The following is a 64,040-nucleotide window of genomic DNA, read 5'->3' as shown; positions in this document are numbered from 1 at the left end:
AGAGTAAATTAATTTTGTGAAATGTGCTGTCGAGTTATTTTTGCCCAAAAAGTACGTCCATCTAGTCTCAAATCATCTTGACCCATAGAGCCCCCAAGGTGGTCATAAAATATAGCTAAACACACTGATTCTCATAGCTACTGCATTTAACTAGCTAGCCATGTTCGATTTGTTATGGCAAATGTGGGGCCTAGGTATTGAGGATTCTGTGGTGTTGTTAGGTTAATAAATGTTCCAAAATAGCCTCACGTTTTAAAATTCGATTCGAGGTGTACCAAATGTTTAATCTACGTGCATTCAAGAAGGTTGTACAGTTTAATAATGGCGGAGTGGCTCGTGCAGAAGATCGCACTGCACAACCTTTGAAACAGGTAGAATAATTAAAACATTCTACTATATAATAGGGGGGACGGGTCGGTAATAACTTTGTTTATTGATGTTGGATTATCTAAGACTTAGTAAAAAACATGTGGTGGTAATCTGAAATGTGTACATGATTCAGTTGCGAGGACAGTAATACCATTATGAAATATCATGCCTGGAAGAAATGTGTCACATCTGAATTAATCTTCACATCGTAGAACCATTGTTACGCTCTATAGTAAACCGAAATTTAACCAGTCCATTATTTAGCTGATGCGGTTTTATGTTAGCAATGAGGATCTAATATATCTGCACTATTGTCGAATGACCCATCACGTGCTCGTCGATGCTCAGCCAAAAAAAGATGATCTTGAAAAAGATCTTTATCTTCATATGATCGAGGATGAAATCATCGCACAGACTTAGCTATTTATGTAACTTGGCCTGTTTGTCAGAGACTTGACTCCAAGTTTCTTTCATACAAAATACAACATATCTCTAACATCAGTCGAAGCCTGTTGGGGACTTTTCCTGACTTTGCCCCAAACGTATTACAGACACCGCTTGAATAACTGGGAATTATCGAGAGACCGTCGGCATTCTTAGAAGTGTTCTGAAAACACATTGAGAAATATTACAGAAATCGTTGCTTGCAGGCTTCTGTAGGCTTGGACAAGATAAAGTCTCATCTATTATACAAGCTACATTTCTATGGAATCCGCTCTTTAGTTTGAACTCGTGTGTGTATGTGTAGCATGAGGTTTCCTTGACTACGGTGTGATTTCGTCGCGCCGCTTTTACCCATATGGGCACGTGGCCTCCACCCATGCTGCTTTATGATCAATTGACAATGAAACTGTCGGAAGTGGTACTGTTATCATCAATCGGATCGAATAAATACTGCCGCTTATCGGGATGACCAGTAGAGGGTTTGAGCTCGTTGGCTCCATTATATCTGTTAGGCCACACCGATGGCGACTTAGGTATGAAGAAAGGAGTATTGATTTAGGTGAGTGCGTGTGTTTGTGTGTGTGTGTGGGTGGGTGGGTGGGTGTGCGTGCGTGTGTGTGTGTGTGTGTGCACGGGTCTGAGAGATTCTAGGAAGCTGAGTTCTGGGAATAGCACCTGACCTTCGAAGGGATGCGTAACCTGATTTTCGGACAAAAGGGAAGAGAGAAATGGGTGAGTGAGCTTATTGGCGTTAGCTCAAATTTATTGTGACGAACTATTCATTCTAGTTGAACCTTGTGAGCGTCCAGTAGTGAGCTACGATTTGGTACTACGATATACCTTAAGGTATTTCAACACGCAAAAGACACACAACATTTACTGAGCTAAGGTAAGCCTTGGGGAAAGTGAATTGCATAGAAGATGAAGATTCATAGAAAACAGTCTAAATGACTTTTTCAACCGGTCCGACAGTTGATGTACACAAGGTGGGTGCAAGCACAATTTTACAGTATTATTAGAGTTTCGGGCTAAGCAAGAATATGTATATTGCGTTTTTATAATAATATAATACGAGCGGGATTTTACCTCACCTCAAAAATTTACCGATGCTCCGAGAAGCATAACATCAGGATACGTTGTCTCGTCATGCGTTTCTTCATTCGCTGTTTAACGTTATCTTGTCACTTTTTCGTCAGAGAAAAAGTAACAAGATAATTTTTTCCATCTAAGCCAGAGTTAACAATTCAAACTCTATTTTACCACGTAATAGCTATCCCATAGCAGTTTTTCCTACATAGCCTTTCTATAATGCTATGTTCCATTCGAACCATTCCCTTACTTTGTTGTCTCGTTGGTATTTAAACTTGTTGCGAGATCACTGATACGTGTTTGTTTGCTATACAACAATTGTTTGCTACAATATACCTGCCTACAATATATCAGCGTGCTGGGAGTCAACTGTTCGATGCAATATATCTAACGGCGTAAGCACCGGACATAGAAGACAAAAAAGGGTTTTACTTTTCAAGTCTGGCCTGTTACGTTCGTATAGCCGTATAAATGAAAAGACACAGGCGAGATGATTAGCGGTGTACATCGATGTCTTCACCGCTGACCCGTCAACTGTCTTAACTGTTTTCTAACTAATTGCTTATTACCTCTATAAACCTTTTTCACTGTTCTATATATATTCACCTTTTTACGTATGTTAAGCACCCCCTTTATTAAGCTTTTATTAAATTATATTAAACTTTATTAAGCAATACTAACCACGTCTAGCTATGTAGGCGCAGCGTATTTTTCTCTGTGCCCATCGAATCAATATTTTATCAATATCAATGATTTAAAGGCACCTTTCCCCGTACTACGTGCTATATGTATTATTACGAAGCGTTAAATTAGACAAAATATCAATTATTCTTTTAAGTAGAATAATTAGTTCTCAGCTATGTCTGTCACAGGAAAGACAATGGACGTATATTGGATACGATATGCCTAGCCGATACTATTCATCTATGGACAAAGAGACCCTAGAAGATCGTAGAATTCTAGTACAAGGAATCACTTATTCGGTTTGTTAGTTAGAATACTTCATAATGTGGACAACTGTGTGCTGCGAGAAAGAGGTTCATAATGTTGTACTCACTAGTGTCGTAGCACTTGTAAATGGAATTAATTTCAACAGCAATTCCCAAATCAAAGGCGTTGTTATTTTGAATCCAGGAATGGCATTAGGAATTTTCACTCAAATCATTTCTCTGAAGTCCGTTTAACCGTAACAGAGTTGAGTTACCGACGTTACACTGTGTTGAACCTCTTCCGCCTCCCTTCCCCCCGCCCCTAACGGAAACTCGTATGAGAGAATCCATGATGTGACCGTCACGACGGTACGAATTCTGGGACTGTACATTTTATACTTATTTTCCTGAGTCACATTTTCAACATTTCCGCGCTTCAAGTAATTAGTAATCTTAAACAGGCGTATCACGGTACCATTATTTTTATTAAGTTAAAGTGGTTTCATTATCGACCTATTTTTGGGCCTACTAATATAAATGGACACTGAGAGGAGAATGGCAATACTTCATTCCGTTTCATTGTCCCGATTATGTTTAAACGTCTTAATAAATGTTTAAGATGTCGAGCTATCGCGACGGTTTCGTCCGGAAGAACTTCGTTCTCACAAGTACTCAAAAGCCGTTACATTGACATTGTTCGGTATTATAAAGCTAGAGCAATTGACCCTAATTCACAACGGTACCGTTTTTTTTCGGTACAAGCATAATGACATTTTTCTACTTATAAATCGATCCCTAGTTTGATTTTGCTGTGACCCGCCTAGCTTTTGTATTCTGGTATAATTGGCTTTTGATAAGATATTTTCAACTCGGCAAATTTGAAGTCAGATCGTAGTAAAATTAGACAAGGCCATCTGCTAACTTGCGGCCATCAGATTTTAAGATATGGCAGTTTTCTCATGATAGGTACAAATATCGAACATTGTTTTTATCTTCGTGCTGGCTGAAATGAATTAGCGAGCGTTGACAAAGCACCGATCATTGTCGTCACGCTGCTTTCATCGGTGAGTTTGACGTCCTCATGTGACGTGAGTAAACCCGTTTGAAACTTCTTGCATACCTCGGCCTCAACGCTGTAACTGCCACACGCTAAACTAAACAATTCTCCTGAAATCCTTTCTAAATATTGCTTCACAAAGTTAACCGTGTCTTCATCGCATGTCTTACGTGCTGCCACTTCGGCACACCGAGTATAGGATACGAAATTGCAACACGCCCGTGGAATCCTTTCTCGGACAGATTTGCCTAAATACATTACAATTAGCCCAAATCAATCGTTAGTTTCTATGCTATTGTTTGTAAGAGTTATGGTGGCATCCTGTTCCGATATTTCTCTTTTTGCTTTAATACCTATACGATCTCAGCATTAAAAACTGTAGTATTGTAAACTGGGAAATATAAATTTAATCTTGCCAGATGTCTCCCTACTTGTACAAATCACGTTCGTGATACATCAAACAATTTAGGAGAAATTGAGACTTACCATGATCATCCTCCATCGAGGAACGAATAGAGGCTATAAGACGCGCGCTGCAGTTGTACATATCTGAGGATATTTTATGGATACAAGGTGCCATCCGCAAATAAGAGGCATGATAATCGGATTCTGGATCACAACGCTGTTCGTATTCTTCATGAATCGCGTCATAAAACAAACGCGAGAGGCCTTTCTTGACGCTCGAGTGACATTTTTCTGATCGCTTGCGTACGCAATCTTCAGAAGCTGCTTGGCGCTCGCAGTGCTCCTTTAATTGCTCAGTATTCGCAGGAGCCATCACCTAGGAAATGAGAAATATTATGGTTCAATTCCTAACCATGTAGTCGACTTTAATAAGTAGAGAGCACGATGCCTCCAAAAAAGCGTGACATATGCTCACAGTCGACGGCGACATACAGGGTAATTGAGAAACGTTCAATAATATCGATTGCTCTTCAGTTTAGATTCGTTAAACGAGGCTAAACATGAACAACGTCAGAGCTATACGCGAGTATCTGGAGTGTCTTTTTCCGTTCAGGAACACAGCTGTGATTAGATCTATCTCACAGTTAAATACTTTCAAGACAGGGGCGTTATAGAAAAAACAACAAAACACTAGGTCTTTCTACGTTGACGACGATTTCGTGGAACGGGGAGATGAGCATAGTGTGGCAGCGGCTACGAGAAAGGCAAAACGATAAGTAGAGAAATTACCGATTTATAATAATATATTGTATTATTATTATTATTATGTAGTATTCCATTTAAGACGCGGTTGTTTCCAGACTAGACTGGCCACACTTGCAGAAATAACCTCTCGAAGGTTTTTATCCTATCTATAAACGCTTTTTTGCGTTTTACAGATTGCTGCTATTCAAGCAATTTATAACATGACGATGACGAATGAATCTGATTTTATATAGTTGCATTTATAAAGTGACAACAGTTATTAGCAAGAAAGATCGTCAAGTCTATATTTGCTGGCAGAAAAAAGAAATCTGGAACTATCATTGCTGAATTGGCGGTAGAGCTTAACATCTGGCCTGTATAATGTACCCTTTATAGCTAAAACTAAACATTTACACATATTCAAAGGGATTTTTTTTTATTTCTTTTATAAATACAAGCAAACTGACACTTCAATAGCATTTCTGATAGTGGCCTAACAGCGGTTTCGAGTTATTTAATATACGCATGCTTATATACCTTAATCGATTACCTCGTTGAGGCTGGTGGTCCAAAGGAAGATATACTGTCCGCACTTGTCTAAGTAAGCGATAGTACATTCTGGGTTGTCCGCTGGAGCTGCAACACAGATCAGTCGCTCTCCAATTGCTAGAAGTAACGCGGCGACGACGACGCCGAAACGTGAAGGCCTAAGAGCGGACATCCGTTTGAGGTTTGGCAAATGCATCTCGGCGATGTTTTTCTTAATGGAGTCAAGCAGAATGGATAAGCGAAGCCAAATAGGGTAAGAGTCGCCAACAGCCACACTGTAATTAAAACAAGAGCGACACAAACAATAGGATTCGCTATACCGAAAATAATAATATCATATATATATAATATAATAACATTCGTATCTGAATACGGTTGTCAGAAAGATACCACAAACATAAATGTAAATAACTGCAGGGATTATGGGTTGAATTTAATTGGCCAAAAGGCACTGCGCAACTGGGTCCATCCTGCAAGGTATTCCTTCCGAAAGCTTCTACATTGCTGTTGTTTTTATGTTATCGTATCACACACGTTACTGTAAGCGCTTTGGAAGCGCTCGCGACGATGTGAACATTTTTGGACAGCGTATTTTCCGTAGATCTGAAGAACTAATCTTGAATTAGATGATCACGAAGTATAACTTTTGAAGTGAGCTACGTTTTTTTTTTTTATCTATTAAAGGCTTCATAACATAGTTCTTCCTCTCAAACTAGCACACGTCTACCTCAAAGACGTATAGGCTTTGTCCACGAATAGGAAAACTCTTACAAATAAACAAACACGTTATCACAACGTAAACGACTTTTCTGCGTAGAAGTTTTGTCCGCATAAGACATATCGATGCAGTGTTATTCAAATCAAAGCGTGGTCCACATGCCCTATTCGAATTGAGGGTACACTGCGGCGCTTTCTATTTATTTGCGTTTATTCATACGTCCGGAGTATACGCGGACATGTTGCTAGCGTTAGTTCAAATATGAGATAGTGTTAATGCACAGTAGTGCTACATAAACAATATCGCTTGATCTGGTCATTTGGCCTCATGGAAAAACGTCAATTATTTTTATTTTTTTCACCTGCCTAAATTTTTTTCTTAGGTTGTTAGCTACTCGATTTTACAAAATTGATTCATATTCAGTTGGCGTTTAAAAGATTACTACAACGTTACATACCATTTCGTTGATATGGATCGTATCTAGCCCCATTCTAACGCAATAATCGATTGAGCCTTCCTGCATGGGGACTCAAGAAGCCAAAAATCGTGATTTCTAGTAGTACAAGACAGTCGAAGTGATGTTTATTATATCAACGAGACCTACTAAGACGCCACCGATACACCTTACAACCGCCATTAACACTCTCTTTATAATGAAAAAAATGTACACCTTCTCGACAAACACCGACCTCCGAAGTATCTACAAAAATCGACCAAAATATCTTATTACGAATGCTCTGGCTACTGGTAAATCATGGAGCACTGAACCTTACGATGAAGATTTGCAGCGAAGCGTCTGATGATCTAGTGCTTTACAATATATGTAGAAAATTTTCTTTTATATAAGAAGCCGAAATGAAAGACCCTTCCCGAATAGGGCAAGGGAAATCTGTTACGAGGCAAACTGTCTAAGTCTGCGGGACTTTTATTGACCTCCAGATCTGGAAAGCAGAAATACAATCCGAGGCCGCGGCTGTATCCGACGCCACCTGAAGAGGAGGAAAACAAAATAAATTCAGTTTTCCCTTTACCTCAGCGGTCTCCCAGAAATTACCTCGTGAGCTCGCGTCAGCGACAATATGAGGGTTGAACGTAATCAGCGGTATCTTTTGAGAAATTTTTCAAGTGGAACCGTATAGGTTTAATATTGGCAGTATTAACTATGCGGCTCATACGCTATGATGTGGTAAATTTGCAAAGGACAAAAAATGAAATCAGGAAGTTGATCGTCACCCTTCGAAGTAGCTTTGCTAGTAGGCCAATCCCAGAACCGCGAATCCAGTTGTGTGAGCTAGGCGCAACGACTTATCATCCGTCTATTGTCAAAATCGTATATCAGAGCTTCGCTAACTGCCATGCTAGCGTGTTATGACGACAATGCTAGAGGAAACATTATCATCCTAATAGTTATTTAGTGCAATAATCAATCGTCATTTGTTGTGCTATTTTACATTACCACCTGAATATCGTATCAGCAGTTCGTAAACCTCACTAGCCTTCACCTAAACCCTTCTTTCATGTTATTTGACGGTGCCAATTCGACGTCTGCTCGATGTCAACCAACGTGCGGACGATGTTCGGTCGTTTAAGCCTGCTTCAAATCATGTCACGGCGCTGATGATGCTAAAACGGCCCACCATTGTCGCTATCAGTAATTAGTAATGCTTGTCTGATTCATACGCTACTGGATAACCTGTTGCGGATGCAGTCTAGAAGAGACCGCGCAGCAGTCGGCAGACCGTGCCTGGTGATTTTTTTTTATAAAACAACAGGCTGAAAAATAGAGTAAGTGTAGACGCCAATCGGTCAGTTTTGGCGGTATTGATGACTATGTTGGGATTTAGGAACTGGCTGAGCCGTACCTCTACTCGCTTCATTTTTTCAAAGAGAAAAAAAACAGATAACTAACGGAAATCTGTGAAGCATTTTGGATATTAATGTACTTCCGAAAGTTCAGGTTTAGACTTGCGGAAAGATATAGGCTATGGTACCTTCATTACCCTAAAATGTTCGCGGTTTAGGTTCATACTGCGAAACAGCGTTAAAAAGAAATGCGTTTGTTTATATGTCCCTGAGGAATGAATCATTGTCATCATTTGAGACACGATAGGCCGGAATAATTTAGAAGAATTCAGCGAGTATATCATAGTCATAGAAAAAGACATCACATTTATTGATTATTTTCATCGTGACAGTAATATTAATTTAGAACGAGCGGGCACATAGAAGCTCCGTGGTTGGGTGGAATGGGGACGCTGTTCGTAAATACGTGCGAGCAACAAACAACATGCCCACAAAGTGTTACTTTTAATGTTAGAGAGGTATGACCGCCATAGAAAAAAATTCTCAATGATTTATTTGCTATAATCGTCACGCGGTTTGTTTTCAGCCCTTCTCGGAATGATTGCAAACGCTCCAAAAGGCCTGCATTGAGAAGGCACTCACTCAGAGCTTAATATACAAAGTTCGTGGTTCTTCGACATAGCTATTAACAGAAATACCCATTTGTGAGAAGGAATACGGCACTCTTTTAAAGTAAATCATTGCAAAGCAAAACAAGATTATAGTGAATCGAATCTTTTCCGGACCCCCAAGCAACTATCATACAGTATAGCGTAGTCAACAATATTTTGCGCATCTTTTCTATAATAATAATAATTCCGTAATATCTAAAATTACGTAAGAGGTTCCGGGTTACTCTACCAAAGCTGTTGTCACAATCCAGCACATCTTAAAATACTAAAATTTAATCCACAAGAGCTTTCACGTATAAAATGTTTATGCATACGATATTTACAGGTCTTTTTTGTTGCATGTTTATAAAAGCCGATATATTTGTAACATAATTAAGGTGGTCACTAGATAGGCTATCGGTGGATAGGATAGTACAACTGCTAACAGTTGCCAAGTAAGGTGGAGCCCTTTCACTGACGCCTTAACAACTGGGACGTGTATCCTTGACGATGACGGCTCACCCAGCAACGATTGCGTCTGCTATCTCGAAAAGATCGGGGCGTTCTCATCGCGCTGTCAAAAACACAATTCTCGGTCACCATTAGAGAGGACACCGCAGACTCCAATAGTCAGCTAGTGCAAATTTACAGCGGAGAGCATTAGTCGTTAGGTGTCATTGCTGACAGCGACGGTGGCCGAGAGTTTTGGTTTCAATCGGAATCAACTGTTTAGGTAAGCAACAGCAGCAGTAAGAGTATGTTAATGAATAAGTTTCACGAAAAACTCCTCAGTGACGGACGAAGTGGATGAGACAATGCAGTGCTTGTCGACGAAGGCTCAGGGCGGTATTGGCAACGAGATGCGATCCTCTTTACTAATAAATCTTTTTGCATGACTTAACAGGTCAGCAAACTAACCCTCGGCCCTCAGTATCTCATCGAATATATCGAGTGTTCCACTTGTGCATTAATTATATTAACGGCATTTGGTTACGGCTGCAAAAACTGTTTACGTCACACGGCATACGCTAGCAATGTATCGTAGATTTTACTACTCATTCGATGTATTTTTCATTTAAAAAAAAAATGTAGATTTACAGCAGAGTTCAGCGAGACAATATTTCAAGAAATTCGTTCGACCTACTTAAATTAAAGCCTCTGCTGGTCCAGATTTTGGGAAAAACGTCATTGAATAAAACGGGTGACTTGCTTGGTCAGTGCACTCGTGAGCGTTATATTAGCATATAAATAAATTGTCTGCTAAGGTTAAGACAGGCCTATTCTTACCTTATTCTGTTCACGTAGGCCTCTTCTAGGCATCTTGTACAACAGGACATTGGCTTGGATTCAGCCAGACAGTACACGTCCATCGACATGATTTCGAAAAGTTCGGCTTATCTTTAAGTAAGTAAGTTGCTTCTTGTTGAGTGCGTATTTATAGTATCTACCCTATTTTAAATATGCATCGTTTCCAATGTTACACTTGATGGAACTTCAGTTGACGAGAATGATTTTGGGATTTTCAAAACGACGGTATAATATTTCGTCGTGCGTAGGTAAAGAATCTGTTTTGGTCATTCTTTTTTTTATCATCAGATGATCGTTATATGCCGACCTTATAGTCATTGAATAGCTTCTGTATTACTTAGCGGTGTTGGCATGTTATTCAGAGCATTTTGAACGTCAACAAACGCTGCTTCGTAGTAATAACCCCCGTTGTTATTGCTACGAAGTGTAATATCACTTATGATTTCATTTCTACAGCTCCAGCTGGAAAGGGACACCTTACGACTGAGCTAATGAGTTTGCTATAATCCGAATTGGCCTGCGTTTCGGCTAAGCCTGTCACCGTACCGTATGGACGCGCGTATCAGTGTCGAAAAGGAACGAAATCCAAAATGTCCTTGTTCTCGGAAGCTGTACATTTTACAACAATTTCCATTTTGTGCTGATAGATAATTTTACGCTATCTTATTACAGGAAAATTTTATTCGGAAGCTAAACATGTCTAGCGCAGACTAAAGCCTGGTAAAGCATATTTGCATCTTGCATCCTCGGTATACCTCTTTTGGTTACCATTGGCCTACGGTAACATTTTTCTGTTCTTACTACTATTATTGTTATTGGCGATGTTTGGAGCCTAAATATGAAATGATAATTTAAACCGCATTCGCCCAACAGCGAAACTTTTCGTGCCGCTCCGGGATTCTATACACGGGAGCCGTTCCATTACGAATCACATACAAGACCCAAAAAAAATCAACAAAACAGTATCATAATCTAAGTAATTTCATATTGTTGCTTTGTTTAATGCTTAAGGTCAAAAACGCCATTAACGTCATACTATATACATATATTATACTTTTCACACGAACACATTATATACAGTGGTGGTTCTTCGCCGCTGAAGTTCCGTCTTCGTTGTTGTCCCTCACCTGCTTTGACGGTTCAACCTTGAGGATACATTTTGCCTGATATATCCACTTGTACTGCGCAGTACTAGCGAAGTACCGGTATGATTATATACTATTTATTCCTGATAATTAAGACAATACAAGAAAAACTGTCTTCCTCGAAACATTTGTACTGTTTTTACTTAATTGTATTTGTCCGCCTTAGTGGATTGTGATGCTTGCAAACTATTATATTTATAGTTGATAAATCGAGGTATTCGCGTAGGCTGCAGCAAGATATTGATTCTTCTTTGGGAGACCGTAAACGACGAAAACGATTAAGCAACTGAACTGACACAAAAAGTGCTGGGATACAGAAGAGTTACAATAGAGGCATAATTTTAAGGGCATAATATTTTATTTAAGGACTAGCTACCTGTACTGAGGTTAGGCTCAGCTAACATAATGCAGCCGACATAGGCCAAACGGTTTTGTATCATACGCCCTGGTCTAACAGTGGAACATATTTTTGTTCGGCTAACTAAAAAATAGCGCGTCATGCGCTTGCGGTTGTCAGTCAAACGACTTAATATCGATTTGACGATTTTATTAGAATAACTCCTGTATACTTCAACAAATTCCCTTGAATCTTGCGTTTTCCATTCAGGCAATTGTATTCGGGCGGACTAATAGGCACGGTATGTGCAGCATCGTTATGCTGCAAGGAGTAACTGTCTTCAGTTACAAGTGAAAAGTATCCAAAAATACAAGCTTGGCTAAGTTAACGGAAGACAATTTCTCCAAAATCTAGTGAACGGAATTAGTTAATAGGGTATTTTCGTTCACTTAACTATCTCTAATAGAGTTAGCTCAGCCCATTTATCGAAGAAGAAATTTTTCAGCCTGCGTCATTCAAAATCCCATGAATGATATACATCTTTCAACTTCGTAAAAATCGAAATATCGGGTTTCCCAGTATATTTATGGAGGTAATAGGATTTTTCATAAATCTGAGTGGCAAATGTTTTACTAAAAAAAATATATATATATTTTTTTCAATGCTTTTTCTGAGTAACACATAATTATCTATTGATTTCATGTGAAGATAATTATTTTAAACGAAAATAATTGTTGTCCAGATCTGGCTTGTTAGTAATTCAAGCGGTTATTCACGCGCTGATCGGCCAGCAGCTTCCAATGTCTGATCGAGTAGCATCGCCTACGTGGAACAATGCGGTCTTGTTCAACGAAGTTAGACAAAAAGCCTCATATAAATGAAGTGACTGCTAAAGTAAGAGCCCGCATCAATTCTATATCATAATAATAGATTATAAATGTAAAATAATAGCTCAAAAAGACAAGCTGCCGCGAAGAATAGTGGTTTTATATCAGGCGACTTGTCTTACTTCGTATTTCCAAGGAAGAAAGGATTGCTTCTCCTGGCTGAACCCAAGCCACGCTCAAAACAAGAGCGCAGGTACAAAGGTATTTCATTTGCTAAGCGACTGAGCAAAAGTTGGTAATTGCAGTTTGTGAGCAGTTCAGGCTCCGAATTGAAACTGTAATTCAGCGAATAGCATTTGCAATGAATATGCGCGTCTTTTCGCGACCTCTTTGCAGAAGAGGTTCACTTTAATATTTGCTTTTAATACAAACAGGTAACGTACATATATTAACCAACGCTTCATACATAAATTGCCTTCATTCACAAAAAACAACTTTTCAGATATAGTAAAATTACTCCGAAGGAGCGCTCCATCAAGCTGTAATGACGCCCCTTCATCGGTCGTTTTTATACATTGCAGCTGGTACGATTATTATACAAACATGTTTATCGAAGATTCCGCCAAACTTTTTTTGGTGGAAACAACTAACAATGGAGGGGAATCTTTTTGAAAAGGGCATCTGCCCTCATAGACATGTAAGAACGTAAGCCAAACGGGCTTCTCGATACGAGCTTCCCAAACGCCGTACAGGCCTCTCTTATTCGCGCACCGACTTGCTTCAGCTCACTCAGTATGTGATGTTGTTAGTCTCTACATAGAAAATACACACAGGTGCATAAGACACATCTGGCGCGCCAGACGAGTGAGTGCTCCTGCAATGCTAGGCTTTGTAGTCAGTTTTCTTTACCTTCCGTCCGTTTCTCACCTGAGTGACTACAGTATGTTACTCTTCATATTGCTCATCTACTAGTCTCTTCATCGTCAATCCGCATGGATATTATCGTCATGTCGCACGCAAGGCTCGCCTTCGCGCCTGCCGTTTCTCTGTTCACCAATGCTAAAAGTAAGAGAATACTCGCAGAAGCCCTGTGATAAAGAAAAGCTACGAATGACAGATGTAGATGGACAAATAGACAAACAGGAAGCAATCGGACAGATATAGTCAGCAAAACAGACGCGGAATTATGCGATCGGGAAGGGCAAGGGAAAGTTGGTAAAGTAAGAAGGAACAACGACAGGCTATTAGCCAATTGTCCTACCAAGTGCAATTTACCTCCTACAGAGCGGTCAGTTGTAAGCCCTTCACCCCCCTAAAATGTTGCCACCGCATAGCTTATTTCACCAAAACTTTTAGAAAAATACCTCCTAAAGTATATGCCATTACCCTAGCCACAGGTGATGCTCACCACTACAAGTGACACTCCTATCAGTTACGGTGCAATATATAGCGACACAAAACAATAGCCCGTAGCGGTTGCTCTACAATTTTCATTCCCTGCGTTGTTTACGTTAGTGCGTATAATGTTCGCGCATCCCATCACCGTCTCTTCGTTCGCTAACTGTCCTATTACGTCGTCTGTGTAATAGACTATTGAGCACCAATCCAGTTCATGCCGGAACCTATGTTGATAAGACTCGTTATTATTGATGTGCACCATAGCACCTTGATCGGATCGACGTCGCCGGCAAGGGCAGAGTCAACGCGGACACGAATGAGGAGAGAAGATGGTCTTAGGGCTACCCATACCACCGCTGAGAAAGAGGGAATGTGGTAACCGTAGTTCTATGACAGACCCATAGATAAACGGCGAAGCAATGGAAAAACACTAACATTGCCAACTGGAACACTCACAAGAGACGCAGTATCCGCGCGGCGGCTGAAACATAGTGTAATGATGTTACAGTGATTCTGCTGTGCATGTCGGTTTGTGTTAGGGTGAAGGTGGACAAGAACTTAGTAGACGGATGTGTAAGCCTGTGCGACGCGTGCCTTAGCCAGTAGAGCTCCTCTGCGTCCTGTTGATTAAGAATGGTAAACGACGTCGGCAGACGTCATTCGTTGGGTTCGCTTCTCGGAGGCAAACGGCACTTGATCATCGACGAGAAATTTTTCAGTTAGCCGTCTGCCTGTGAACGCCTGCTTGCTGTTGCTGTTGCTTCTCGATTCAGCTACGAGCGCGGTTCCATTTATACGTAGAGGGTGAGGAAACGCTCAAGTGGCTCGATTTAGTACGCAAATGTAGTAAAAGTGACCTGTCAGTTTGTTCCCAGTAGGAGCTGTCACTGTGAACGAAATGCATGTAAGAAGCTTCCTAGCCCAGGTTTAATTTGAAGCCACAGGCAAATCTATCTGTTAGGTGGCTGCCTACCTATCTATCGAAATCAATGGAGCGATTCTTGGTACTACTGAATATCAAGCACACTATTCAATATTGTATACAACTAGTACTGATACTACTTGGCGCTAAATTTACCCGCTCATACAGACATCGTGCGAAGGATTACATCCTGTAGGTGCGCCAACCAGCCAGCATGAAACCAACGGGTGAACTTCTAGCCACGTGCGGCCCTATGCTTCTTTCGACTGAGTACGTGTTTGCCCAATGCTGAAGTTTATAGTTGCAGCACTTTTGCCACTATTTCTGCAGCTTCTACTTAGCAGTTGTCGTAATCTGATGTGTAGTCCAATTGACTACTGAATTTCTCTGAAAACTGAACGCCGCTAGAGGTCGTTTACGGCTGAGGAAGTCATAAAGTAGCACCGGGTGACAAGCGCAATTTCTAATGCAGTTAGTAGAAGCAAGATGGTCAATCGGACGTACACAAGGCATATTATATATATGTAACACTGCAAACTATGCTGGGCGTTAATGTATGCCAAAGCGTTCTTCCAGTGGCGAGACAATGCTACAGTTAATCGCATAAGGTCCACCGACCCCTTGATGTTTGTGGGTAACTTATATATGAACGACGCCAATATGGTTTGTTTTTTTTTTCTTAAAGTGAGCGGTCTGTACGACGCGCAACAACATGCTATCGGGATGATTCTGCGATAATGTTCGTGGTAGGCTGGCAATGTAGCAAAAATGTTTTGTAACCAATTGTTTGAACTGTCTTTTTTGTCTGTTTGGCTCGTATGCACACTTACGAATATTACAATACTGGGCCACGTCAAAGGCAGCAGGTAGCTAGTGGAAAATCAAGCCTGCAGCAATTTGGAAGACAAATTTTATGCAGAGCAGTGTTACTGCATTCACAGATCCGTCGAGATTATCGTACGCGAAGGTGCACGTGTGTGCTTCTCGTGAGAGATGTTTTCATGCATGTGCGCTGTTTTATCGAAACCGTATTTCTCTTGACGCAGAAATTGGAGTTCACACACGACGTGCGTTCTTACGTAAATCGCCTCGCCAAAACGATTTCGCCATCAGACGTACTCATACTCAGACTTGCACCACCTTTCTGAATCAAACACAACCGCCACATTTTTAGGTGCCGTGGATACATTTTTGAACCATCAAATCAGAATTAGCACGGCCTAACTGTACATTCTTTTGCCCAATACGCCTAATCCAACTGTTTTGATTTAACGACGATAAAGCGTGCCCGACATTTTTGTTATCTCTGGCCAGATGTAAAATGTCCATCTGGGAAATACGCTTATGTTGAAAAGGAATGATCTCGAATGCCTTTAGTGTGACGTTCTCGGAACTGTTAGTCAGAGTAAAAATAATTGCCCTACCCCTAACAGACGCAATGGCGACGTCCGTCTGAAATTGGACGCTAGACCTTTTTGAGCTGCGACATCCGGCGGAATCTACTTTTTAAAGTTTCATGATGTTGCGAACAGCCGATGCATTCACTGCCCCTCTAAAGGACAACTTATAGAGAGTGCTGGTGTAGGTGCATCTGGTATAAGTATATGCACCCCGCGTTGTTTTTCGACTTAGACCTACATACATATAGTAGCGATCTCTTTCTCTATATAGGGAAATATATTCATTAGTGATATACCAATTTATATGTAAAGCTTCCTATAGCTTTAGGCACTATAAGATCTATTTAGTCGCGTCATCATCGTATCATAAAGAAGCTATTGACAGGAGACGTTTTCTGGTTAGCTTTCGAAAACTGTTCGCTATCATACGATGCGATGAACATCCTCTAACGGTACGAGCAGACATTAGGGTTAGCTTCGTTCATCACTGACAAATCGTATTGGACAACTTCAGTTCATTATCTTGTGAAAGTAGCATAAGTGATTCCAAAGTGATTTATCATGCGCACAATATTGCACATATTTTGCTCGTAAGTCATAGCGAGCTGGCTATAACAATTCGCCTTAGAGCCTTTATATAACTAACTTCTTAAGAAATCATGATTGAAACCGTTTACTTTGCATTTAAAGACAAAAACCGAGATTCGACCGCCAATGAGATCACTTCAATAAAACTCGCTTTCACGCACGAAATATTTGTACATGACCTTCTTACAGGGGGGCAATTAATCAGTATAGATTGAGTAACGGTTAAGGACTAACGAGGATCGCGGTTAGATAAGGCATCGAACCCAATTAGAATTGGAAACGTTTTTTCGGCTATTTTTTTTTATAGACGTTTACTAAGTAAGGTGCTAAATGAGTTGAGAGTCGAGACACCATCGTCTGCGAACGAAAAGACGCGTGTAAACTCGACGTACTAAATCTAGACAAAGTAAAACTACTAGTATTCAGGTCGTGTCGTTATTGACAAATAGTTAAGATTTGAACAAATGCAGTGATATATCTACTGTGACAGAACAAAGTTGCTATAGTTTGATGCGCGCACACGACCGAGACCAGACGTCCGATCTCTAAATGATTCACCATTGTATGTCACGCTACGATCGCAAGGGGAAATCTTATGTTCAAACGAGAAACAAAATAGACAAGGTGCGTTGTGTTGATACTCTTCGACAAAGGCAATCTTTACATAGGCGAAATGGTTGCATATGCTTCTAACTAGTACTAAAGCAATAAGCAAAAACATAAAAAAGCTGCTCGTAGATGGGTGTGTTCAAAGTGTCTCGATACGGAACTGGATTACCCCGTGGTTTTGGACAGTTCATTTGTCTTCAATGTTTGCCATTGTATGCCTTCGAAGAAAGGACGATAGAGATGTGAGCGCCGTTCATTACCGCAAGAACAACTGGACAGTAACGCAATAAATGGCAGTAGGTCAGCAATAAATGTTTTATATGCCAAACTACTAATTTCATTTTGGCCTTATTTAAGGCAATAGATAAAATGATCCCGATTCAGCAGTGCCTGAAGTCGTAGCAATATGACCCTAAGAGTTCGCAGATCTAAACTTCAGAGCCGATTAAACACTAGTCAAGCGAATTTCAGCTACGCTTATTACGTTAAGTTAATTAGATGATAATTAGCACATAGTTCTTACCTGCCAAAAACAAGAACATGGCAAGTGAAGTTAAGAAGGAAATTGACATTACTCTTGTTAAAGGTTACTATTGGCTGCGGTCTTGCGCGCACCGAAGGTGGACGCCCCTTGACGGGCTACTTCCCCTCAAGCCACGTTGTTCAATACTTTTACGTATAAGTCATATTTATTTTTACAGTGTATCCAAATGATGACCATATCCAATGCATAATTTGTATTCGTACTGCTGAAAATGAAAAACAACGTTGCCATATTTTAATATTATGGTTATTATTTTTTTTCTACAGAAGTTCCACTAGGTCAAATTTGAATCGAGCGGGTTGCTTTAGGATTGTCATGGTCTGACAATAGCTGTTTATTATAGATAGCGAGTCGAACTACTGCAGTGATTTTCTCTTTAATTACGCTAATGTATTATTAGATATGCCCAATTTGGAGGGGAGGGCAGACGGGTCGGATCTGTGGATATGTCTCTGTGGTTGGCGTACTAGTAATATCAGCAGCGGTTAATTATAGTTAATTGCAGATATGTTGGCTTATGTGTATCGGCTACAATATTCTACTGTGTACCGAGTGTGGATCATACTTAAATAGCAAGATGACAATATTCAACGACGGTTAGCTTGTGGTCAACGGCCGTATGATTCCGCTTTTCTATCTTACGATCGATATGTATGTCTGTGAAAGATACTGCTCGCACTGTACAACAATCTATTACGGCAGGATCCGCATATTATACATTAACTATATGGCAACGGGGAGAATTTCCAGAGGAGAAGTTTCGTTATTCGGGAGCAATATCAATCGAATAGGAATTTTCTACTATGCACTAGATAAAATGATTTTAGTGTGCGAAAAATCGCCCGGAGCGTCCGACGTTCGCATACATGGTGTAACAGGTGCGCTTAACCAGCTTGATCCGATCAGACTTTTTTGTGGCAACGATTGATTCGAAAGTATGGAGCCGCATTGTAGTGGAAAAGTGTGCATACATTTACTTGAGCAAACTTTCTAAATAGCTATGCACTGGATGGCCATGTTAGTTCACTGCGCTGTTATTTTTCTGGACACTCGGAAATAGACGGTCTGATGTATTCACAGAGAAACTGGAGATTATTAAACGTATTATTTGGTAAACGCGTCGCAGTGAAACGGTACAACTTTGAATTATCGTAAACTAATGGCTTTAGCAAAATCGAATGCCTTGGGAAGATATACAGACCTATTAGATCGCTTCTAAATTTTAAGGTGTTAACATCGTCGGCTTCGTAGGTATATTTTGACGTTTCAACTATCGGGCCGAGAAGAGCGTATGATCAGAGACTAGCTACAACGTTCATAGGGAATGTGTGAAACTAACAGATGGTGGTGTCAAACTCTCCCTCGTATGGCTGACGTTTTCACGCTTAAACCCAGATAGGTATCAGGCAAATATTCGTACAGTTCTCGTATGCGTGCCTCGTTCAAGTGAACAGGCCGAACATAGAACTTCTGTTATGACCTTATCTGGCCTATTTGTTCCTACAAGAAACAATCGCGGTATTAGTAAAAAGGACGAGTAAGGGATTATATCAGTTTTAACGTTCGACCTAAGGTTAATTGCCCCTACGTCTAACTAAACTGTCTCCACTTTCTACCGTCGTCAACAAACAGTTGAAATCTATTTATGTAGCTCTTTTTCCAACCATCAATAGACTTTCACGGCTCTAGGCGTGCCCCTATTAGATATTGTCCACTTTTCTCTTGCACTATTCGAAGAGCATTGTCATTCGTGTCGTTATCGCCATTGCGGGTGTTGCGTAGGCACTTCCTGTGTCTCGTGCCGCTGCCTGCGTCGTCAGTGTTCAGCCGCGGCCATGGTAATGCAAATACTATTGACACATCGTACCGTACAGACTCACTAGGAAGTAAACCAGAAGTAGCTTACTGTGAGTCTGTTCTCCTACAAAAGATGCGCGATTTTAGCGCATGCGAACTTTGAGCGAGCTCCGTTTCATTATTGAAAATAGCATGGAAGTAGAGACGCGATTAATGCTTGAAATAGGGCGAAGAAGCGATTGCAACCCGAACAGATCTTTGAGCCGAGGCCAATTGGTTTAGCAGAGGCTTGCCCGCTGACGGGAACGAGGAGCTAGACAGCGCGGGTCTTGCCCGCCGGCTAAAAAGAGCATACACCCTGCAATCGAACGCGGCCCAACATTATTTCGTGGTGCCTATGAAGAGGAGAAGTTGCACGAAGCAAACCAAGCCACTCTTCCAGTACAGCTTGAGAGCGGCAACAATGTCGCAGCACGGTCTCGAGAAGTGGAAGCGCTATAATCACTACAATGGCAACGATGTTGATGATGATATTTGTTCAAGCTCTCATCAGCTGAGATAGCAAGTTTTCTAGCGGACAAACCAACTACACTGCTACATGCCGAACTGGCAGATTTGGGAAATTCATTCGTCTCCGCCACCCGGATCGTCATCGTCGGAAGCGCCAACCGTACAGCCATCCCCTGATTCTCATGGCGCGGGCGCCCGGGGAATGTTAGCTTCGCACGAGTCTGCGCAGGTTTGTAGTAGCGGTACGTGGTAAAGGAAAGGCAGATGGGAGGAGTGTGCATGCGCCGTGTGATATTTATTCGTCCGCGTCCGTCCGTCCGTCCATCCATTCGTGCCTTACGACACGTCTCGAAAGAAAAAGAAGGGGAAACATAGAAAGCACTATTAAGAGAAAAATCATACTCTTACCATGTATCCGTGTCTGTTCGCCAGGCTATAATCGCAGTTTTAAGGCCGAGGTTGTTTGACGTCGTAGTCTTCCTTCTACTATCTAGGGCCTATGGACAGTGTGCTGTTGCTGATCCTGCTGGGCCGTTGCCCTCGAGGGCATAGAATAGTAGACTGTATATTGAGATTTAACACGAAAGTACTCATCAGGGGGATGGTGTGTGCTATATAAAGAAGGAAAGGAATAGGAAGAGCCGTCGAAACAAACGAAGAGCGTTCAGCAAAAGATCGTCGGTGAATCAAAAGAGGATCGATCCATAAACAAATATGTCCATTGATGTCGATAAACCAGGTAGTTATCGAAATATGTATTGTTGGAAACACGTCTGGGTGCTTTGCTTATACAGTCATGTTGTGTCCGCCGTGTTTGCTCTTAATAAAGCCTTACAAACTGATCTGAAGCCTCGTCAACATCGATGGACCTTTTCGCGAAAAGTAATCGCTTTTCATGTAAGGGCCGCTCTCTTCTTAAATGATAGTTAAATAACTCGTGATGTTATTTGCTGGTACTAATCGAGCGCGATACACCTATCATGAAGAGGCAGTAATTATAAAAACCACATCGAAAGACGCATCTTTAAGAAAAAGTGGGCTGAATTAAAGTGACGATCAATAAATGGTATGAATGGCCGTCAGACGCTGGTCATATTAGCTCCGATTGGGTTTCTGAAGCTGTCTGAACAGACTTGGCTGGTTGCACTGTCGAAAATAACTGCCTACGTAAGACTAGCTTGATCAGACTCTTGCTACTCAGAGCGATAGCCACCTTTCCCATCTTTTGAGTATTTCTCTCGAAGATTGCTATTTTTTTCAATAGATTCTTGTAACTGCCCTCAGTAGATGGGTAAACTAGTTTACATCTTGCTGCAGTTACTTGAAGCTGTAAAAATTAATTGTTATTATTATTATTATTATCAAAAGTACATTGATTTTGTTTAAGATAACTTGCATTCTCGTGGTAACAATTGAAGCACCGATTTTCGGACATACCTTAATTTGCAAGTTACCACTAGACGGATAGGCGGATACAGAATAAACTCTTATTTTAATATTATCGAATATTGAATACGTGTTCGTTAAAATCCCGTTTCAACACAGACTCTATTAACGATGCCTGTTTTTCTTGATTTTATTGGTTAACCGGCAACAACTGTGGTTTTGTTATCGTTACGTGAGCACCATTATACAGTCTGCTTCCGATAGCGTGTTACATATATGTTTTACCATAGAGATTTTGTTTGCGCAGATGCCATATCAAAAGCAGTAGCTGCAACCTGTTATCCACGGTGTTTTTTGTTTATCTAGCAGAAATATGATGTTGAGTTAGACAACACTGTATTAGTAGGCGAGCGTGTGCGACCTGACCGCGACGTCGCTGCCGCCTTATCACTGCGAGTGGTAGGTCACCCCGTTACCTCTAATTCGTCAATGTGCCTCTCTAAAAAAGTGCTCTCCCTTTGCCTGACCTTGCGTTCGACCTTAACTAACGCACGATGCCTTCCTTTTATCTCTATTGTAACCAATTAGAATCTAGTGGATACAGCGTAGTGGTTAGCTCGCCACCGAAAGGTAACAGTGTATCTGGTAACATCGACCGTAATAGGGCCAGTTTATAGAGCTAATCGTCGTCTTGCACGCGAACTATGCATTTTTTTTACTGTGGTTGACCATACGAAGATTCTTCAACTTTAAGTAGAAACAGGCTTTGGACACCTAGTTCTGGTATATCTTCACCTTAATTATGCTGGTCTTGATTAATGAACACTTGATTTTTTCGTCTCGCCGCTGTTAATCAAAGCCTCCAGTTTTACTGCCTGCACCAGTAAATAGAAGGCTATTACCATTGTTTCTACTCAATAATAATCACTTGGCTCTGAACTCAATGATTGGCCTGAACCTAACATGGATGCCAGCTCGAAAACGGCCCGACGGCAATTTGATGTTCGTTCAGGACGCGTACATGTGCACAGTGATTGGATGCGGCCTGTTTCTAGCTTCCAGCTATGTTTTAACTAGAAGTAAATACCAGCGGTTGCGGTTTTTGGATACAAACAAGCCTCGCTTTAAGTCTTGTAAACTAATACACTCTTCGATTAAAGCGCTTTCTTCTATATTCAACATAACATAATGATATAATCTATAATAGCAGTCGCTTACTCTGACGACTATCACCTATGCCATGTTCGTCCTATATATATATATATATATATATATACGCGAAGCAAAACAGCCTCAATTTGTTACGGCGCTTTTGTCAACTAGTGAATTCCCGTTACTACCAGCGATAGTGTTATTACTAGAACGGTAGCATTATATACCTGTATAAATAAACAATGAATGGATATTGCTGCCATTCTTGATGATTATAGTTACTATTTTTATTATACGTTAGTATGTTAGTTTGTTCACGAATGTTGTCATCCTTCGTTTTCGGTGAATATCAAGGATGTGTTGAAGCCGATCGGAGAATGTAGATCACTTCGGATCGATATAAGATTGTTACTCTGTTTTTGTAGCATCGAAGCTGTTTTTTTCGCTTATTTACCTCACATCCAACGTGATAACACAGGGCGATTTTATTCCATACACGTTAAACAATTCAGCGGCTGTCAAATAAAAAGATAAAATATTGTTGATCCTCTGACTAAATGCTATCGCTCATGGGTCCAGTAACTTCGTCTAGTTGAAATAGATACTGCACGCATTCAATATTACGAATCACTCAAAAAATCTGCCGATCTAGCTAACGTTTTACGACACCCCGAAATATTTCAGCTGTTAATAAAGAAAGAAACAAAGATGGCCTTGATTGATTAAGCTGCGTGGCTCATCCGCCATGTTTATCAGATGCAAAACAAGCATCAAAACAAACCCGTTTTTATACATATTCTACCTTCAATGCGTATGCGCCAATACTAATAAGAAAAACAAAACAGTCACTAGATGCAGCCAATGGCGACGAGCATTAACGAAACAATTTAGATAATTAGCAAGAATCATTCATTATAATAATTAGGGCGCATAATAGGTGAATGCACCCTCGGGCGCTGTAGACTGGGGCGCTGTAATTTTTCTCCCGCTGTCGAAAGCTTTTGTCGTCCTCCATTCCCAGTTCGTTTTACACGACACACAAAACGTATTGATTTTATAGACGAGCGTTTTGTTGTCCTATCTACGACTCTTGTCAGGATCCTTGAAAGCATTGGTATTACTACACGTGTTGTTCTTAAGCGATACTTGATGCGTTCTTTGCCACACGGAACAGAGGAGATTTGACTTAATTAATTAAAGTAATTTAGATTTGAAAGCTGCTATTCGTCGCTTGAAACAATGCTCAACGGAATATTTATTCCTAATGGGAAAATAGTGATTGATCGTTGCAGTCGATATAATTTCAACAAAGCACAACAAAAAAGACAATCACACGATTTTTAACATCGAAAACAATAACTGAACAATTCTATTTAAACTTAAACATTTGTGTCAGTATACTACTTATTATGCTCTTACCAAGTAAAACGCAGTAATTTAGACGTCCTTGATCTTACCACACCAAATGTATGTAGTCAACCGTATTAAAAACAGTAAGAATAACGCCCGAAACAAAAAAACTATTAAATTTCGAGCTCTTGCCGATTTCGAGATGTTAGCCTAACGCTTGTCCTGCAAAACCTAATTTTCATAGAAGTCATGTATTAGTATTCAGTCTAATACTCTACAGCTGATCGTGTACATGACGTTCCCCGTTCCAGCGAAACGAGGTTCCTCAACAGCAACATGTTGGCAGCCGGAATACGATGGTGCCTATCTGTCGGTGGGATGTCAGGCCGACGCATAGCTACCGATTTATTTCTGTAACACTCCAAACAGGGAAAGGGACATTGAAATTAAAAACTTACTGCTAAATATATGTTAAACTTTCTAGTTAACTTAATTAAATACCAACTTGCATTTCTGGGCAAAAAATACATTTATAATAAACAAAAAAAAAACCAGATAGTGTCACCGGACAGCAAACTATTTTATTGTATTCATAAGTGTGTTTCTTTCTTCTAGTAACGTTTTTCTCGAATAGGTCAGGTGAGTCAAACGACTTATTGGATTCATGAAGGCGTAGTACTTCGCGCAAGAAGAGAACTAATAATGAAGGCACTGAAAGTAATCATTTCGTTTATAATATCGATTTTAAAAGTTATTGTACTACTTTCTCCCATTGCAGCCGCCTCCATTCGGACTCTTTATACCCGTCGTTGTTCTTCTATTCGGATTTCGAGTACTTGACCTTTCTTATTGTCTTATACCTCGCGGGACAATATTCGTTAACTAGTATTTATATAGCTACAAGGTCGCCTATTGATAAATCTCCTCAGCAACTTTTAGAGATTAACCCTACGTCCAGGATACAATACGTTCGTATGTACACAATGCGCTGATATAAAAACTAGTCTAGATTACTGCAAAAGAAGGACCATTATTAGGGGCCTAAGCTCTTCCTTCATTGTGGATCTAATTCACACAGTAAAGGCTCAGTGTCTAAAATGTTTATAACCCGTTAATTTGCTGAATTTCTATGAAGAAATTATTTTGATGCTCGCTTAAGGTAATAACGTAATACGGGCGGCAAGTTATCCGGCAGAGAAGTTTGTTTTTTTGTAACCAAATTGTAGTATAGTAATGGATGGCACGCTAATTAGCCTGCAGGCGTCCGTAACATAGCGACAACTAACTATAAGAATGTCTATGGACATGCTGCTTTTCAGCAACTGTGTACCTGTATCTAATACGGAAAGCTACTATTTAATCTACGATTCTTTAACAGAATAAAAGAGGCTTATAACCAAATTTTCCCTATTTTCGTTTCAGGAAAGTAGATGCTTTACACTAAACAAATAGTTCCTACCTAGCAATAGCTTCAGTGATTTCTACGTAAAGTAAACGGATTGTCGATGTGCAGAAAGGTGCTTCTGCTTCTGAAGTGCATGATCATGTTTTGTATTTGAAGCATCAGGTACAAAATGGGGTATAGACAACCGCGAGAAATTCACTACGAGTTGACGCCCGCGACACGGCATCGTCAAGTGTCCGTCTTCCAACTGGCCTTCGCCATAGTCGTGGGCACCATCACCTTAGCTGCCATACTTCTTGCGCTTTGCGTTATTTGGTACGTTGGTTTGTCGCGCAATGCTGCAATTGCCAATATACAAAGCTTCAACAGTATCTTGAAGTTAGGTACAGTGGTTTTAAGAGTACAGATAAAATTGTTCGGGAGTATTGAGCTAAGGGCCCACTGATATAGTTCTCTCCAGCACTTGACTTGCGAGTACATACTGGTATTGTGACAGATAGCAGAAGTAGATACTATTTTCTGTAATTTCTATTTAAATTCCGAATCGGTTGGAAGCGTTCCTTCTGTTTGGAACAAGCCTCTTGACCTGAACAACACATGAAGTATTGAAGTAAGGGGCCGAACATGACACTTAGCCACTTGGGTATATTCGGTTCATTTATGTTAGCCATATAAGCTTAGCCGCGTCCAACAAATTTCATTTGTACCTAAAGAAAACCACCATTACTTCTGATCGAAATCTATTATAATAGCAGTATGATAAGGATTTGAAGTTGAACCTTAGCCATATGCAAATACATTTTTCAAATTATGTCAGTTATAAATGAGGTTTGCGAGCAGCGGCGTGTCCCAGTACTAAGAGGTTACTCAGCAGGGGGCAGCGTTCCCACGTAACTGATTTAGATAGATTGGTCGTCGAATATAACCTCATATTTTCTATTCAAAAAAATTTAAGAAGCTGCTGATGGTTTTTCAGGTACGGCTATAGCAGCCCGTCGGAAGTTACTAGCATCATATATAATCAGACTGACGAGGTGCTAATAATAAACCCAACGCGACCGGTCGAACGTGTACCGAACCGAAAGCACTTTGAAGTAATCGTCGTGTACGCGGACGACAACAAGGAACGTGCGGATAACGTGGTCAGCTATTTGAATAAGACCCTCCGTGAATTGATCGATACTAAAATCTACTCCGATATCCGCATTAGCAAGGTGGGAATGGTAGAGTGACAACATTCGACCACTAAAATAATTATTCTGTACACATTTGCATCAAATATTTCGCTTGTGTATCATAGTAGACGTCCTCTTGAGAGAGCAGCAGCAGGCCTTAAGTTAATAGGCTTGTTACAGATATATATATATATGCGTTCATTTCTACTTCAGTTTTTCGAACCGTTATATTCTAAACAAGCTTAGAGTTAAAGTGATTGAAGATGAATCCTGTAGACACCTCCAATGTTCCAATTGTTTTAAACAAGAACCGCATATGACATGCCCAAACTGAAAACATATGGGAAATATATGCGTACGTCGGAAATTTAGTCAAACCTTGCAATGGTTTAACGCTACTGCAGTCAATAGGAGGACGTTTGTCTATAATTTCGACTGTGCTTTTAACGTGTGAGGCATTTCCAATGAGCTGTAGGATTTACGTGCGGTAAACGTCCGTATTTCGCTGCAATTCATGAGAGCACGAGGAAAAAGTCGTAGAAAAGTGTAAACAATCCTTATGGGCTTTTGTTTATGAAGGCAAAGTAGCTATAGGGTGATAAGTAGGGGCAAAAAACGCTCTCACTTGTAGAGTGCGAACAGGTTTCATATGGTCAACGAATTTAGCTTTTAATTGTTCGTTCTAGAGAAGATCTCTATCGCGCAGCTACAGGGCCACATTTGTCTTCATTTCATATTATATGCTCCTGATTTTAGATATTTATCTATTTGAAGCCGAAAAACGATCTATTAGATTAGAAAAGTATGCTATTAGCTGACGGCCTTGATTTGCGTGTTGTCAACACCTGAACATCGTATAAGCTTGTCGCACTGTTTTATATTACAGGTAGGGTCAAAGAGCTTACAGAGTACAACAAGTGATCCTCGGCTAAAGCTAAAAGTACCACTGCGGTACACAGTAAAATTAGGTTCAACCGTAATTATCGTGAGTGAACAATTTCCTCCGACGGCCGAACAGGTAATCAACTTGGTTCGTCTAGACAGTCAAAGACCCTGTCGGCTTCTTGACGAAGAACGCTGTGTCGAGCTTTGCGCCATCTATCTGACGCCCGGAAACGTCCCAAACATTACGCCAGCAGTTACTGAGTATGAAGCTGTTGATGTTCGGATCGCGAACCTTGTCGATTATGCCCAAAATAGCGCCATCTATCGACAAGGCGACAATCAACTGTTCAGTGTGGCGCGATTTAGGCGAGGCTGTCTCCCGACAAGTTAGATGTCGAGCGATAATGATGCATTTAAGGACATTGTCATTCAGTTTTGTGAAGCGGTCCGCATTTGACAGTGTCGGACAAAAAGTACGAGTTGAAATATTTTTCCAGGAAGAATTACTCTGATGGCTTCCGCCGTATCGAAACGATATCGTCATGGCCCATGACCCCTTACGAGAATGTACATACATATCGAGCTTCACCACCCAACAACCCAGGAACACAGTTATCAGATAACCGCTACTGAAGGCGGAATATATTCTTGTTACAGTATTCATAGTTATAACCGGAAGACGTCTTTAGTTAGATTCTTTTGCAGATCACTATTGAGCTTATGATTACAAATTATCCTGCTTAGGGTAATTTTTTAATTTAAGACCACGATAAGTGATGCTGGTATCCAAAGATTCTCTAAGAATAAATATTTATTAATAAAGTCCACGAGGCTCTGTTACGCTTTTCTTGCAGACGCGGTGAATATTTAGCTACCGTTGTGGTACTATATGGATTAAAAAAGTGCTGATGACCAAAGGCATCCTGTGCGAATTTTTTTAACTGCTTCAATACAGCCTCGTCTGGAGCGAACCACAGTGATACGTGAAAAATCATGTTAACATCTAGTTTGAATAAAACATGTAGACAAATAAATTATAATAGTTATGGATGAACAGACTTGGTAAGACCCTGTTTAGCACCAGCAAGAAGAACACATAGGTGCGCAGAACCGAGTTCAAGTGACCTGTTGGAATGCTTGCGTATTTTTTTTCCTGTGGTGGCCACAACGCTTCTATATATGTGTAACATTGCACATTTTACATGTACATAGTCTACCAATGCACATTTAAGTTTTATTACATGTATATCAATGGAATGAACAAGGGTTGTTTTAATGATTTAATAACAATAAACCAGGCAAGAAATTAACAAAAAGAAAGGATTGTACTAATTAATAGCATAAAGGTGCTTCAGAGACGCATAACTTGTCACCATGAGGTTTTCCTACTTGGCATGCAACAACCGTCGAGTACCTTCAATACCTTCTAGGCATAGAATCTTTGCCAGACACTTTCAGTTCAGGCTGTTTACCGTTTTATCTACTCTTTAGCTCACAGTAGAAGGACCGCTTTATTTGCTTTTTTCAGCCGCAGGTGCCAAACTGCGCGGCAGAATGCGTGCTATACTATAAATAGCATGTATAGTACATAAGACTTGTTAATACCGAATATACATATATTTTATTAATATTAATAAATATATGTTCGGTACTGCCTTATTTTAGCATTGATCCAGGTGGCTGCCTCTCATTACAAAGCGAAATATATCTACGCTAAGCACCACGTGTCCTTAAGTCGAGTAGACGTTTGCCTACTCGACTTGTAAGTCATTGTTGTACCATCACGAAGGAAGCATGAACTATTTAGGGCATTCAAATCATCATACCAGGTCTCTAGTTAGTTTAATAATATTGCATATACTTGGCACTCGGATGATGTATATACGACTATGTAAAAATCACACAGGATTTATGTGACGATATATGCCTACTATTCTTTTAGTTTTAATTTCCTACAGAATGAGAAGAATATCTGTTGCTATGCGCTTCCTGTGCCGTTGTGTTTCATACAGTAAGCGAATATTACCAATGAATACATTCCGTTCACATGTAGGGGAGCGGGGGTATATGGGGCAAAATATACGAAATACTGTTGTTGAGAAACCGCTGCCACAGGGCTAGGAAAATTACGTCAACAAACATACAATGGAGGAGCAATAGTACGTTAATTTTTGAGAGATAATCAATTGGGGGAAGCTAGCTCGTTAACTCATATAGCCCCACTTAATGGGTTTGTATGGGCACAGGTGGGATCATAGAGACCACAAGTGAGGCTGTACGGACCACAAAGGATCCAGTGCACAAAAGCCTATTAGAGTGAGTTCAGCAGCCAGATACCGCTCTTATATCCTTAGTCAGACTTAACGGATTTTAAATGTCTTCGTAAAATACTACTATAATAATGTTTATATACTTTTAACGGTAATATAAAAATTAGCAATACATTCGTTTGGACTGATCAACAGGATAAAGCTCTTGAATCATATAAATACTAATCAACGGTGCTCTATGAGAACATATACGTCAATTTCGCTTAAAAACAATCTTGGAGCTAAACATAAAACTACTGTATGATAGTTTACATATATATATATATATATATATGTGCCCATTGCGGTAAGCTATAATTACGGGACGATCTAGTTTCGTTTTCTGCCATATAAGCAGAAATGAAATAGTACTAATTCATATAGCCCCATCTCACTGTGGTCCATTTAATCGATCCAACGAGTGACCTTTATAAAACTTAACTCATCAGTTTTTAGTTTGGCATTGAAGATGTAACTGTGATAAAAAGTAAAAAAAATTCGAAAAAAATACTATATAGCTTCGCTTTTTTACATTTTGTCAAAGGAAAAAATCGGTAACGTAAAGCGCCATAACGAAATTTCTGGCCCAGATTTCTGGCTTTACTTCAGATTAGACCCGCTTCTATAGCTCTTGTTCTATGCAGCCTCACCCGTTTGGTACTCTTCGTTTGTATTAGATCAACCGCTTCTATGGGCACGATACGAAAGGAGAATTTCGTACTATATAGAATTTCTTTTTCGACCATTAGGTAGACAGACAAATAATACCAGAATCAAATGCTCAGACAAACGACCATGGGATGGAACGGACTTCCGGGGATACGAAATAGCGTTCTTTCACACTACGACTCCAGCGTTATGTTAAGTAACGTCAACAATGACCGAATGATAATGAAGCTATTTCAGACAATACTATTACAACATACAAGCACTATTATTACCCCCAAGGGACATGGACATCAGTGAAGTATTATTCGCGTCGAGAAATGTTCGCAGTAGATGATTCACCTCAGCCACTTCGAGTTGAACTAACGCCTGTCTAGTGTCCATCGTTCAGTGAATGCGCAAAGATAACTGAGCGACGTTACCGTGTGGGAAGCCATTGCGCTCGAGCTGAATGAGAATTAACTTAGTTTTATCGAAGTTATCTACCTTTAAGTTAATGTACCGGTCAATAAATGATGTCGGGTCGAAATTCTGATGTCAGGCGCAACAATAAGCTTATCAACCCAAATCGAGAGCTGAACAATCGGGCTTCAGTAGGTTAGTTTCCCGGGTACAAAAAAAAAGCTTGTCATTTACCTGATTTCTTTCTTTAAAATGGTACACGAGCAAATAAATGAATATATTTGCTCGTATAGCATTTTTTGAGCCTTCACTGTTGTGCGCCGTTTATCAACCTTTCATGTTTACGGAAACACTGGTGGCAGAAATAGGCTTCCTAGAGTTAGCGTTGATGGACGTCGTTGAAAAGCATGTTCTACTTGAAACAAGCGTCAACGTTAGTCATAGTTAAAATATGGCAATCAATGTGGCTCGAAAGAATCGAGAGCGCAGTCACGACTAACCAGTTTCCGCATCTATTAGTCACTTCTTCGAAACATGACATTTACGGAGTTTTCTATGTTTTACCGTGCGGTGGAGTTTTTCTGCCAATCACGAAGGGATCTAAATTGAGATCCCTTTGTTGCTGGTAATCATCGTTCAATTTGACTAATCACTTTTAAGCCATATCACTTCAATCAAGAGGTATAAAACCTCTGTCTTTGCCCCGCGTTAGGTTAATTGGTATACGGGAAAGTAGTTCTTCGATAATGGCGCTAAGTTCGTGCTTATTTGTAATTCTTGCTTCGTGAAAATATATGTGTATGAGAAGGATTTAGAAATTCAATGAGACGTACTTATCTGCCACGTAAATACAATAAAACGTCGTCTAAAGTATTTAAATTTGTACGGTTAGAGAATACTCGAAACGCGTACTTCTTTTATCAAGGTTGACATGGGCCAGACCAAACTGGCGATCGCCATGTTAGGCAAGCTTAATAAAAATGTTTTACAAAACCTAAGCGGGAGGATTTTCTTCTCGATCTCATCTTAATAGTCTTCTTATTGTTTGACAATGCAACGTTTTTTTTGGGGTATAAATACGCGCGTAATTTAGACAAATATATGCACATGGTAGGTCCTACAAGGCTTTCTGAGACACTCCATTCCCTGTTCTAGTAATAAACGATTTCGTATAATGATTTTGCTAACCTAAATAGTTTTTCTCGTCAGAAACATACTATTGAGCAAGCGATTCACTTGACTTCCCTTATTTTCAATAAGCGATCCAGCGTCACTGGTGTTCTTGTGTTATCAAAATAGGTCAGCTTATGGATGATAGTATTTCCGTCAGTGTACAGAAGATGTCGTTTGTAGCAGTCTGGCGAAATCCAGTATAGACTGGAGGTCTGGCATCGATCGGCTGTTGTTCGAGTGGGTAAATGACTCGACGAATTACGGTGGTTCGGCCTGTCTATTCTGAAATAGGACGGATAACCAGTCATTCTATACCCAGTCCGGTCCCATCTAAAGGACAGTTTCTCATCAGGAGGCAATTTGTTTTTAGACCATAGAGCCCCGAACTGCCGTTTTGTAATACTCGTAAAATAATTAAGGACGAACGCAGTTAGCGCATGGCATTTTAGGCACTTTTTTCTTTGTCACTGTTTTCCTTCATATGATATAGAACTCTGTCTGGCTACATTTCCCTCACCGAATCTGCTCTCCAACTCATCACTAATTATTATCATCAAACTCTGTTATTGTGGCTTTGACAGTTTGGGCGATGGTTATGGCGCGTATCTGAGCAACGCCAAAAAGTCTTTGAAACGTGTAGTCCCGTTTACCGTTTAACCCAGACTGATTTATGGCTCATATAAAACAACTGGAAAAATTAAGACCTGTTGAATATCTGCTCTTTCAGGTCTTTTCAGCTTTAGGGCAAATTTCATTATATGTAACGGTCGCTATCTAATACACTGGCTTTAATAAACACTAATTTAATGAAAAACAATATTTGCCCAAAATGTATTTTAAATTAAATTGCTTAAAGCCTAGTTGGTCTTTGGCTAGAAATATGTTCAGCTTCAAAGTTCAAAGTCACGCGAAAAGAAAGTTCACATTTGAGCTTATCCTGCGAGCACACTATAGGATGCACATAGAAAGTTAAAGTAAACTTGTCAACGGCTTAAATTTGTAAGCTATTTCATAAACGTTACTGATAAATACATATGTTGTGTTAATAATATATATAAGTATTGTATAAAACTACAAAGGTTTACCCTGCAAAGAGGTTTCTATACTGTGTAATGATGTGAAAGTCCGCTTATGGGAGGAAAATGTTTTTAGGAAGATACTTTCAACCACTTTTGGTTGTGCTGTACATTTTTCGCTATAATACTCTATACGTGATTATCTCTGCTCCTGAGATCCTTGAAAAACATGTTTTCAACAAAAGTTTAACAGTGCCTAAAATCTGTCTGTTGGATCTAATCTTATGAACGTAAGATAAGTTTCAGTGATCATGCGCATTTAATTTGTTACCAAGTTGTGTATGAACGCAAGTTTATACGGAATAATAATACTGCTTAAAAGGAGCGTCTAAAAGATACTAATTTCTTGGTCAAAAGTATCACTGTCTCAGCATACCTAGAAAAATGGAGAGTGCATAATGCTTTCATCCAAACGATGTTCAACAACGAAAATCAAACAAAACAAAGGCCAACAAGAGCTGATTGCTTTTGCTGTACTATTTATATATATATATATAATCCTTTGGCTATTGAGATTCACATGTATTAGATTGTTTCGAAGGGAGTGGTGATTTTTGCTAATTTTCTAATTTCTAGAGATTTTGTCTCTAGCTTATAGTCAAGTGTTATATACCGTTGAAAAGCTTTTTGGTTTGCTTTACATTTTTTCCAAGCTAGTTTTCTAGTCGAGACCCTAAGGGGAAAGAAGATCTCCGCAGACCGAAATCTATCTAGGGTTGTCCCTGAAAACAACCGATGCCACGAGAAAAAAAGATTTATATACATTTTTTTCATAAAAGACTGTCAATCGATCTAAGACACGTATATTGTAAACCCATATACGGGGCCCATTATGGGCCACTAATGATTTAGCACGAAGAAGTTAATCATTCAACAAAACAAAAAAGGAAAATGCCGTTCTTTCTAGGAGACTAAGAAGGACTAAGTTAAGGGAAGCTGATACTTCATAATAATCTACGTTCGCTACGTTATAATCATTTAGGTTCTACTACACAGTATGAAGCTGGGTTTTTAATGGCCCGAGTACTGGCGCATCGACAAATTTTATTTTTTTCAAGAAAAGAAAAGGGGCAGTAACAATTCGCGCACAGTTCTCCAAAACCGACATGACCGAACTGAACACTGCACAACTTTGCATCGTTTTGTAAAAATAATTATCCACGGTAAATTTTAATCTATGATTATGGTAATCGTCAATGTGATGCCTGTGTCGACAGCGTGTTTTTGTCGTACGATGCATTGTGCCAGTAAAGTCATCAATGTTTTTTCAAAATGGTCCACATGTCATTGAAAGCAACGATATATGGTAAACGACATATATACGTATTTCTATTAAACTGTATTGTATTCTAACGCCACCTATTTTTTTAATATCGCTATTAAATTAGGTTCGACGGCATCCCACTTTATATACACTAAATGATTTTTAGAAAATATGGTTTACCTTCAGTGTGCTTTTGAGCATGTAGACCTAGGACATGTACAACTATAATAAAAAAAGAGTTGGTTGCTTTGCTTATTTATCGCATAACAGAAGTTCAATGGACTTTTAAGTTAAATTTAATCTCAGCTTTTAAAGAAAGGAAACTCAGTAACACACAATTTCTAACCTATGTGCATCTGAGAAAATTTGAAAGTTTTATCGTATTAAATATCAAAGTGTGTGTTTTCTTGATCGAAGTAATGGAGTGACCTATGTAGCTCCTGTCCCATATGGCCCCATTCTTCCTTATATTAAACGAAGACAGAAATTACATTTGTGACATCAACTTTTCGCCCATTTCAGTAGGCTCCTAGGACAACCTGCAGATTGGTTCCGCGTATAAGGAACAGCTAAGAGTAGGGGACATGGGCTCATCTAATAGTTTTCTTTAAAAATGGCTCAAAGCAATATGCATCAGACCCGGTTCAGTCCAATAACGCTATGTTGAAGGCTAGTAAAGCACATTTCACTAATGGTCTCAGTTTCCGCGTACACGCAACACATCTATGAGGCTTAGTTTCGCCAGCTGTTGGTCTTCGTTGCGAGACGATCGTGAGTATCAATGGGGCAATGTTTTTGCCACTGTCTAAAGCCATAACTTGACTCTAACCCCGAAGAAAAAGGCCTGCAATCGTAGCGTAGGGAGCGAAGACAGAACTTCCTATTCTGTGTCGTATTTGACCCTTCGGAGGCAAAAATTCGAACAGGAGACAATAGGTGAACCTCATCGTATGGGTCGTGCTCTCCTCAAATCATTAATGGCTCTTACAACGAATCCATGTCACGTTATTCGTTTGCTTAGGCGTTTCAATTATTTTAGATTAGTTACTTCATCGTTGAAAACAGATGATTATATTACGGAGGTACAGCCTTAGGAAATTAAACGAAATATTCTTCTTGCTTTTATAGACAAATCGTTGTTCTAAACAGTGGACCCGATTAGTGGTATTTTCGTTTAGCGTTCGTTGAGTCCAAAACGAATACTTCTAACGATACCAAAGCTTTAAGCGAGTGTAAAACATCGTGTGAGATAAGCGAATGCAACATTAGCTACTTTAAGTTCCGTTGCCTCTATTACTTGAAATACTTTTAAATTGGCAAAATAATCGGCGTCTAGGTATTTAATAACAAAAGTTCTGTGTTTTGAGGCGCAGGGATTAGGAGATGAGCCGAAGTTAATTAGGTAATTCGCTCTATAAAACAATACTATTACTACCTTTCATGATTCATGTTTACAAAGACATATCACTTAGATCAGCGCATTTGACGTATGAGCTGCACTCCTTCTTTCCTATTATATCACAGGAAGAGATATCGCTCTGCAAGAGGATTTGGGCGCACGATACAGAATAAAGGCATAGATTCATCACACTTCGAGCGTGTAACCGCGAAGATGCTGAAATCTCATAATCAAACACGTGCAAATAGAAAGAAGAGCACGAAAAAGTCAAATTATCTATATGATATGGTTTTCATACTGATATCTTGTTTAACCAGTTGTTTTTTTTGTTAGGTTGACATCGATATAAATACCGATATCTCGTATATAGTGTACACATAGGGATAGTAATGTTTCGAGGGCGTTAGATGTTCTTTTCCTAAAAGAGGCGTTCTATTACAGGCACGCGCAGTCAGTCCGAATTGCAAAACGTTACAAATTCGTCACCCGCTGTTAGAGCAATGACATTTCAGGTTATAATTGCCCAAGTGGAAACCCAAACTTGCACATGAACATTTAGTTGTAGTTTATATGTAGAACAATAGAGTTCACACTTTGTTAGCACGCCTTGTTATGGGCTCTAGTTCCACCTAAATACATAGGACACAGCAACAAAGTTGCCAATTTTTGGGTTCCGCTCACTCTTCCCTCGAGGTAAAACTGACGCTACTGTTGTTTCGTTTATTAGAATAGCTGTGTTGCCCCACACCCCTGCGCGACTCTTTCGAATTCGTAACCGACTTACCCCTAAACCTGTTTTTGTAAATAATGCCGTTTGAAATACTTAACATTCGAAATCCTATTGTTATCGGTTAGCGCCCACGTGAGTATAAAGATGGAGGGCATTCATCACATCAGCAGGTGGAGCAAAGCGATCTAAATAATCACCAAAAGCAAATGAACGTCTGACATAAAACCAGCTTCTCATCGTGTTGATAAACTATCCTTTTTATTCGTAGAGCATGCAGACAAACGAAGCATCAAAACTAAAACAAGCACTGTCATATTTCCTCAAAAGAAGAGCCGCCTAAACGAGTGAATTGACACTAAACATTAGTTTGTGACCTCCGCTTCCTCAGCGTATCGGCGTCATGTTCCAATGACTTTGCAGCTTCCGTATTTAGAAAGGTTCAGTGAAAACATTACCAACAATTGAAGAAAAACTTAAGATACATGGTAACTTAGAACTGCAAAGATGTGAAACACTTAAACATTGTTCGAATTAAGACTCTTTTCATATTATCTTGCGTTCGGAACATTTTCTGTAGTAAGTAATTGTAGGGTAACTCATGACAGATTCATTGCCGATATGTTTGCGCGGAGCTAAGGAGCTGATTCCCGTTGAAGAAATGCAAAATCCAAACACAACATCAAGAGATATAACACAAGGAGTAACCGTTGACATCTGCAGGAAATTAACAACCTATCTATATTATGACTTTACCATCGAAAAGTGCAGGCAGTAGGAAAAATTACACACTACTTCTAGAATCAGTCAATGAGTGCTTGCGACCGCTAGGAGAGCCTGTCGAATTTGTAAAATGTGCATTTTACACTGCTTCGTTCACCTTTGCCCTTTTGCGATCAGCCCTAGCTGTTCGTCAGTTTTAGGTCAATCAAATAATCTGTCGTACTGCTTTTGCAAGTACTGATCAGTGTAATCACTTCGTACCGAGTTAAATGGTAGGAACCATGGAGCATATGGAGGTGGCTTGTTACGAGGTACAAGATTGATACTGTTTTCGGGCTACTCGAAACCAATAGAACCCTAACGAGCTTTCACAATTCTGCTCGCAATTACGTTCCCTAGAACTTCCATTTTCCTTATAGAACGTCTTTGATAATCTACTACTCGTCCTTTCCTATGGAAAAGCGTCTATATCTATGTCGATCTAAAGCTGTCAATGTGCTTAGCCACAGCAGATGCTATCCTAGAAGAACTTCAAACAAGGAGCTATGCTCGTAAGTGTGCATACAAGTCATGCACGTGGTGCCAGGTGGCCATGTTAACAGCGAAATGCCGCAGGCGACTAAAACTTTGTCAGTCATTAGAGAGCATTACATGGTTTTAGCGCTCACTCAAATATTCAGGTATCATTTTAGGACCGTCTCTGCAACAAAATTTTATTGAAAAAGGTCTGCCAGCCTTTCCGCTAAAGTCTGGGAAGCTTATAAAGACCGCCTTGCAAACTATATAGATATGGGATAAACGAATGTTTCTAATAACTGTGCTCAAACGTTTCTTTTAAATTCGTTCGATGCCAATCTTTCATCTCACAGACACCACTTTCATAGCCTGTATCGCTAAGATTTGAAAATTAAGACAAATTGTGTGTTGTTGGATAAAATGCAGTATTTGGGAAGAAGTTACATTTTAATTTACCAGGTAACGAGGAACCTTCTTACACGCTTTACATTGTAAGTGCTGAATCGGCCTAAGATACGCTAACTATGCTATCAAAGACACGGATAGCTAGTAAATCTTTTTGACACGCACAACTATTGTACCGCAACAGTAACTGTAAAGACTTGTTTTATCAGGTAGAGTTTACGCTTACTTCTTATAAACTATTGTGCTCAATTACGCTGCATAAATATCAATTGTTTATCAAGTTTCAGTAACGTCAAGCTAACTGTATCGTTAGCAGAAGGCGTGAGAAGGGATAGTATTTCTACTCTACATAGTATCGACTCTACATAGAACTCAGGTATTCGAAATTATGTAGTTAGTGTCCATTTTAACTTCCGTGAGCTAACTGTTCGAGTGAAAGGCAAATCGTTTAAGAATCGTACAAAAAACTAACGTTTATTTCATATTGATCGTCCTATCTTTTTTACAAATGTCAAGGTACAATCTTCCTTAAATTTCGTTCCACATTGCGTCCATAAGTAGCGTAGAGATCCTTTGTTGAGATAATGTACTTCACTCAGCTATTCAAGGCGATCATATATAGAAATCAAAGAAACTACCTTGAGGTACTTCGACTGCAAAGTAAAAAGAACAGGATTCCAATAGCAGCACAACATTTGCAATATTCGATTGCTTCACAATGGAATTATAATGCAGTAATCAGCATTCTTTTATTCTTCATCAACTTCAATCAGCAACTTCGATTCATTATGTTTTGATAACGTTTAATCGATAGTTGTTTCTCAAAGCGATCGATAAAGTTGTTCTTCAAACAGCCCTCTTACGAAACAACGCCCATCTGAAATTAAACTTACGTAGTTCGCTAAAATATCTACGGGAACTGTTATTAAGTAGCGAAGACTGCAGCGCATTGTACGACATAATTATCAGATACCAATCAATGGAGTGAGCTCATCTAATAGGTTGAAAAATAGAAGAGTGACAAACATATTTTCTCTTCCGTGACACCAAAGTGATAATGGTCAACAAATATTTAATTGTGTCCTAATTCAAAATAAATCATACAATTAAATAGTAAAATATTCGTAAATTAAGGTTTAGATCAAAAGGCCCTAACTCAACTTTATCAGACTCCTAAGTTACCAACGTTAGTTGCTCATCTTCATGCTCGATAGAATACTTTTCTTGTGTAGGACTTCTTAAATGTCCTAAGCCTGGCTTTAGCAATGTGAACTTAGGCAAAGTAGCAGGAGACACACTATGTTTCCAGTCCCCTGTATCAAAGCACACTGGCTATGGAATCTGTAGGTAGTTGATGATTAATGGCTACAAGTGAACGTTCGTTGCATAAATTTAATATTCGGTGTCTACTAGCCTCGCTGAATGGGTCGTTTTCAAACTTTAGTTTAAATCTGGTTTTTTTTTTTTTTCTATTTATTAACACGTTTCTACCTTATCCTCGGGTGTTTCAAACACAGTGGATTATTTTAATGCGCTCACTTTTTGTGCTCTTTTCACCCAGTGAGATTTATAGAGTAAGGTCAGAAGTCTGATTCAGCCTGTGTTGGATCCAGTCTCAATGTTCTTCTGGAATTTCTGTAGAAGTACTTTACGCTTAATCCAAAACTGATAGAAGACCCTTGTCCTTCTATTGTGAGCCTTTTGTAATTCGCTGTACTGAATGCCTCCAGTTGTACATAAAAACTAACACCTACGCACATGAAGACTGATTCAAAACAAATTTCTTAAAGAGTCAAGTTTGAAACCTCAGGTTTTATAAGGCACCGAGCATGAAGGTCTACATTATTCTTGAGTACGAAAGCCTGACGTGCTCTACACTAAAACTCAGTAGGGTTCTATCGATCATCTTTGAGAATGATACACTTAAGTAGAGTCGCCAAAAATTCTATGCCTGTTCTTATGAAACGTGAATCACTGAATAATACAGGTATAGGTGAACATAATAAAGTGTAGCTAGATAAAGTGCTTGATTTCTAAATTGTCTTGTACCAGTTCGGTGTAAAGGCAGCATTGACAATATTTACATTACTTCGTTCGATCTATCATTCATATTAGTACTTTCTCAAAAGCGCTGGACGCTCTAATGGGAAACAGTTGCTCTATTCTATTTTATCGTCGGGCTACAGCTGCTAAAGTCGTAAGACTGTCTCACATTAAGTTGATAACTAATCATCTCTGGACAGTAATCATGTCAAAAAAAAATAGCCAATTAAATAATTTGATTCAATAAGCTTGTAGGAATCAAAACACGTTTGGAGAACGTTGCCAAGATGACCAGTAACCATAGAAAAAAATTCACAGAAACCCTTTGTGTTTTTCGACTAAATAAAATGCGGTCTGTGTCTTAACATGGTCCCTACAGGGCCATTGCCCACGCTTGGCCAACTGTTGCGGCCTTCATACCCTGAAAGTAAAAAAATTAAGATAATATGCCGCTCTTCTTCCATGATTCAGATTTAGGTGACGCTTATATGTTCTAAAGGAAATTGTTCTGTTGTCAATCCACTCCAAGTTCTTATTCGTTGAAGAATAGTTAAGTCGCTCCATAGGTACTGCTCGATGTTCCTGATAAAACTCAATAAGCGAAGAAACAATACATACGAAGCGTCGTTTTGAATAAATGAACGAGGATGGTATCTATTCTAATCCCCCCCCCCCCCCCCCGTCTGGTGCCGATATTTTTCTAGCGTCTAGGCATTAACACCTTTAACATTAAACCCTTGCAGAGTCAGGAAATGTCCTCTAATACCTTTCAATGAAACGTACATTTATATATATATTCTTTCCTATTATGTATTGTAGTACGACAGCTTCAGCTTGTTTTCCATATCGCCGCATAACTTCTCATGCATCCAGTATCCAATTGTAGAAGTGGAGTTTACATGCAAGTGATAATTTCTTAGAGTCTCGCTTCGGACTTTTTTTCGGTCACTGACTTGATTTCCAGCTGGATTCAACCAAATGAAGTTCAGTCTGGGTCAGTGGCATTATTCCTCTTATCCGCGCTAAATTGGGGCTAGTTTGTAACGCTGCAGGGATTATGGTGGCATTGGTGATTTGAGGCAGCAACTCACTAGAAAAATATTCAGTGGTAATGATTCGCTAAATCCATGCCGGGACGTCAGCAGTCGCTTAGCTATATTCAAACTTCTAGTTAAATAGCACGAAAATGCCTATTTGTGCGTGCAAGTTGCAACTTGCTTAATATTTACTGTGAACTATGTTTTTGCCACACCACGTCCATAGTCCATAGTTGATATGAAGAATAATATTACTGTGAGTAGTCATAATCAAAGTTGGATACTTTTTAATGACCTAACTATACCCCTAGTAACCTAAGCTAAGGTTCGTTAGAGAAGCTAGCTGCTGTCAAGTCATTCTCGTTTCCTTACCTTATTATTATTATTACATAGATAAATATAAGTTTATCTACAATTTCATAATCAATGACGAGAATATATAATGAGATAAATCTGGGTGATTTATTAAGTATCTCAGTCAACGAAGAAGCAATATCTAAATTAGACGTTCCTTTTTGAGCTGTCCATGGATGCCACAGCGGTATGTTTTCAAGTCGTGTTTACATTATCGCGTTGTTTGAGAAACATATTAAGCTGGTGATTTTCTAAAAAATGAAATCCTCGATTGAACGGTAAGGTTTGTCACGTTTGATCTCTTCTGTCATCGCCTGTAGCGATCCTGTGAAGTTATGGGCTTCAATAATCGCGCGACCTATATTCGCTGCCAAACTACAGTAACCCTGATACTCGTGCTGTTTTCGATCAGTCCACGAAGTATTCAGCATCTGTATTTTTGTGGGTATCTCATCGAGTTTGAATGAAAAATGCGGCTAAAATTCAGTTAGATTCGTAGCATTCCTCGGATGGTGGCCCGAACTGGCGAAGTCCATCATCCTCCACGTTTTAACAAGTCATTGTCATTCTGCCTACAATTTCTATCTAAATACAGGACAAACAAATGCATAGGAACTATTCATTCAACAGTAGCAGCAAATCGTCTCGCATTCAACTTAGGTAGACCATCGTGATATTAATACGTTTCACCTTATCGCTAGAGATGAACTATACAGTAATGATAAAGACAACTGATTTCAGAGTCGAATACAGAATGGACTGTCAGTAGAAGTGTACCTTAATGGTCAGGACATCTTAATCGGCTGGGCTTTTACGCCCACAATCGCAAGATGCGTTCAGTCTGAAAAAGATATAAATTAAATTGTATTCTGAATAGGTATTTGCAAACTTCTATATTATTTCTCACGTAAAATTTCACACGCAAGTGCTAAATGACGTTAATAAAGCATTTGTTTAAGGTTGACACAACTTGTTGGACCAGTTTTATTTACAAGATCTCTTCGCTCTTAGTACAGCTGGTATAGTCCCGTGAGTACTGAGATCGAAATCTTTCTTTACGGTAAATTTACTTTTGCCCTTCCTAGTCTCTTTTTTGTTTGTTTTTTTTTTCTTTATCTATGTCAAAATCATGTACAAAACACACTGCATCGAACGCGGTTTGTTATCTTATATTGAAATTTTAGCTACAAAGCACGCAGTCTCACACGCCGACATTGACCGGTTTTTTATTTTAAATCTAGCATCATTGGGAGCTTTTATGAGATCGAAGACACAAATGGGCATTGTCTACATTTTAATAATCATACTTCACGTATAATAGATGCCCCTTTTAGCGGTCCGGTTGATACTGTAACGAGACGTTTGCGCTGTTATTTGTTGATGCGAGGTGAGCGACGACTACGACTTCGACAATGCATTAGTGCCAATTTTTCATAATAAATCTACATACATTTTGTTCTTGCCTTAGCTTGTCATAGTAGCGATTATCGTTCGTAGAAATATTTGTAAAATGAGTTCACTAATATTCGTTCCAAAGCAATACAACTATTAAGAAATAATAAGAATATTTGACATGTGAGAATTCTGGGACAAAAGTAGATCCGCCGCACACCATTTTAGCCATTTATTTTTGGGTTTGGCTGAATATACATCCTGGCTCGCCGCCGGTCAAGCGCCATGACTGTCAACGGTCGAAGTGCTAGGGAAACATAGCGCGACGGATTAGGCTGCAAAAGACGATGATTTAATCTCGGAATCTAACAAACATAGGAGGATTTCTATCTCTGTTTGGCCGAGTTGAATTTGTCTTTTGTTGCTGGAAAGCAATTGCTGAACTCTCTACCGTTTCCGGGCGTATGTGTACCCTTTCGCAACGGCCTCTATCCGTGTGGGTGCCATCTCTTCATAGGGGGCGCTTGCTGTTGTTCCCGTCAGTTCCTCGACCGGAGCGCCAACTCCAAAGGCCAATTTAAGAACATGGATCGTTTTGCATAGCTTTATATTCCCCTGATATACCGAGGCCTGGCCAATAGATGGTCCTTATATATACTAAACGATTTATCAATCAATCAATACGTTTTTGTCTAGTGTAGTTCGGTTGCTTCAAATTGCAGTAGACGTTATCTTTGAGCAAACTCTTCTATTCATATAGATAATAATACAATAGTTTTAGTTACGGTCATGACTGCAGTAAAGGAAGCGTCCGCACAACAATGTCCGTAGTAAATAACGTCGTCGCTTCGATTCTCTGACTTGCCTCTTCAGATATATCATCGCATTGAAAAGTGTGTATGTGTACTTTATTTTAATGCCCTGTTCAAAGCAGCTGTTCCCTATAATTTGTAATGATATTCGGGCAAATCCGTACGGTCGCCTCCGTAACGAATTCGACGAAATGTATATAACAGTATAGTGAAACATTTGGTTCCAGTTGTACATCTTAGACGACGGCAGCTAACAGAGCGACACGAAACATTCGATACTGAAAAACACCGTCCACCGTCATAACGGACGCATGTGTTACCTGTAGCTGACTTTGGCATGTTACAAAATGCTGTCCGGGAACTAAAGTAACACGACATACATGGATTGATGCTCGTCAATGAATTAGATGTCAGTATAAACATAACAATTAATGGCTACATACTGCTAATATGGCAGGCACATAGTTCGTTTGAGTCAGTGCAAACTTCAACGATTTCCGAGGATATCGTTCTTTGAGCTGAGCGAATCATCACTATTACGAGATACATAATTACTACAGAACACCTGAGACTGGACAATCTCATCTGTTAAATTTTACCATTAAACTGAGCCATTAGTTATGCAAGAGTCATTTCTAAATCCAAATTAGTATCGCTTCGGCCATATCTAGTATTTAGGAGGCACGTTTAACATAATATACAAACATGCTGTTCCTCTAATGTGAATGCTTTTTCATTTGATATTATCGAGCAGATTTATACGATTTTGCGATAAAGAAGGACCTAAAGCTTTTCCTTCGCTGGAATTGAAGCCAAGCAAAGAGAGATTTCAGCACGGCACCTAGAAATACCCTGAGCCATGTCTGCAAGCTCGTCATCAAGTCATAGTTACACCTTCTGCTAAACTGGTATACAAAAATATTCGTACTTCTAAAACTGATCTTTATTTAAACATCTGTAAATTGCTAAAATAATGTTTGTCGACATACAGTGCACTCAGCCAAACATACATTTTAAACAAAATAAGACAGGTAAAGCACTCCGATTCTTAGCTTACTGACACTTCGTTTGAACGATCTGAATACCCGTCAGGATAAGCATTAGCTCGTTCAATACATGACGGATTTAATGCTTAGTTTCACTTGTAGGAATGTAAGAAAAAAATGGAAAGACATTTCTAATAACAGCGAGTTAAACTGCCAACAAGGACTGATCTGCACAAAAAACATATTTGTTTAAAAACATAAAAAAAATATTTAATCTAAAATTTACAGCATTGGGTATGCGCACTCTGAAACACAAGCTTAGGCTGCTAAATTTTATGAGCGCATTAAATCAACTTTGCAAGCTTTTATTTTAAAAATGGGCATGTTAATGAATAAACAGCGTGAACATGCTTTGAAGGTGAAACGAGACAGGACAGGCTTGTTTTATGTATATACATATATTCCATAGTATCTTGTTGTTATAACAATGTTGCCTTAGAAAGAAAAGCAAACAGGTCCCATTGAATCGATTTTGACCATGCGAAACGTGTCTCTCAAGCTAACGCAGCTAAATTTTTGGTTTACTCTCGCATCATTTATCTAAAATTTTGGAATTTCCTTTTCCAAGCGGACTCTCAAGGCATTTCTCTGCGTATTTCGAAGGCGTATCCTGCTGATGCTGCTAGAAAACCTATCGCATTTGAAAGCGACCAAAATAGTTGTCGCGTTCTCGCATAACACTGTGTATCAATTCTCTAATTTTTTCTTTCTGGTTCTGGTCAAAAGAAATAGTTATAATAGACCCCTGCAGAACAACGGCTATGCAGCTTACGCGGTAACCTATTCCGGTACGGGCAGCCATAACTGCGTCGACGATAAGTGAAACGAACTACTCAGCTTATGGACGGCTTGTAAGGCGATAGCGATTCTCAATCCAGACGCAAGTAGTCTGTGTAGAATTAGCATCAGAGCATAGACTATGGCCTCATTGCTTTGGGCGACGTATGATTTCACCAAATTGACGACGTAAATTTTCCGCCCGTGGAAGATGTGGCTATTCGAAGTATCTTCAATGTCGTACGGTTGTTCTCCTTTCGGAGTTTAGCGTTTGTAAAGCTCCGACTTTTCGTGCTACTCGAAGAGTAAAAACGGCATAGTTCAGAATATGCTAATGATAATATGTTACAGACAGACGTACACTATCGTAGAAATCGGCAAAAGCTCTTACGCCTTAGACCTATGCGTTTATTCGTACTAACAAAGAGTATGTAAATATCTAATGAAAGAGAGCTTGGTAGCAAAAGTGACTCACTAAATTTCTATGAAATGTTATTCTATAATAGTTGTAGCTATCTATCTTATGAACATATGATATAGTTTCTGTTCTAGAGCTAGACGAGGATTTCCATTCTAGCTAAGCTCGAATACAGGCCAACTGCTCGGCTTGTACGAGGCAATGACTATTGAATGTCGAACACCAAATGATATTTTCAATATCGGAACAAGAGAAACCAGTGGAAAATAGTATCCTGTCACAAGTTCTACAACTAAACTATAACTTTTATTCGTGTCTAAAACGCGTCACTCAACAGCGCCAGATTAAAGTTTAAGGAGTTCTGCTAGCGGAACTTGGCATAATTTCTGTCATTAAAGATGCGAATTCTCCAATATTTCCATCGAACACGAAAGACAGCGGCCGATTAATGATCTAACACGATCTTATAAACTCTACCAATGATAAAACCTGGCTCACTGTTGTACCTATTGGTCGGGCAGGTTGTTTCGGTTCGAGACGGTGCGCGGTGCCCGTAGAGTCATCGTGAAATGATATCGTGGACGCAAGTAGGACGACGAAAACTTCAGGCCAAAATTGGATAATAGTAGCCTCGTAGCTATGCGGGTTTGTAGGCCATCAGAAGGAGCAAACGCTATCTTACTAACTTTTAAAATTTTGAAAACATACGTTTTTACTAACTAAAATAAGCAGAAATCCGCGTCTTTCAAATTTGAGTGTTAGCGGAATTAGTTGATATGTAAGTGTTTTGAATCCCCGCTACATGTAACTTCAACAAGGAAGTTTTTCATCATATCGAAACTATGTCTTGGCGCATAATTTACTAACGTGACAGAGGTATACTTATATAATATTATACTTTGACTATGATCTAGAATTTTGAACGATTAAATGAACTTTCTAAACGGACCTAAACTTTTTATTTCGTTGTAAATATAGCAAAAGCGTTAGTTTAGCTGTTCCACAAACTATCCGAATCTAGATTTCTCACATGCGTCACTTCCTCAGCGTAGAATCCCTTGGAAATCCTTAGAATAATGGAGTACTCGGCAGACGATTCGAATTAGCGGTGTCACAATTACGAATTAATATTGACGGCCCTCTCTAAAAATAGCATCGGTAAAGATGTACAGGTTCTGTGTTTGATTGCTTTGTAAATATATGTGTTATAATTTAAATCGCGATATATATATATATATATATATATATATATATATATATATATATATATATAGCAAATATAAAATCGCTGATGAAGTAAGCTCATATTTGATGAATCAAAGCGCGCGACACAAGTATTTCTATTCATTTCTAAAAATTCAGATAGATATATATGTCAATTCGTACCTCTCAACAGGATTCGCCGGTTCAATCGCACCGGCCCTCGTGATATCTCGCAGAGAAGCACCTTAAAGACCTTGGTATTGTAAAAGAAAAAAGCGTCGTTTTCGAAGATGTTTATTTTCAAAATTCAGTCAGACATCCAGTAGTTCTTGAATACTTCTAGAGCGTGCACATCATTCCGTCAGCTGTGTATTTTATTGAGAAATTTATACAGACACGAAAAAAAAAACCGGAAAACATATTGAACCAATGTAAGTTCGCTTATTATTTTCTAGAACGTATTAGCTTGAGAATGCGCCACTACTACTTTCCGTTCACTGCCATTTTAACATTTCTGTTTGAACTTAGCCATTGCCTAATCTTCTTTCTATTACCTTCGTGTTTTTCTACATTTATCTCTATTTACATATATTCCGATTCCCTATGTTTTTCTAATATTACCAAAAAAAATATCGATATGACTAATTCTCTTGACCTACCTTGCGTAACCTCTATTGTTATTGCGGATAATATTCATATCACAATAAGCAATATTTTGTACGCGGTCAGTACGAAAAGACTGAGCTGACGCATGTTATCGCCACTTCTTGCGTTGTATGATTACTCACGCTGATGGCAACAGGCGTGCAGAGGTCGCGGGGCGGCCATATGTAAACCTTTCTGCAATGCTAAATGTATCTAAATTCAAAAGCATTACTGGAGTTGGTTTTCCATTCTATCATCGCTGAACCTAAAGACCTCTTATATCTGCAACCTGTAAGGGTAGCTCATCTCCACAAATGTCTGTTTTGTTTGTCGCGGGCCTCCGGTAATAAGTTTAGCCAGTGTAGTTAACATCTCTGCACACTGTTGCCAGGGCCCCATCACATCGACAAGCACACAACATGTCTAATGGAATAAGGACGCTAGCGTATTTTAGCGGACCTACGAGGAGCATAACAGTTGTTTGTCCAGTCATACTATGGGTAAATAGTCGGTAAATAGCAGACTTCTACTTACTAATGCATACAAGCTGTTTGTGGTGATGTTGTATTGTCCAATGAAATACCGAAATCAGCCTATCTTCTAATATAACCTACGTTGGCTTATGACTATCCCGTCAGCAGGTCTACAGTGCCTCAACAAAAACAAACAAACATTCTGGCTTGTTTATTCATATAGAAGAGAATTGTACCGATGATGACGATGCTTTGGGATAACGGCTATGGCAAATTAATGGGGAACGCGCACCCAAGCGAGTATAAAATGGCGGTGAAGGAGTGCACCCTTCGTACTTACGCGCATAGTAATACACAATGTTGCATATTACTAAAGCAGATAAAAATCTACGTTATTCTATCGTATGCCCGTATTGAAATAGTTGATTACGGTCGACGTGAGGGATTCGCGTATTGTCTAGAGTTTGCTGAGGCATATTTCTTTGGCCATCTGGCTAAACCCATTCGGCTCCGGTTTGCTAGAACCTCACGATGATTTATTGTTAGCTGCCATTTATAACCGTGATAACCTACAGAGTCGCATATCTTGGCTTTTACGAAAGCCTTTCTGGATAGTAGTTCTTCCTTGCATTTGTAACTGAAATGCTTACTACAACACCGTAACAACACCGGACTACTTCGATATGTGTTGCGTTAAAATAGTAAATAGCTATGCTATTTGTTATTTCATCATTGTTATTACTATTTTTTCTCACAGAAGAATCGTCGTCTGAAACCTGGTCAGCGTTTATAAACTAGCTTCTTAAATACGGCTGGTTCACACAAACTCATTGTACTAATAAGATTGATAGAATTAAGCGAAAATATTTATCACATCGATTACGTACACACTTCCAAAAACCTTTGCTTGCACACTGAAATTCATATGGGTTAGCAAACATCAGCGACACCAACGTAAACAGCTCACAGTAATGGTCACTGCGCAGGGATATATGAATCAAGTTTTTTTTATTTTTCTTTTTCTTACTCAAGGATTCGTTTCATCTTCGTTTCTGCGGCCGGATGCAGCTCAAACTCTGTACATTCCTAATGCTCAAATCAAAGCCAGTAGGTTGGCTACTATGTAGATCTGGGATGCGGCAAATGGCCCAAAAGGGTCAAGCAAGACATTTTCCGGCAGCGGAAAAAAATTAACATAGAGACATCGTCCACCCTTCCGGTTCTTTCGAAAACTGCAGTGCGCACTTAGGTGGCATCTTCCAAAGCCGAATCGATTTATCTGCTTGGTTTTATAGTCTAATATGTGTCTTCTTATTCGACAAGGCATTAAGTTATTGACGCAGCTCCATCGTCAAGAACGCGCCAGCACACAGCTTTGGTGTCGCGGCTATATCTTTGTTGTCAATTTGATCACCGATCGCTCGTTGACGCAACAGTAATAGATCTTCATATAATCGAACGAACTAGTCAGAAACACGTAGTGATTTCGGCCACTGAGCGGCTACCAACGAAGCTTACCCAAAACTACTTGCGCGTTTATTAATGTTCCTATTAAGACCTTTATTAACTATAATTATCTTATTACGGTCTTAACACGACCGTCATACTTACAACATACCGGAAGCGGCGCATCACGATACGTTCCTACCTTCTATTTGTCATGTAAACAAACGAATTCAAATAACAGTTTTAATGCACAGGTACACTTTGTCTAAAATTGCTCACTGTCTTCCAAAGAGCGGCGGTCGTCGAAGTGCTTTTAAGGTATATGAAACGGCTAGAAATGAACGTTTCCTCTTTATTGGGTGCCTGAACCCTTTGGCAATGTGGCATACAAGCTCTTGCGAAAATGGTCCAGTCACCAGACCTTGCATCTATTTTTGACAGCAAATTTTCGCCATCTGTTCCTCAGAAAACCCACGTTCAAATTTATCAACAGTTCTAACGTAAATTTTGCAGCGTGCTAATAGACAAGCACTCGCTTATCTGGAAAAAGACTGTCCGAGCGTCTCCGCAAAGAAGCGGCCGGTTTCCCAGAGGAACTAAAGTGGACAGGCGAAGATGACAAACGTAGAGGAGCAGTACTGAGCGATTGTCCTTCCTGAAGCTGATGTTAGACAGAGTAAAGCTAGCGCTGCTAGCTAAGTAAAGACAAGTTCATTACTGGCAGAAGCCCTTGGGGTTACCTTTTTGCTGACCACATAGAGGGCTGGGTGCCAGAGAATGTTCGATACCACCTGTTATTTCTCGAAAAAAGCAAAAAGCTCGATATCCACAAAAGCAACGAATGACTTTGTAACTATACATACACGTTTCAAAAGCGAGGGGATCCACAGGCAGTTGAGGAGCATTTTCTAAGCAAGTAGAATAGTACTTGCGCTTAAATGGAAAAAAAATTAAAAAATGATCTCCTCAGATAGTATTGTGTATGAAAAACCAAGCTAGCGACACATCGGCTTTTGTGCATCTTTCGACTGCTGTTGTTATGTGAGACAAAAAGCTTGGGCTTTTCTCTACAATATATTACCGTTTGGGTAGTGCGAGTTGAAATTTCTGTTATACAAGCAATAAACAAATTGGATATCTTATTGGCGGCAGAAAATCGTCACATTCAGCACGACTACGTGGCAAAACAGTTTCTACCACGGCTTTTCTGTGCCAGTCATTTAATACGTCCTCGGATGCCAATGCACGAATTGGCTTTTAGGGGGTACAATTTGTCTGTTTTTGCACTAATGCTAAGAATTTTCGAGGAAGTAGACGTAGTTCACGTTAAAATGTTGCAGGAAAATTAGCGGGTTACCTTTTTTACAGAAACTGCTGAACTGAAAATACTATTTACTTAAAGCTTGAGGAGTGTAAACATTCATCAATGCCAGAAACGAATTATAGAATATATTTCAGTACAGGATTTGCGTCTGCACCGAAAATCGGCCTTTAATTTGGATCTACCAATTTAATCTTGTTCTATGAGTTACTATTTTTTGAAGAAACCACAGGACTACATGTTTAGGGGCACCAATGCATCTGAGCATATACTGGAGGCAAATAGCGTGAATTTTCTTATGTTTGTTCCTCTAATTGAAATAGATTATGGGGTAGTACAATGAAGTTCGAATGTACGTAAGCTAGTTATGAACAAAGGTAGCGAAAGCAAGTATCAACGATACTCATAACCATTTCAGTTTAACATTAGTTCATAAATAACTTTTGTCGTAATTTTGCATTGTGTGTTATTCACAGAAAAATTGCTCAACCTTGCAGTTACCCGACTGGGTTACCAATTACCAACCAAAAGTTTTCAATTTACTGCTCGCAATGAATCAACCTTTCGACGGATTAAGAGATATAATAGCCACTTTTGCTTAACAAATCGATATCTTCAACTAGGTAGGAAGCTTTGGCTTATCGCTACTATGGAAATGACGAAAGAAAAAAAAAAGAGGATCGTTTTGGCAAAATGCTAACTAAATTCTTCTGCGCGTCTCGCTTGAGGAAGAACTTGAACAGTTAACTCAGAATTGCGTGGTTATGATTATACGTTATGATCGAACGGTGCAATACAAGCTCGACGCGTATGTTTGCTTGAGAGGGAGCCTTTTGAGTGAACTTGTTAGCCCCTGTCAATGAAACTGGTGCGGCTGTTGGATCGTACTTTAGTTACACTCTTATGTGGTTATTGGCACGCCTTTGGGTATAGTGAAATAAGTTATATTTTTTATCTTTCATCACAAAAGCATAAAAACCTGGTGGAACTTTTACAATGTAATAGTGAAATATTTGACACGCTATTAGAAGAAAACCGCGGTTGCGGAACTGATACGACTGAATAGAACAATATTATTAATAAGATTAGATTAACTTAAGATGTGTTGTACGGTTAGCAAAGTTATTACTTCTTATTAGCTTAGGGGTAGTTCATAGACACTGTGCAGACATTAAACAGTTTTTGCTCTCTTAAAAAAACAAGTTTTTAAGGATAATTTTAATTATTTTTTTATATGAATGTTACGACAATATTTAATGGCCAATTTCTTTCTACTGAAGTGATACGTCGCCTTTATTTGAGAAAATAAACTTGATCGTGTAAGGTAATTCATATGTCAGTTTCCTCTAACAAGTATCGATGCCCTAAATCAGAGTGATTACTGGCCCCTCCTTTTTCGTCCGCCTCAGAAGAACTCAAAGATATTATGACATAATTCAAACTCTATGGACTGCATTAAACAATGTGGGTTATACCTAAACAAAATAAACGTGTACTTGATTCCAGCTAATTAATTTATTTTAATGTCTCTGGTAAAAAGATTCATTAATTAATGCAATTTCAAATTTAACCGGGAGCTGAATCAAGACCAGTGAGAAGCACCCTGACTCCGGAGGGCGCAAATGACTGCACAGTGAGATCAGGGGGGCTTTTAGTTTCAGTTCCGAGCTTCTTGATGATCGCCTCAACCTTTTTTCTTGGCGTTCTTTGTTGAAATGCTAATATAGATCGTAAAGATTCTGGTATTTGTTTTACTCAATAGAAGTTCCCCTTGGGGGGTGAATGTTATCACTTTAGATTTAATTTATTACCCTTCATCGAATTTCAAAGAAGGTTATGTTGTCGAAAATTATGATTTCAGGCAGAATAAGATAGCAGAAAAACGGTTTCAACTCCCATCGTCTTGTGAATGAATTCCGTATAAAGGAGTTTCGCCCGAACTATGTTATAGCCTGAAGCATGATAAAATGTTCCGAACCCAGCAGTACAAGATTGTCCATCGGCTGGCTGGATGGTACAGTCGACGGTGTCCTGGCCGTTGTTCTTTGACTGTTGATTATGGGAATGTAAGCCTTCCTCCTCCTGAGTAGAATATGAGAATTCGAACGGCTACGGCGATGTATAGTTTGACCACTGAGAAGCTAGCCTAGTTGGGCAGAAAAATTGGCCGCAGGGAACACGACAGTCAACGTGAGGGCGATAACGGAACCCCCAGGGAAGTCCCAGGAAAGGTTTAAACAACTCGATTTCTTGCTTATGCGGCAGTTTAATGCGTCAGCCACGACCGAATGCACTTTCTTGGTAGTGATTATCTGAAGGACTATCGTTCGTCTTCTGAAATGACTTCCAGAATTTATAGTCAGTTCAAATGACGCTGCTAGCAAGGGCGTATATCCCCGTAATAGGTTAGTGAACACGTATTTACGTGCTAATATTAGGGACACATTATAGTGTACGTTCAAACCCGGGCATAGGTACATTTCGTTTCGTACTGGGAGCCAGCCATCTGATGGAACGTTCAACGCCTGTATCGGACGAAAAACTCAAAGCATAACAAGAGAGTATGCCATATACAAACTGCCCAGCAAAATAGAGTAAATAAATTTACACACCGCGATAGTTTCGTTGGACTATTATTCGAGCGGAGAATAGTCTACATATATTTTATAGGGCGTCGATACTTCGTTGGCAAATCAGTACCGTACAATAGATCAAGCAGCAATTGCTGGCTACATAACATTCATGCGCTAAACGATGGTTGGCTTGACAGAATGCTTAGTTGCAGCTACGATGAAACATATTTTACTAACAGAGCTCTCTTTTAGAAAATAGATGTTTCCCTATGTTTCCGCTAAGCATAGTCTTAGATATACTACACTTGAATGGAGCGCCGCTCATATCTATCGTCGTATTGGATAAGTAATTATGAAGTCAGAAACGATGGTTGATGTCAATTTACTCTTGTTCATTCCGATCTTGTGAGACTATATGCTTGAAATAGTTTCCTTTTCGTCTTATCGTCGTTATCACTAACGGCATCGCCAGCTTCTGCAGGACATTAATATGGAGCGCGGCACGCGACACCAGTTACCCCTCGCGTACAATTACCTGTGTTGTAACGTCGTCACTATTTTACTTCGTGTGTGCTATTAGTGAAGACTAGATGTCCGTTGCCAGCGTTATCGTCATTGACGACTTCACGCGCTGATACTACCTATTGTTATTCTTGTTATTGCGTTGCTATTTATGCTGCTGCGGTGCATGTCTTCCATCCAACCTCTTTTTCTTTTCTGTTATTTATTTTTCGACTAATAGCGGTTGTTTTTCCTCCATTGATGGACAGATATTCTCCGTAGCCCTCATTGTAACCGGCTATTAACGACAGAATCACGATCGTCGGGCCTTAACCACAAGCCACTAGTTACGCAGTCATTCATCGGAAAAAGGATCAACGGCTTTGTCCGTGAACCGCATGATCCGGTCGATGCTTAGAACAACGCTAGCGTCTTTGCTAGAGATTATCCTGCCGCTCCTTTTTGTGAGGTCTAAGTATTAGTACAGAACGGCGGTAGTCAACACTATTTGATGCAGGACCGACAGTAGAAGGCTCTTAGGACTTTACAATTAACCACGTTTACATGGTTTACGTTACGTACGTTTGCTGCCAGAAGTTGTTTTCAAGCCGCTTGTATCTGACGCTGTTCTTTGTGTTGTCTTGTTTTTCTCTCGTTGGCAGACCGACAATAATGAACGGTAACGATCAACGACCAACTACTTTACTGAACACAGTAACTTTATTTAATAATGGTCCATAATTTTCTACATGAGGCATAGCAGAATGGTAAAGATACATACTTCATTTCAAATGAACTCTGTTTGTTGTCAGCGCATACCTTCATAGGCTGTTTATATGAATAATATCATATAATGTTCGAAGTTTTGCATTTTTTTATAAATTTTATCCTTTAATGGAGCCATTCATTTGAAACGCTAGAGATTTCATACATTGTGGTACGATAGACACCCTGCCATCGATGTAATGATCGTATAAACAAATGACATACTAACCAGTTGAATCCTTAGGATCTTTCGTTCCCTGAAACCCACAGCATTTGAATAGCATTCTGTTCGTCTGTCAATCCCGCGGCGAATATACAACTTGTTTCCGTGATAAACTAAGACCAAAAGTCTATTATTTTTTGTATTTATGCGAACAGTCTGTTCAGAACTGTTTTCATTTCATTCATGAACATAGACGCTGGAATTGGTAACTATACATATGAAAATCGATAAAAGTCTGCCTATGTTTCAGCCTGTCAATGCTAAATAACATATGTTTATTTTTACCTGCCCGGAGGCTTATTCTCGTTTTGTTATTTACTGCATTTAGCCGCGTTTTGACCGCCACAGCATTAAAAAATCAAGCGGAATAGCTGGTACGTAAAGGGATAGTTTGAAGCCAAGCCTTGCTTAGGCGTCAACTCAAAAAATTCGATGTTCTCTTGTAAATAGTCCCAAAATCGTCTTCGAAAAAGTCGAATTGTTTAGAATTTTTTAGACCTATCTATAATAGCATGGCACACTAGTTCTATACTGATTCAGGTCGCTCGATCCATTCGGAAAGGTTCATAGCCGAGAGTTTTTCGAAAAAGCACAATTTCGAAATTCATTATTTTCTATCTGTTCTCAAAAGTACAAAGCAACATAAAACTATCGCATAACGGATATTTCTGGATATTGCGATGTATCTAGCAAGCATCATTGATTTGTTTGACCGAACTGCCATGATAGCCATGAAAATGTTCATTTTCTTCACCGCATTTTGCAAATATGAACAGTTTTTAGATTAACCTATAAAATGAGAGGATAGATAGCATGATTAACTAAACCAGGACTAACATTCTATTACACCAAAACGTTTGTGATACGTCTGTCCCGATAAACTGGATTTTATGACCGCGTTCAGTGACTTCATAGATTTAAACCAAATATATCATAGCTGACATTTGACAGATACCGGAATCGATCAAAAAGCAATTCTCAGTTGTTCGGCCCATTGGGGCTAATTACGAAAAAGCTATCATATTGTTATACATTAATTAACGTTAATAAACGTTTTGAGGCAATAGCCGACTTGAACATACATGTCTATAGAGCTACGAAATTATAAGTGCTCAGTTCAACATTGACGACAACAACAACACTCTCCGTTATTTTGAAACAGCTAAATTGTAGGCGAATTATAATGTTTGAGTATTCCGATTATTCTAGGGAGTATCGGTAATAACCGTCGTAATTACTTGTTGTACTGGAAAAGACTTTTCTCGATTACGCTTATACTAACATGAGGGGCCCTTCAGTAGCATTTGAGCGTCGGTGCAGACCATAAAATCCACCAAGACTGCTGTAAGAACTATCAAATTTAAGTTAGTGATGTTTTTATTATTAAACTAGTAACCGGCAATTACATTTTGTTAATTTGTCTATTTTTTGCTTTGGATTGTTCTTCCTTGTTCGGTTCACCGGTGTTGAAATACCGGTGGTCGTTGTAAGCCGAATATGCCAAAGCCAACTTGACCCATAAACAAAATTGAACTCAGCAGTGATAAATTGATGAATTGCCATTTTGTGTTCTATGTACCGCTATGAAAATGGGCCTGTCTAGCGGGTATAAATGTAAGCTTGGCCACGCGACCACAACAAACTTTTTCCTCACAAAGTTACGCCATCCTGTAATATCTCGCCCTCCGCAAACGTACGAACAACAGTGAATAGCACGACTCATGTAGGTGACTCGTTGAGTTTCATAACAGAATCTAAATATTATTAGTCTACCAAATAATAAGATTTCTCCGGATTTGTATCGTTTATACTGTACTACTAGTGGAAAAAAACATCGCATAGTGATAATAATAAATTCTGATAGAATTTTTCATCTTCTGTGTACCATGCGGATGTATTGTGAAATGTGACCATACAAATCATTCCGATTAGAAGGAGCCATTGTGGCAAGTGGCAGTGCAGTAACAATCCCCACGCAAAATTCAATACGTTTGTGAGCGTTTCCGTTATTTGAGATTCTGGAAACATTTGCGTCTATCAGGAAAATTACTGCTTCTTACAGATTAAATTACGCCTATAGTTGTTAGGATGCCACGTAAGGACCCATCATCCGTGGCGGTTTTCTGTCTCATCTGAATAGACGTCTATAAAAGTGATGTTAATATGAGGCCTGGTAATCTAACTAAAAAAAAGAAGCAATTATTTTCAGAGCTAATTAGCAACGAAACGTCTGCACAGATACAGGTGAGTGAACAGACTTCGCCTATCTCGTTTTAGGAAAGGACTGCGCGTAAATGGCATGTTTAAGCATCTGCTGAGTAAACTGTACGAAGATCGCTCTCTGACAACGATACTTCTCTCGAAGGGTACGTGCTTGGTATTATGTTCGGCCTTTTTCCAGGTAGGACATGGACAACTATTCTTGTTTGTGTGGTGCTTCACCGTGTTACCTGAAAATTCGTGAAGCTTCATTCAGTTTGTTCTTAAAATTCAACTTAACTTATCGCTTAACAAAGCCTGATTACACTTACATGAATTCATTTCTAATTTAATATCTATTTATACGTTCTATAGGTTTGATGAAAAAGGACTGATCATCTAGCACTGTGCCTTCAACTAATGAAAGAACACACTACTAAAAATACATTGCTATTAAATGAAAATCGATCCACGTAATTGTGCATAACCTCTTTGATAATCTTGCCGATTCCTTTTTTTTTTAACGAATAGGCAAGTTTATCATGTTTAAAGCTAGCTACTTTTAAAGGTCCTGTACGCCTATTGTCTATAGCCCGCTCAATAGAACATCACCGTACCAATATAGAAGTTGTACGTCTATTTATTTATCAACGACCTCGATTGTCTGAACAGCAACAGCAACAACGGTAAATAATAATCTTAATAATATTACTATTATCATGCATCACTTATTTTCATCGTTTGTTGATGTGCATCAATTTGGTAAAGTATGATTCATCTTCTTCGTATTATTGGAGCCAGTCTCAGTTGTGACTGGTCTGACGATACCGGTCAGTGATAGTCCAACCATCACAGACTCACCCCTGACCCCCGGCGCAATCACGCATAACTATGCGTGATGAGTGGTTGCAGGATGCAGAAGTTCAGACGTTTTTAGTGCTACGATACCTACGGTGCGTGGTGCCAGCGATCAGATCGAACAGGTCTTCGAACTGATCGAGTGACCAGAAGCCACCCTGCTTCCCAATGAAAACTGTTCGTTGTTTCTTCACCCTAAATAGGTAAGAAACGACGAATGAAATTTTCGTAACTGAATCTGCACACAAACACATGGGTATTTAAGCCAACTAGAACCGCTTCATATAGCAGTATAAATAGGTAGTCGAGTAAGCGCCTTCTGGCTGTCAAGTGAATGTTTCTGATCATCGATTTGACGGGCACGGGCCAACCCTCATATGACGGATACCTCATAGTTAAATATTTCCAGTTCTACGTCCGGTACTGCGATTAGGGATTCCAAGTGCGTCCACGCTCGGATCTCAACCCGGACAATTACGTGTACCTTAAGTTTTTCAGACAAACACGTCCACGCTCGGATCTCAACCCGGACAATTACGTGTACCTTAAGTTTTTCAGACAAACACGTCCACTATGCCATCACTAAATATGTGACAGCACAGGGTAAACTATTGTTGCGCGTAATAATAATTAAAAACAACTTCACTCAATCAATGCTTTCCAACGACCGCACGCACGTACGGTTTATTTACTTAATTAAATAGTTTACTTTATTTAATCTCACATATTGCATGATACGTGTCACTGGCGTGGTTCTAATCCACGATCTCTCACTTCCGTGCGTTTTAACCGTCCAATCAAGCGTGTTAACTCACAACGCAACAACGTAGACGAGCGGGGATAAACCCATCCTATTATATGCTTGTTTATCTACATGTTTATTGAAACCTCGGAGTACTAATAAATCAAGCTATTCTATAGTGACAAATAAAATCGTTATTTACCTTAACGTCAGTCTAAAATAGATAGAATTTAGGTTGGACGAATAAATATATCTAACTAGTAGACTTAGTTAGTGACTTTTCTGCATTTTTTGGTTTATTTTGGTAAATTGAGATATTATGCAATATCTATAAACGGCACACCGTTTTGCTTCATAGAATCGTTGATGCATTCACAGATTTCTCAAAAAAGGAAGCAATTTATATATTTTCATATAGAAAAGCTTATTACAATTTTGGAGGATAATGAAGGTAGCACGTCCTTAAAGTTCAGTTTTTCTAATGATTTCATATATAAGAAAGCGTATATTTATATGCTTATAGCTGACGTCCTTCCGCTGAGCTTCACTTTGGCTCGCTACGAAAATGCGACCCGCTGTAAACACAGGTGAAGTTCCGTTGGAATGTACTTCCATTAATATAAGTTCCTATCAGACGTATCGTAACTTTCCAGAAGTCGCCTTGATGAGTACTTCCTTATTGCTTTTCTGAATACTTCCGACTTTTTGACTTCTACTATTTATTGAAGTAGTCATATTCTGAGTGACAATTGTACCTTCGGAAACGTGTGAGCAAAAACGCCACCGTAAACAACCATAGACCGCCCTAGAAACGGGTAATCCCCATTTTAATTCGCTTGCCGTCAATACTAAAAGTAACTTTGTACTTCTGGATATGTACGGACAACCGCCGAATTGAACGTTTCTTTGCATGCGACCTCCGTAAAGACTGAATCACGGTTATACACAAGGTCTGGTTAGAGACGTTTAGTTTTTTTCATGCTATCAAAATGTCAGCAGTTCCATAAAATAGAATATCGTAAATATCTCTATATTTATATATAGATATAGAATATCGCAGCTATCTCGTCGTAAGGTCATCTCGACAAGTCATACTACAATGGGATAGATGCTTAGTGTAGTATCGAATTAATATTCGAAGTGAAGCACAGAACAGAAATCGGACCTCAGTTTTACCTGATCGTCAACAGGTCGACTTTTTAGTTGGCTGGGACGTATTTCGTAAGCTGTCTTCCGTAGGCCGCTAAGCCCATGTGACGAAGCAATGAAGACAAACGCAGGCCCATTCTGTGCATTAATGTTGCAGTTCGTCTTAGTCCGTTGCCAACAGCTTCTATTGCGAACTTCGGAAGGGCTTTGAAGATGGGCATAACATGAATCAGTTGATGGTCACAGATTGTACGAAGCCTTTTATGGCACTATTATTATGTGCTACAGCGCCAGTAACGTGCATTTTGCTAGAAGCATGTTGTAAGCACGTATTTCACTGTTCTTCTATTTAGAGATTTTCGATTGAAGAGCACATAGCTTGTAGCTATGCATAGAACTATCCTTAAGATTTATGTATTTGTTCGTTACGCAGTGCAATCGTATCTATAGTGTATTCCTCGAACGGCATATTTAGGTTTGCTTAACAGGCTCGTTTAGATCAAAGTAAATCAGAAATTACTTCAGTGTCATGATATTTGGCCGAGCATACGTTAGGTAACGGTAGAAACGATAATATACTCTATCATCTGATACAGATGTAAAATATTAACAGAGTACACGGGGTCAACGGACTCGAATCAGGCAGGAAGAACATAAGAAGTTCCCGAAGGCTGCTAAACTTACGATTACGCGTATGTCATAAAAGGCTCTTAGAAACCAAAATACATATTGAAAAATAGAGACGTTTTTTAAGGGCTTGATAACTGTCAACGGTGTGATATTAACAGGTTAATATATCTGGAATCAATTTTATCAAGATTATCAATAGGAAAAAGAATTTCTTTACTCCAGCAGTTTAAGCACCTCTGGTTTACGCTAACTGCGTTTACTCTTATTCAAGCAGTGGACAAAAGCTGTGCTTCAGACCTTGATATCGAACACAATTTCGGTCCGGATCGTTCAACTTCAAATGGAAGTTGCCTGTAAGAACAATTCTGAGTTGAAAGCGGTCGAATATGACGAGATAGTAGCGATCGATAGTTTTACACCGAACTATGGAAATATATAAAATCGTATTTGTACGAGCATTTTTAGTTTTGAACAATATTTAATTCTTGAGAATGTGTAGGTAGCCAATTTGGCAGCTAGGAGTCCTTTCATTGAACCACTCCTTGATTGTTTTGCTTTACATCGTTACTATTGGATAGGCACGATAATAAACTGGCAAATATTATTAATGATTCCATTAGCATCAATCAATCAATCAATTACCTGATTCGCTTTGTTTTCCGGATCGGGAAACCGCTTTCTTCAGAAGCGTGGACAAGTTGCTCGGACAGGCAACACCATGTTTCTATTTTACTTGTAGGCCACACGGAGTGTCAATTTTAACGAGTAGGACGGCCATTGTCAACGGCCTTAATAGCTGGGACTCCATCCACGACACTCGTGTGGCATCACAGAATCACAGAATAACGGGCCTAAAAAGGCACACAAACATAACCGTCTGTAACGAAATAGCCTAAAGTTACTTCGCCACTGCATTGATGATATTACACATCTCTAAATATTACTAACCTAGTATTCAAGGTTGTTTAATTGATTTTGCTAGAAACAAGATGCCCTGTTTCTTATTGGGAACATTTGGCATCAGCCAGTTTCGCCAGACCAAAGATTTCGACAAAGAGTATATTAAATAACAATAGAAATAACCTTAGAACGTATACCTAACAAATTAGGTAACAAGTTGAACACGTGCCACACGTAATGGAACCGTAAAACTTTCATAGCACACGAAGTCTACAGACTGGGAGCAGACAGATGGAAGGAGAATATGACGTCCGTGAATCTACGTCAAACTTCCAGCTATACGATTTATAGTTTAAGGAGAACAACGTACAACTTGCTCTGGTATCCTAATCCTTGTATGCAGGATTATCTGCTTTCATTAGGGCACAAAATAACTATCTAAAATAATTACTTGTTCACATTTTTTTATCTTCGAATGATGAAGGGGTCTTCAGTATTTACAAAAACAGCACTTAGGCACAATCGAAGTTTTCCGTTTGTAAACAACCCAATGTATGCACAATGGCCAAATAGATCTCCACTAACAGTTTAGTAAAGTATACAAATGATGGCCTATTACAGACGTATAATTTGCTATTGTTGAAATAAATGTGTCAACATTTGTCTTGTTCCTTGCACTAGCAGAATAAGGCATAATAAATATATTGGCATTAGACTATCCCCATGACAACTAGCTATAGAATACATTTGGGCACTGTTCAAAATATAGAAGAGATGTTACAGTAAAAATATGGCTTCGTTCGAAGCAATCTCCTTGAATCTCTGGAAGTCAACGAGAGCTTTGGGCCATACGACACATTGATCTCCAATCGAGCAGCAGGTCACCGTAAAACAACGTTTCTAGGCAAAGCAAAAGCAAAAATATCACTACTAAATATAACGTGAAGCACAAGTAGGCGTTATATAATGCTATTTTTTTTTATTTGAGTTAGGTAGAAGTAGGTGAGGTGTAATTGATTATGTCTGCTTGACATGATCAGTTAAACTTCTGTTAGAGTGCACTTCGGCTTTTTTTCTGCAAGAGTCCCTTATTCAACGTTTTAACTAATTAGCTCAAATTCAGTCAGTAACTATTAGGGACGGGGGGTTTTAAACGGACTGTGGCACAACCCAAAGCAATAACAGTGTTTGCTCATCTCATGAGCTGTCCCCTTTTCATGGGAGACTAGATAAGAATACTGATACTATTGTAATCATGGCAGAAATAATTAAAATTCGAAATCCTTTTAATAAATCTAAAATAATGAATCTGATTTAGGCGGCTGTAAACTTTGAGACTTGTCTGAAATGGATATGCGTTTAGACAATGCCGAAAAACTGAAAACACTGAAAGTCAGCGCATAGAGAACTGTACAGAAAGGCCAAAAAGGACAAACTAAAACTTGAGTCCTTTAAGTAACAAACTTTTATATATCATATTTATAATTCGAGCACTCAGGACCAAGACTAAGCTTAACAATAATTTTGCCCATGGCACGGTGGAGATCTTTTTGTATAAATTAAATTTTCTTCAAAAACAATAGTTTTCTTATACGGGCTTGAATAAATCGCTCGACCGCAGTGTAATGAAGTGCTTCTTAATACTTGGTCTTATTTCGATTCTGTTCGAACATACCCACGGCAACACTAATCTGCTAGAATTTCCCAGTAGCCCAATTAGCGGCCTAGTTTTTTTTTACTATCTCAACATATGAACATTGCAAACATGATGGAAAATAATCCATATAGGTTTGTTATTGTGCGATGTCAAATTGTTAACGTTCGTCTACAAACTGTTTGTTTTGATGTTTGTCGCTTCCGCCATTCTTTACCGTTAACGTGACTTTTTTTTGTTGCTTTTCATATGGATGAATTGGAAGTTCTCGTTTTGAGGGCGGGATCTTGGTCTCTTAGGTATTTTACCGAACAACTTCAAACTTCCAATTAAACAGAGACGAACGATGAACTGCAATTGATATTCGGACTGCTGGCATTACACACAAATTGACCTTTACAATGTCAGTAGCTTTGTTTACAATTATAGATAAAAATGTTGTTACGTAGTTAAGAACAAATCCCTCCGTGCGCGAGACCCATCCGAATTTCAAGCTAACTGATCAATACTGCACATTGTCTATCTTTATCTTTTCGCAATCGTCAGTTACCACGAAATAGTCCTATTATAATATCGTATTCGTTGGTAGGATAAAACGTTCAATAGACACCCAGGAAAAAGGCGGGTCGATTTAGGAGTACGGAATATTAACTGTAGTGCAAGCTATTTGTCGACCTAGCACAGGAAGCCTTCTCTACGAGAAATTTTTGTGCATAGTTTTCTT

General features: G+C 39.3%; 2 protein-coding genes across 9 annotated transcripts; one reads left to right on the top strand and one right to left on the bottom strand.

The window, feature by feature from the left end:
• Window positions 1–3,297: 3,297 nt before the first annotated feature.
• Window positions 3,298–7,138, bottom strand: LOC111271197 (uncharacterized). The gene is made up of 4 exons (XM_022851859.2): window positions 7,078–7,138; window positions 5,588–5,861; window positions 4,375–4,669; window positions 3,298–4,136 (listed from the first exon to the last, which is right to left on the bottom strand). Exons 2-4 carry the CDS (start codon window positions 5,780–5,782, stop codon window positions 3,820–3,822), a joined length of 807 nt encoding a protein of 268 aa, XP_022707594.1. The 5' UTR covers window positions 5,783–5,861; window positions 7,078–7,138; the 3' UTR covers window positions 3,298–3,819.
• A 2,209-nt stretch (window positions 7,139–9,347) lies between these two features.
• LOC111271151 (uncharacterized) lies at window positions 9,348–28,815 on the top strand. Of its 8 annotated transcripts, none has more exons than XM_022851787.2 (5): window positions 9,348–9,490; window positions 10,063–10,161; window positions 25,592–25,750; window positions 26,412–26,649; window positions 27,497–28,815. In XM_022851787.2, the coding sequence occupies exons 3-5, from the start codon at window positions 25,605–25,607 to the stop codon at window positions 27,884–27,886; spliced, it is 774 nt and encodes a 257-aa protein (XP_022707522.1). In that variant the 5' UTR covers window positions 9,348–9,490; window positions 10,063–10,161; window positions 25,592–25,604; the 3' UTR covers window positions 27,887–28,815. The 8 variants fall into 8 exon arrangements, with proteins under 8 accessions (XP_022707522.1, XP_022707503.1, XP_022707543.1 ...); XM_022851768.2 differs by having other exon boundaries at window positions 25,453–25,750; XM_022851808.2 differs by lacking the exons at window positions 9,348–9,490; window positions 10,063–10,161 and adding an exon at window positions 14,197–14,408.
• The last annotated feature ends 35,225 nt before the right edge of the window (window positions 28,816–64,040 follow it).

This window comes from Varroa jacobsoni, unplaced genomic scaffold, assembly GCF_002532875.2.
Source record: "Varroa jacobsoni isolate VJ856 unplaced genomic scaffold, vjacob_1.0 scaffold_168, whole genome shotgun sequence".
Taxonomy (NCBI): Eukaryota; Metazoa; Arthropoda; class Arachnida; order Mesostigmata; family Varroidae; genus Varroa; species Varroa jacobsoni.
Note: the sequence above shows the minus strand (reverse complement) of the source record. Positions and strands in the feature narration are given on the sequence as shown.

Coding starts and splice junctions, on each gene's coding strand:
- LOC111271197 (XM_022851859.2), bottom strand. CDS start 5,782: ATGCATTTGCCAAACCTCAAACGGATGTCCGCTCTTAGGCCTTCACGT. Junction 4,670..5,587: donor GGACCACCAGCCTCAACGAG/GTAATCGATTAA, acceptor CTCATTTCCTAG/GTGATGGCTCCTGCGAATAC. Junction 4,137..4,374: donor CTCGATGGAGGATGATCATG/GTAAGTCTCAAT, acceptor TAATGTATTTAG/GCAAATCTGTCCGAGAAAGG.
- LOC111271151 (XM_022851751.2), top strand. CDS start 14,909: ATGAAACCAACGGGTGAACTTCTAGCCACGTGCGGCCCTATGCTTCTT. Junction 14,965..25,591: donor CCTATGCTTCTTTCGACTGA/GTACGTGTTTGC, acceptor TTGTATTTGAAG/CATCAGGTACAAAATGGGGT. Junction 25,751..26,411: donor CTTGCGCTTTGCGTTATTTG/GTACGTTGGTTT, acceptor ATGGTTTTTCAG/GTACGGCTATAGCAGCCCGT.